General features: G+C 43.9%; 1 protein-coding gene across 1 annotated transcript; it reads left to right on the top strand.

The window, feature by feature from the left end:
• Positions 1-2,960: 2,960 nt before the first annotated feature.
• On the top strand, positions 2,961-50,184 carry LOC119171478 (putative cytochrome P450 49a1). The gene is made up of 9 exons (XM_037422281.2): positions 2,961-3,755; positions 16,696-16,933; positions 18,224-18,414; positions 25,602-25,806; positions 39,650-39,809; positions 40,349-40,518; positions 42,085-42,163; positions 46,892-47,104; positions 49,953-50,184. Exons 1-9 carry the CDS (start codon positions 3,530-3,532, stop codon positions 50,079-50,081), a joined length of 1,611 nt encoding a protein of 536 aa, XP_037278178.2. The 5' UTR covers positions 2,961-3,529; the 3' UTR covers positions 50,082-50,184.
• Positions 50,185-63,337: the final 13,153 nt, after the last annotated feature.

Raw genomic sequence — 63,337 nt, 5'->3', positions numbered from 1 at the left:
CTGGGTTCTGCGCATGCAATAACTGAAGTGCACTCTTAGCAGCCGGACTGTTAATGCTAGTGAGGAGAATGCGAATGGTATTCATGAGGGTCTTTACCATGATTACGACTTCCTTATCTCGACTATCGCCACACTCTCGTTCCGAAATGATTGTAGACAAACGACGCGGTGGCTCAGATGGCAGAACTATCACTGGAAGCACTGGCCATGCGTCAGTTGAGCCAGTGATGCTCGTGTCTTGCTTGAATGGTTTGGCGTTGGCATTGCTGGACGCTTGAGGTGGTATGCCGGCGATTATTTAATGAGGTGCAGCCATTGCTTCAACACTGGTCTTTCTTGGTGGCCTCCGGTGACGAGACCGCCGGCGTCGTATTTTGTCAGCGGCCTCTCTGTGGGTGAAGCTCTCCTCTACCATTTGCCTCATCACTTGCATTTGCTTTTTCGTGCTTGGGCAATCTTTCGACGATGCATCGTGAGGGCCTTGACAGTTTCCGCACTTATGAAAACTCTGCCTGGCAATGGTCTGCGCTGTGCGATTCTGAGCACCCGAGTACACAGCAGGGTTTGTACAAACAGCACTGATCACGTGTCGCATTCATAACAGTTCCGGTATTGAAGCGGCTTTGGTAAAAGGGTCACACTCCGTGTCGAAAACAGCCGACCTTTACTTGCGATGGAAGGCTGTCTCCATTAAACACGAGTTCTACACATCGCGATTTGCCCAGGCGACGAGCTTGCAGTGTGGTAAGTTCTTCAGACACCGGCTTGATGAGAGCTAGAAAGTCATTTTCACTGATGGCAATGTCGACATCATCAATGACACCTGCAGAATAGTCACGGCCATCAGGTATGTAGAAGCGAACGCTGATGTCCTCCAACACTTTGACGTTGCTCAAAACTTCGAGTGTGTTTCGTTTAGTCGCGTCTATGGCGAAGATATTCTTACGGCCATTTATCCACATATCCACGATCTGTCCCTGTGCAAGTGCCTCAAGAGACCTGGGCGTGGCTTCACGATTGAGCCGGTTGAGACTATATGAGCCGCATTGACCAGCATAAAGAAAATTGTGTGAGTTGGAGGCTCACACGTCTTCATATCATTCTTACTTGTTGATGGAGAAGGCATCAGTAGTATTATTTTTGGCTGACGCCTTGTCACGGGTACGAAGTCGCCCTCGTCGGAGCTTTCATCCCTGGCCGTAGAGTAAATCAGCGTGTCCTCGCTCTCGGCATCATTCGAGTGGTCAGTACGCTTTCTCGTAGCAGCTGCAGATGACCTGGATGGTTAGGGTGGAAGCCCAGGCGAATCCACGTCCATCGTCACAGTTATTGGGTGGTGTCTTCCACAAATACACAGAAAAACTGGTAAAATCACAGATACTGAGAGCAGTGTTCTACACAAGAATCCCTTTGTCGTCGTTCTTTCAGTATGGCTGTTATCAGTGGCAACCTTTTAGTGGCACGCCCGCTGAGGCACCTGGTTGTTTCGGTGATCCTCCTAAAGAAAGGTAGATGTGGTATCGTCTTACTGCCCACTATTTTGTGTGAAAAGAACAAAATACGCTATGCGCGGCCCGGTTAAGTTAATATTCTAGCGAATTTCAAGAAGACCCATTTTTAGTTCACCGCTGTAGTAAGTCATAAATGACACTGGGTTAGCACGAAAAGACTGTTTAAAGAATATTTCACGGGTTGTAGTTAGCCCGCGCTAGTATTGTTCGTCAATTTGTGCCGTATATAGTACGGTATTCACGGAATGAAACGGGGCACTCCGGGGTGAAGTCATACGCATATATTTGTTGCGAATAATTTTGAATCATATAGGTGTGACCTCGACTGAAACGCGTACATCAAAACCAACGTTATTTTTTGAGACCAGAGCCTTATGAACATGAAGCGGTTATCTCGAGCGATGGGGTACACCAGTCATTTTACTTAAAATTTTTATGTCGAGTTTGAATGCGTGTGTACTTCACATCCCTTTTCTGCTCCCTTGCTTTGAAATAGCAGACCTTGAAGCCTGTTACCTGACATGCGAGAGAAGGCGTGTCGAAATAGCAAATTGTAATCTGTAAAACCTCGGGAACAGAACATAGCTCATCTTCATTGCCAATGAAGTGTTCAATTATACGGCTATGTCTACAACACGCCTCACCTAATAGGTCTCTCTGACAGGCTCCAAATGATACAGATTGTATTCAGAAAGTTTATCTCATCATTCTACTAACGCTGCATAACTGTTGGTTTAGTAAGGCGGAGCTTTGCCCTCAACACTTGCCACATACTGGTGAGATAGTGGACAATCAATCTTTTACTCACCTAATCACAACATGTCATCCTACGCCGGGTCTCATACCTTTTTACACACTTATAACTCAACCAAGCTTCATTATGTGCACAAGGTGCTCTTCCCCCCCCCCCCGCTTTTTTTTTCAGGACAAACAAGATTCAAAATTTGCTGTTATCGTGATGCATAAACAATGGAAGCTCCCTTAAACCTTACATCCCCGATATCACAAATTCATTTTTCACTCGATGCCGCATGGCTGTTAGCATTGCTAAGCTGAGTTTGATTGTACTCATTTTGTTTACGGCCTTCGTTTGCGATATATGTTCAATGTTCTCCTATGACAGTTTCAATTTTCTTGTAATTATTGCTTTGGAAAAATTATGCCCACTTTAATACGCATTCTCTTTATGGTGAAGGTATTCGACTGAACGCTGTAATTAACTTGACTCGCTGTTTCATTTTGCTTATTTCCTTGTTAAAATTATGGTTTTTATGTTGTTTGGAACTTATGTGCTCCCATAACTAAATCCCCTTTCCTATGCAATGCCAAATGGGGCTTTCAGAGTATTTAAATAAAAAAATTGTCCTTTTGTTCGCCCGCTCTTGCCTGTTGCCTCTCTCTCTAATAACCAATCGTGCAAAAACGAGAGCGAATACATGCATCATATACTCCACTATGGGGCAGCTGTGTGACGCTCCGTGCAGCCTTCTCGACCCCCGTGAAGCAGAGTACGCCCGCGAGCAAGGTTTTCAGTGAAGTGTTGGATTTGCTCACATTTTGCCTGGTCATGAAAAAAAATCCATTCTCCCTTTTAGCCCAATATCACCCGAGTCACACCATCAGGATATGTACATGTAAATAAGTGAGTGCCTATTTATTGTACAAAGGCTACGCTGGGAAAATTCCGCTTTCGCTAAGCTGTGCACTCCGCTGATCACACGGATCTTTTACATTCAAACCGGAAGCGAGGGTAAAATATTGCGCAAGCATTTCACTCTCGTCAGTGATGAGTGCACATCCCAGGCCACGTGCCGCTTGCAGAGCATAGAGCTGCCCAAAAAAAAAAGGCTGTTTACGCTCCGGAGACGATAAACGCAAAAGTTACATCTGCCAGCCTGTGCGAACGACCACGATGCATGTGATGAAGCCGCTTATGCATGTACCAGAGTAACCAACGTGCATGAATTTAGGGAAGGTGCACTTTGGGTCAGCATTGGTGAACGAAGTTTCACGTCGACATGGCCCTGTACACTTTGTGTACCATTTCGGGCAGGCTGAGAGGGGCCCGTACATTGTTGCCTCGCATGTCATTTCAGTGCAACAGCGCTTTACTTAGAACGTTGAACACGAAGGTTTTTTCTAACCAATCGGCTGATTCGGTGAAAGCGCGAAGCTTTCGTGAAGTGCCTTGCGTGCCGCTACTCCCACCGTTGGATGCACTAGGGAAGCCATGGCGTTTAGGAGGTAAGAACAACTTGGGCTTACGTAAATATAATGAACTATTGTCCTTATACATAATGTTTATTAAGCTTATCTCAACTCGTACGTGAAGAGCTCAAATGATGATTGTATACTGAAGCACAGAAGGAATAGTCTGTTATGTTTATCATGAGAAGTCAAATGCCTTTAAAAGAGCCTACTAAGTGATTCTATGAGAGGAAAAAGAGAAAAATGAGCCCCGTAACTGTCTGCATCACGGTGCGACACCTCAACAGTAGCTCACAGGGGATGGGGGTGAGGAGGGATTAAAAGGATAAGAATAAAGGTGTAGAGAAAGAGAGATGCGCTAAGCCAGCGAGCGAGGACATATCGAGGGGATAGGCGAGATAGGAAAGATAGAAACACGGTCACAGGAGTCCGAAAACGGGGCACCACTTGCAAGAGCTCTTGTCGGCGTCAGGAGATGGCGTAGAGCAAGTCCAGTAGGTCAGAGCTGCGCTGCCGTCAGAGATTGGCGTCAGGAGATGACGTAGGGCGAGCCCAGTCGCCCAGAGCTACGCTGGCGTCGGAGATCGCGAGGGCACAACCGGTCGGCACGGAATTCAGCGAGCAAGCCATGAAATAGATTCATTGCGAGAGCTTAGTGCCTCATGGATTGACCCCTACCAGAAATTTTAGAATCTGTTATAAGTGAAGGGAGTTATAAAAGTATGTCGCATGCAGCAATTTCTTTTTCTCTTCCTTCGTTCCAACGAAAGCATTGGAAACTAAGCAGGAGAGAGTGTTAATAGGGAAGAAAATATGTCATGCACGCCTCTTGGTCTTGACCACTTTTTGAATTTAGTTTTTTTTTTTCGAATGCGTGGCTTTTCAGTGCCATCACGCGAGCATATGCGGACACGTCATAGCCTCCTGGGACGAGCCCAGTAACTTCCGAGCGTGCCATGCTCAAATCAACCAATGGAAATACTTGGGCCTCTGACGCGGTAATTTTTGAGTAGGTATTATAATTTTTCGAGAGAAACAGATTCAAGTTTTAGCTAAGTTAGAGAATTTAGTACATTCCAGGTCAAATGCTGTGCTTTAATATTTGGCCCGAGTGTTCTCTGGAGCCTCAACTACTAATAAGCAGCATTTTCTCACCATGCATGGAAAGTGTTCTACGTGGCGCCCCTTTAAATGTATGACATATTTCACGCTAAAATCAAACACCTTTATTGTTTCATATAAAACACGTTTGGTTGTTTTGTGACAAACATGCTCTAGTTAAATGGGTGCGAGATCAATACCGCAGAGACGACATAACGGAAAAATTATGGTATATGCAGTATAAGATGGGAAAGGCACGAGTAGTATACTTTCGGTAATATAGTTCCAATATACCTCGTTTGAAACTCTTTTCCGCATTTTAATCTGACTAAAAAATTGTCACGATTAAACGGGCCCGTTATCGTAGTATTGCCATAAGAGACCTTTCTTGTGAGGAAGAAAGAACATTTTGCCGTAAAATTTTAGTAGGTGACGGCAGCGCATGCGTAGGACATCAAAATGTTTTAGAGTATATAGTGAGAGCCCCATATTACTGCGCATCAGTGCCGTGGTGATGTAGAGGTTACGATGAACGGCTGCTACGAGAAGGTCGTGGGTTCAATTCCAGCCAAGGCGGTCGCAGTTAAATTGGGACGAAAAGCTAGAGGCCAGTTTACAATGCGATATCAGCCTGTAAAAATGAAAATCAGGTGGTCAAAAGTTTCTTCGCCTCATACTACGGTGTGTCTCATAATTATTTCGTGGCTCATTCTGTTCTCAAGGACTGATACTACCATGAAATTGCGACAGATTGCTACTGAAGATGTGAAGCTCCTGTGGATTACAGCAAAATTATGGCACACCCGACTTCCTCTATAGGCTGGACAAGTCTCGTTGACTTCGACCTCCCTTCGGACTCTCTCGACTTGAGACAACGGTGTTTTGCCGACTATGGCTTGGTCTCGCTTTCGCAAAGTTTTTCTCCATCGAATGGGCACGGAAGTCAGTGCTGCTTGCGATCTTTGCGGCAGCGATGAAACGACAGAGCGCATTCTCTGGCACTGTGCTGACTGCAGCGTGCACAGACTGTCACTAGCTGCTGCGTTGGCCCGCCTTGACGACAGACCCACAGACTAAAATAAACTTTAAAACTGGTTAGTCTGGCCAAAAGCGGTGGCGCTACACAGCTTCACGCCAGCCGTAAGATGGCAACACATCACTCTCTGCTTCCAAGTAAACACGGATACTAGTTATCTCCTGCCGAGTCTTTTATACTGCATATATGTCTTCGTGTCTTTGAGACGGTGATTGTGACTTCCTTATCCATTTTTATCGCTTCATGTGCATATGGTCGGGCCAAATCTGGCATAAATATGATGCAAGAGAAACGCACATAGCCTCGACACGATGGCAACGTTGCCACGCTCCGTGTTTACGAGCATTTAAAGAAATCAGAAAGTACGAACAGCAGAGACATGCGAAAAAAAAAATTCGGCAGATCCCCCGTACCTGGGAATAAGCTTTATGCGAAGCACGCAGAGGGAAGATGAACCTGTTGCACTTTTTTTTATCGAGCGACACGTCATGAAATGACGATAAAATATGCACAAATGTTGCACGCAGGGACATATGTTGAAGAGTTGCAGATGTTTGTATAGCCATTTTCCCACTTGCCCAACGATGTCAGCTGCAAATGTGTTATACCAACACCAGAAGCTGATATCAAGCGCTGATGCTCGCGAAGATGCTGGCCCTTGACACTGCTACTTAAATCAATTTCAGCACATGGCACTTCACCACAATTGACGTTAACCCGAAGTAACGGCTGTATAAAAGGAGTACATATGTAATTTTTTATAAAATTGAGTCGGCAGCACTGCAACCACTAGTGGCGTTTCACGAAGATTAGCGTCTATTTGAAAAGTAGTTCCGAGGTCTGGCGTAGCTCTGTGGCAGAATGCTTGACTACCACGCAGACTGCTTGGGTTAATTCCTGCTGGGACCATAAAATTTATTATTTGCATTCGTCGGGTGGCGAACGCTGCCTATGTCAAGATATTCTCAACACTGACATTTAATCTATGCCTTTGTTGGGTTGACGCAACCGATGTCGGGTATTGCTTAACGCTCAAGCGTTAAAATTGCGCATGTGTGTTCTCGTCGTTCCTGGGTATATACTGAGAGTCAATCACCTGTGGCATATACCCGCTTACCAACGGCACATACCCACCCGTGAGTATGTGTCACTGTCTGACTGGAAGTGTTTGACGGCGTACGCGACGAGATTGCGACATTATTATTATCTTGATCAGCGCGTTATATCTGTCAAATCAACCGTCTCATGCTAATTTTCGTTCCCGCCAAGTTAAGTGGGCGACCACGAGAGCACCCAAACGTAAGTGGCTAGATAAATAGATAGACAGATAGATAGATAGATAGATAGATAGACAGATAGATAGATAGATAGATAGATATTTAGATAGATAGATAGAGAGATAGATAGATAGATAGATAGATAGATAGATAGATAGATAGATAGATAGATAGATAGATAGATAGATAGATAGATAGATAGATAGATAGATAGATAGATAGATAGATAGATAGATAGATAGATAGATAGATAGATAGATAGATAGATAGATAGATAGATAGATAGATAGACGTGTAATGGCGGATGAACAAGATGCGGAGGATCGGTGAACAAATCAACTGAGTGCGTGAGCTGGCCGAGCAATAAACTTGCAAGAACGATTACTGCTGTGAGATCAGGAGGCCGTGCAACAGCCGCCGCTAGTATAGCACCATCCTTTACGTACGACCGCTACCCACTATAAAGTGCATTGCTTCATGGTTGGGACAGTGTTTCGTCAAACTAACGCAATCTTTATGAGTAGGGCACTTTGACGTTTTAATTGTGTAGCATCAGAGCACACGCTCGTAAAAAGAACCGCTCTGCAAAATTGGAAGGAGGTCAGTGCTTTTTACTCGAATTTTTCTACGAAAACGTCGTTCAATAAGTTTGAATATAACACTGGGTTTTAGGAGAATGTTCTGGGAAGTCAAATTTTTAGATTGCGAACTCTGACCAATACAGTTGCATCTAATTGAGGCCTAATTTCATTTCTGTCAACTCTACAAAATTTCGTTGTTGTGCGCTTGTCCAGTCGAAGATTGATGACCGCTGTCCTGTAAGCGCTAGTGAGTGAAAGCCAGTGACTGCTGAGTCATATTACAGGAAGTTATTTTGAGTGCAAAGAGTTTTTTAGCAGCCAAATTGCAGTTAATTTTTTTCTTTTTTTTCTATATATATATATATATATATATATATATATATATATATATATATATATATATATATATATATACATACATACATACATACAATATTAATGAGATCTAACAGACAGTAATTCCAAGAAATGTACAGGGGAAGTTATTAAAACCAAAGGAATGTAAATAAGAAGAAAGAAAAGTGGACGAAAAAAGAACCAGCCGTGAGCAGGAATCGAACCTACGACCTTCAAATAACGTGTTCGATGCTCTAACCACTGAGCTCATAATAAGTTCACGTGCTACGTGACGCCAAACATGCGCCTAAAAGAGTGTTTTCACACTCGTCGCTTGGCTTATAGATGGAGCTGACTGTCACTCCTACTTATAAATTCACATATAAACCCAAAAAAAGTGGATGAAGGGAAGGCCGCTGTGATAGCTCAGCGGTTAGAGAATCGAACGCGTTATTGGAAGGTCGTAGGTTTGATTCCTGCTCATGACTGGTTATTTTTTGATCCACTTTTTTTTCTTCTCATTCACATTCCATTGGTTCTAATAACTTCCCCTGTATATTCATTGGCATTACTGTCTGTTAGATCTCATTATTATTGTGTTAAAACATGGAAAAACGAGCCCTTAGGTATACACTCTTCTTCACTTATTAAATATATATATATAAATATATATATATATATATATATATGTATGTATACATGTATATATATATATATATATATATATATATATATATATATATATATATATATATATATATATATATATATATATATAGTGAAGGAATGGGATATGGCACAACGGGAGTGTTGTCAACAAGGATAAATATATTTATTTCCCTACAGTTTCGGGAGGGGTCCTCCCTTCATCAGGGGATGAGTTATACTGACATGAACTTCCAAACTTCGTTGCTGCCGCATCCCTCTCGCCTTGAAATATGTTTGCGAGAGTGAGAGAGAACTAAAAAAAGAAAGAAAGAAAAAAAGGAACAAAAAGACGAAAAAAAAAGAAAAAAGAAAAAGAAAGGAAAGAAAGTAAAAAAGAGGAAGAACCACTTTCAACACTGAGAACGAAACCAACTGTCCATGTACGTGCACATCCGGTTCTCATCACGTGCTGGTCAGTTCTCGACGTGTGTCGGGCCACCCAAGATTGTCGCCGCGGTGGCGGGAGGGGTCCGTGACGGCGTGCGTAGGAAAGGGTTTCCCCTTAATGGGTCGGTCGGCTCTTTACCTTTAATCTTCGTTCGTTTCCCTTCAATGGTCATCAAGTGGTAGGCGAACATAAACACTTTGTATGTGCATGTGAAAAAAAGAAAAAAGGAAAAAAAGAAAAACAAAAAACAAGAAAGAACAGTGTACACGTATGAGTCAGTCAGAAAAAACAAGCATGGTCTCCAGCTAATCTTTGTCACCAATTTCCTCCTGGCTTACTTCTCGGAGGCAGAGGACTCTTCCGGGGTCCTCGTTGATGCTGGCTACTAATGTTCGAAATTTGAAAATAAAATATTCCTCACGCCGTTCGCGCTCGCGCCTGTTTGAGAAACTGGACTGCAAAAGAGTTACGCTGATATTTTCAAAACTGTGGTTTGGCAGGCGCAGATGTCTAGATAAAGGTAGCTTCGGTAGTGAAGTGGCCTGGTACCGGTGATTATTGAACCACAGCCGAAATGGCGTGTCTGTTTAACTGATATATTCTTGTCCGCAGATGTTGCAATGTAGCATGTTTATTACGTTACTGGAGACATATATATATATATATATATATATATATATATATATATATATATATATATATATATATATATATATATATATATATATCTGTGTGTGTGTGCGTGTGTGTGTTTGTGTATCTCGCCCGCGTCGTATAGGCGCTTGCGTAGCCGTTTTGTGCGTTGGTATGTGCAAAAGTTGATTTGAATAATACAAATGGGGGGTTTACCGTCTCAAAGCCACCTTATGCAAACCTTGGTATAGGATAACGTGCCTCTACGATGAACAAGACTCGCAGGTCAAGACATTCATATCAAGACTTCTCTGTCTCGTCTCTAAACCATCTCACTGGTTGGTAACACATGTTACTGAATAACATGTACGTGTCACTGGTATCTGTTATAGTGGAATGGTGCGGAACGCCGCAGGTCATTAGAAAATGTAGCTTTTTGTGTGAGTTGGTTCCGCTTTAGAGTAGAATTAGGTGCAAAACACCTTGCTCTGCGGCCGTAGTCTAGTGGCTAAGTATACTCGGCTTCTCACCCGCATGTCGCGGTATTGAATTCCGGCTGCGGTGGCTGTATTTTCGATGGAGGCGAAAATTCTGTCGGACCGTGTGTTCAGATTTGGGCGCACGTTAAAGAACCCCAGGTGGTAGAAATTTCCGGAGCCCTTCACTATAACGTCTCTCATAATCATTTAGTAGTTTTCGGACGTTAAACCACACATACCAATCAAATTGGCGCAAAATACTATTGCCGTTGCTCAATTTTGCACTCTCGCCATGCGACTATTCGCAATACTCATATCTGAATGTTTTTCATAAAAACTCAGTTGATAGCTTTCGCTGGTTTTGTGTAGATTCTTATTCCTCTCTGTTTTCTTCTTTTTTAATCCGAAAGCATAAAAGAGCTTGTTCTGCAGAAATTCCGGTGTTAGCGTCGGCGTTCTTGGTTAATTGTGAGTAATAAATCATTATCTTGAGCGTGACCGGAAAATCGACACAGATGCTTATAAAATAAATAATAAAATACTGATTCGTTTGCACGGCAAGCAAGGGTTCTACCAAAGAATCAGACGTCTGCATAGACATACAATGAAAATACATTACTCTACTTGGATATGATGTGAAAAGTCAACTGCATGCTTTACAAACGCACGCGTTCATATACACGCTTCACAATGCATCATGAAACATCGCAATAAAAAGCGTACAACAAGCGTACGTTGCAACGGGGTGTCAAAACATGCGATTATCATGAATTCAGGTTTTAAAGCAGAGCATCCACCACAAAAACCACACATGTTACTCCGCCCTTTTCCTTAAGGCAAAATAGTGGGTGCATAGGAAGTGGTGAAAATTTTCAAGCGCAATATTACCTGTTGTTTAAAGCATGCTACCCATTACACAGAATGTTGCCGTATGCGAGAGCTCAACTGAAACAAACCATTTTGAAATTAGTACGCATTAAGAAGAGGATGTCACTATCGCGTTCAATTCCTAAAAGCAAAACTTAAGGATCCCCCTATTATTTATTATTTGTGCTCATTTTCTATGACGCAGGTAGTTCACACTATTTGTCAACGCAGACTTCCGAAATCTTAACGCAGCAACGTGAAGGTGCCCATGTAGCAGAAAATCTTCTGCCAGCATTGAAAGTGTTGTCGATGTGTGAGGTATATCCTTAAAAAAAACTAAAAATGACTTCTTGAGTATGCATGAAATACTTATTTTTTGCATGGCAGTCGAGCATTCTACCACCAAGCAACGCCAGCGCTTAATACTGCCATTCAAGGTGTCCTGGCAGGACAACGTGGTTTGTGGTTCCAGTATTAGATTGGCTATCCAATTTTTTAACAATGAAAAAAAAAAACCGCCGACTATTACAATACTGCCTTATTCGGAATATGAGTGCAGTTGTCTTGGTGCTTTTGTTTCGCGATAAATTGAGCTGCGACTGCCTAGCTGGTTAACCGGGAAACCAAGGGGAAGGCCGCTTGTGTACGCATCCCAAAAGAGCCGCTGCAAACAGCGCTTTATTTTTATGTATGGTATATGTGGACGTACCGCAATGATGACGTAATCATTTACCATACAACGGCACATACTGCGGTAGCGCCAAGCGTGGCCTCCATGGATACATGCATACCAACACGGGCACGAAGCGCCCTTGGTGTCTGAGGTTTTCTTCCTCTGGGTGGTTGTGAATTCGGCGCAAAATTGACTATTTATTCCAGACATGCACCAACTGGCCCAACAGCGGGTTTTACTAATGAAGTGGTAGATATACCAACACCACTAAAAATCCACAAAATGTTCAAGCAACGTTTAACGGAGGCACCGCTGTGCATAATAACTAATACAAAAATTACACACAGACCTCGGCGCTCATGTGAGTGAAAAGTATGAGCGTGAGATGGATATTGAATCACAGGGTCATGACGTGATCAAAGGGAGCAGACTGCAGATCAAATATTAAACTCTTTAATTGAGCCGAACTTGTAGCCACGCAAAAAAAAACGTCAGATTAGAGCGAGACACTAGCACTGATAGTGGTGAGCAGAGCGTTAGCCTTCAATCAAATGACAAGCGGCGAAGCGTGTCGGCATTTATACACTTGCCATCGAATATCGCTTGCGGTGACGTAGGTTCACGAATAATCTGGAATGTTCACGAAGTGTGTGTAGTCTTAACAAAATGATCTACTGCAGTTCCGGAGCTTCTCGAACAGTGTAGGCGCTGTTTGCGCTGAGAATTACCGACAGTGAAATGGGGCGATAACAAAACTTGACGAGGGAATGTGGCAATATTCAAAGTATTATATTGCGAAGAGCGAACGACTGGTCTGTAGAGAAGTGGTCTGATAGGCCTGAGTAAACTCAATCATTACTTCATAAAGTTGATTCGCACAAAATTTTCAATATTGGCAGATCTCTCACGACACCTAGAGGCATAACTCTGCAGACTTCGACTGGAAGTAGCACAAAATACATCAAGCCAATTCATTGGAATGTCTTTGTGTTCAGTGTATTGGGCATCTTGTAGAGAACCTCTGCGCACAGTGGTGGGCACAACAAGAGTGGTTTATTGATTACAAATGGAACGCTAGCGTGCAGGGTTGCCAGGCTCTAGATAGCGCACAGTATTGTCCAGCTGGTGACCCGTTGCAGTCATGAAGATCAAAGCGTTTGTCACATTCTTTTAGATTACGTGAAGTACGCAAGTGAAAGAGAAATGTTAAGGAAGAAAGTAGCAAGCTTGGACATACAGCCCCTCACATAATGAAATTACTCGAGCCATGGCCTGAGATTCATCTTCAGAAAAAGGCAAGCATCTTCCTGAGAGACTTCTCAGTGGAGACTGGACTGAATGAGCACTTGTGATATACAGCTAGGGCCTGTGAATATATAGAATATGCAAAAATGTGTTACTATATGTAATGTGAGTAGAAATATAAAGTTGTGTGTGTGAATGTTTTATGGAAGTGTGAACACCTGCAAGCACACTGCATATCGCCATGTTATTTCAGCTTGTTTCAGTGTGTTAATATGGTTTTCTTTCTTTTTTACATTTTCGGTACCATTCATTATTTTTAATTTGTTGTCAAAACTTATCGATATGCAGTAGCCGAGATAATGTGTACCCCAACTTCTTCACAGAAAAAAAATTTTTACAGATCAGAACACATCTTTCTATTTGATGTGAACTATGTGTATGATTGAGGTGAAATACATGTCCAGCCATACAAAAGGGACCGCTCATATGGGCGTAGGTGATCGTTGGCTGTTCCCTGTACACGCGTACAGATAGAATGGCACTTCGATATATTCCTCCTTACAACTCGTCTGATATGGACATGCTTGGGCCTGGAAGCTGGATGCGAAGTTCAAGAGTACGTCAGAGTGTTGCACACAAGTTTTACTTAGACCAACGTGCATCTTCTTCTCTTATGCCTTACAGCACATCCCACTTTCCCGCGCGCGTACGCGAAAGGCACGTGTTCTGCGGTCTCAAGAACTGCGAGCTGGCACGAAGTGATGCGGAAGCTAACACAGTGGCTCACTGGCTCTCGTGGTCAAAAACACCTTGGGGCAATCTCTAATTTGTTTTGTCTTCGTTCGCTCAATTGTTCATACCGATAGCGATTGCACTCAACGAAGGAGGAGGCGCCTGAGAGCCGAGCTCTAAAAAACATCGCACAGATCTCTCTGTTAAAAGAACCCCCGAATTGTATGCAAAGCAGCCATGGGTCGACTTCACGTTTGTAAAGAGGCCCTCAATTCATCACCGTAGACGCTCATGGTAGCACACGCAGCCGCTTTGCTAGCCCTCGCCTCCATCGCACTCGTCCTCATGTTTTCATTCTACTACGCAGTGTGCGTGAGAGAGCGGAATTGCCGCTTTTGTAATACAAAGCAACGCGGCACCGCTGGCGGTCTCCGCTCATACAAGAGCACGCGCCGAAATGGAGCCAGCGCTCTGCAGCAGTGACATTCTTTTTCAGGCACTGCGCCGTGCTCCCGACCAGGCTGCAGATATTAGGTGCCTTTTCTCATCTTCTAACCACTACCACCACCAGCAGTGCCATTTAATTGGTGCTCCGAGTTAGTTGGAGCACCATCACTTGCTCTCTAAATTTCGTGTCGACCGGTTCTGCCCTCACGATCTCCGACGACAGCGCAGCTCTGGTCGACTGGGCTCGCCCTACGCCATCTCCTGACGCCGACAAGAGCTCTCGCTGAGTGGTACCCCGTCCACGGACTCCTGCGACCATGTTCATCTTTCCTACCTCCTCTTCACTTCCGTCGTTTTCTGTGGTTCGCTGTGCCTGTGCCATGCTCTCTCCTTTCTCCTCTCTATCCATATACCTTTAAATTCTATCCTTTTAATCCCTCCTTACCCCCATACCTTGTTGAGGTGTCGCACTTGGATGCAGACAGTTACGGGGTTTACTTTTCTCTTCTTTTCTCTTTAGGAATCTAATAAGAAGAAAAAGAGCACCATGGCTACGACGGTGAACAAGGCCAAAGCGCCGACCATCAGCTGCTTCGCATCTAAAAAAGCACTACGTATGCACTTGACCCCACACGCGTTGCGCGAATACACTTATGGCAAGCAAATTTATATATGCAGTTAATCGTACTCAAGCGTGCACTTCCTTGCGATAAACACGACGTTTCCCTGTAACGTGATGGCCTACGCTGGCCATCTAACCTGGAGGCCTAAGCAGATGGCAGTAATAATTATGAACCAAAACCACGATGTAGGTATGAGAGACGCCACATCGGGGGGCTACGGAAATTTTAACCCCGTGGGATTCTTCAACAGAGACGTACACCTAAGCACACGTTGGGTCTAATGAGCTTCACCTTCATTGAAACTGCGAGCCTACCATCAGCTGACGTCATTACCTTTACACATCGTGTATTTGGCGTGCCCGGCCATCCAGTGACATGCGCACATCTACTCAATTTACAACGAGAGGTCGATGCTCTTCGTGAGTCTTAATTTTACCCAAATGAAAATATTCCACATAGCCTGCCAGTCACTCACTGCTTCACAAACTGACTCCCAAAGTTCGTGGTCTGCCACAATTTTTAAAATATATTGGCTTGATCAAAGAGCTCCGTATGATGCACTTTAATGCGGGTGGGATGATTTCGGTCAGCGCGACTCATGATTTGAAGCGTTCGTGTTGAATTCGTGCAAGTTTATTCTGCCGTATGCAGCTAGCGAGAAACAGCGACATGAAGTCTCGACCAACTCTATTATGCATTGTTTATCTCAGCCTCTTTGAAGACAGGTACTTTAAGCCTTTCTATTTTACGTAAACAATCACGAAAATAAAAACATACATAACCACTGAAAGGGCGTACACTCCCTCTTTGTCATTTGAGAGCAGCCATACTCGACTGTACAGGTTCCACTCTGCAGGTGTAAAAGCTAATCGAAATTCAAATACAGTACCAGCTATTCTTCGAGTGAACACGGTTTAGCCGGGGAACATTCCACTCAGAGCTAGCGCAACAGGCGCCGCCATGCACCGAAGCGCAACGGTCCATCTTCATATCAACCAGCGCGAAGTATTTCGCGTCGTCTGCTACAGCGCTGGGGCGCGCGGCTCCGTAGTAGCCGCCATCATATACATTCCTGCACTATTAACGAGGGGTAACGCTGTCAGTTACACCATTCAGCTGCTATGAGAGTGGTGGCTGAGTGCTTTGATTTGCCTATTCTTCGTTTTTGTAGCTTCAAACGCATTTGTGGCTTGAATCATTGTAGGGTTTCGGCCTTCTTTTCTGATAAGAGGACGACTAGTTGAGAACCTCGAGAGATGGTTGAGCTGAGTCAAGAATGCTCAAGGGGGTTGCAGCATTTCGTCTTCGGACAAAAAAAAGCGCTATCTCTGTTTTTGACAAAGATAGCTCTGGCAGATGCTCCTATCGAAATGTCGGCCAGCCCGTCGGAGGCACTTCTCTTCGTTTTACCTATCCCAGTACGTGTTTTCATCTCTCGACTGCCATCTCGAAAGCGGCTGCAGGCCACACGGAGCAAAAAAAAAAGCAAAGCTCATGAAAATTGGTGTACTGCTCACCATTCTCATTCTGGCTCAAGAGCCATACGAGGCAGCTTCTGTAGGCACTCCAGACCAAGGTTTCCTATAGTGTACTGCCCTGATACGCCATAGCTGCTTTTTTTTGTCTATACTTTATACACATTTAGGGGCAAACTAGTGGGCTACTGCACTGCTTCAACTCGAACGGTAGCACAGGATGCGCTGCGGCTTCGTAGAGTGCAGCGTCGGAAAACCATGTTAACCCTACAGGGTTAACTTAACTATACCTACCACTGCTCTTGCAGAGCGTGAAGGACTGAACAATGCAAAACTTGATTTGAAAGCTGGGCAACTGTTTTTTTTCCTCTGCAGGGTTGAGTACGAGAGAGGAAATATGCGAGGCTGGCGCCCATTTGTTCCAGAAGTATGGTCCCATAATGAGAGAGAAATTCGCCGGACGCTACACAGTTGTGCACTTGTTCAGCCCGAGAGATTTTCACACAGTGTTCCAAGAGGAAGGGGAGGCGCCTTTTCGAATCGGAATGGCCGCTTTGAAGCACTACAGGGACAAGGTGCCCAAGGAGTACGCTGATGCCAGCATTCTTCACCTGTGCGTACTATTTTTAATGCTATCAAGAAGAAAAGTATGCCACAGAGTAAACTACGTTGAAAGATAAAATGCTACTTTCAGTTCCTAACGCAGTTACGTGAAATTATAGTTGTTTTAGGACGCAGTGTTAGTAACACGAGACATAAACCTAAAGATTTTGGAAGTTTAGCTGCCAGATTTTTCGTAATTGGGCAAAAGGAGCCCGTTGTAATAGGCTTCAGATTAGTTTGATTGAGGAAGGTGTGCTGTAGTGCTCATACAAAGCACGTCAGCCAAGCTTCTCTTGACATTGTGTAACCATAATTCGTTCACTCACGTGCACTCATCTGGAATCGAAACATTTGAAACACTGATTCACAGTATTCTATACATGATACATTGTTTCCCATAGTTACCTTTTAAATTTTCACAATATGTAGGTTAAAATAACACTCTAATTTACATGACAGAATATTGAAACTGGGTGCTTTTCTTCCTTAAGGTGTTATTTTCTAACAAATCCCATCAATAACCGAAACGAAAAGAATTTGAGGCCGTATGTTTTGGCTATTTCTAAACTCTGCGAACAATATATGGTAACTAAGTGCAAGTGGTCAAGCTACTCAGCTTCAACTTTAAATATTATTTGGGATGATGTGTCCCAAACTACAATTTCTTCATGAGATACTAGAAATTTGGACCATCCGGCGTTTTTTAACGGGGACTGACATCGCAGAGTACACTTGCCTCAAGCTTTGCGCATCCACTGATTGCAAAAGCTGCGGCCACGGGATGGAACCCGTGACCTTCCGGTCAGTAGCCATGCACCGCTGCCACTTATTAGCCGCGGCGAACAAATAACTCGGCTTGTGAAGCTTTGAAATTTCTGTTCTACCTATTTGTTTACGTATGTATTTTAGCGAACGCTGCGCGTTTCCAGAATACATCAGCATGTTGTTTTCCGCGTGTATTATGCCGTTTTGTTCATAGATTGCAGCCATAGGCAATATAATGACGCCGTAATGTTGAACTCGTATTCGTTAGTGGTTTTATCATATTATTTGTGGCTTGCAACGTATACTGTATTTTCTACTACACGTGGTCTAGGCATGATCTGTTTGCACAAGATAATGAATGTTTTGTATTGGACTGTTCTGACGGATCAAACAAGAACGCACAGTGTACAGAAGCAATGATTCTCAAGCTGTAGTATTCCGCAAGCTAGATATACTCTAGGCTATATAAAACAATGCTTGCTGCAGGCTGCTTCTCTTTACTCCTGATATTATTGTTTTCATTCTATCTTGGCAGCCAAGGTGAAAAGTGGAGCCGACTGCGCTGCGCTACGCAAGAACATGTGCTCAGGAACCAAGCCGCTTCGTCGTATGTGTCGGCCTTGAACTCCGTTGCCCAAGATGCTGTCGACATAATCGATGACTTGACTGACCAGCGAGGAGAAATACCCGACTGCTTTTATTTTATGCGCCGATGGGCCCTAGAAAGTAAGTAATACTCGCAATCACTAGCGTGCTTCTTGTCTTTTAATTGGTCTCAATATCTCGTTAAACACACTTGAGTATAATTTGGAAGCACTGTAAGCAGAAGAAGCCGAGTGCTTATCCTGATATTTGGGCAAACTTTTATTAGAATTTCTAGCAACATACATGCTGCGGTTATGGTTACCAGTAATACAAGCAGTATTAAGACTGAACATGGAGGACTACATCTCTTCTGTTCACAGTTTTCTGGGCCTAATAAACACTATTTGGTATATACTGTTCGTATTTGCGTTGTTGCTTCGTTTGTTTATATACAAGTAACACGTACAATAAAGCTTCTCTGTTTGAACTTTTGAAACGAAGCACCTGCTCGAACGCCAGCGAGGACACGGAACTGTACTTGGCTTCTGGCGACGACTCTTCGGATGACAGCTTCGAGACCGTGAGAATCAGAAGGCCAAACGAAGAGTCGTCAAGCCATCTTCATCAGCCGGGACATTAACTGGGAAGTCAAAAGAACGCTGGCCGCACACTACCTTGCTTGTGCCCGAAGGCCCCTCCATTAGTCTCAAGCATTAAACAGGCAAGCTCTCTCTGTGAACTATGAGGGGGTTGCACCAATCTAAATTAAAATATCTGTTTGAACCCTAGCAAGAATATTCTTGCTGTATACACACTATGCCTGCCAGGGCCTTAGACAAGCTACGCAGATTATCGGATTTTGCAGACATCAAATCCGACCGATAATTCCAATGAATGATATCTGCATGGCGGGAGTAATCAATGACATTCATTCTGACATAGCGAGCTCGGATCTTCCAATTCTTATAAAACAAGCGAACGAGGAAGCTGTCACCACAAATTTACTTCGCCTCGAAAAACCCGCTGTGCAAAGATAATGTCCAAAAGAGATTCTATTCTATCACACGTCCACGTGGGACATTTAGGGCTTGCTGTTCAGCATTTGTTCCTAAACCTCTTCAGTGCCATAATTACGTGAAAATTGGACATGTCAATGGTGTATGCACGAACACCACAGTATGCCCACGATGCGCTGAGCCCCACACTGCAAACGCATGTCGGGCAACAAGTCTGAAGTGCGAAAACTATCATGGTTCCCATGATGCTGCCTCCAAGGAACGCCAGCGGATAAAGAAAGAAATCGCCATTATCAAGCAAGTCCTCACAGACAATTCATCGCACAGGGAAGCTGCTGAAAGGGTACGGTGCCTATGCAGCCGTCGTATACGTGCAATACAGGGTATCGCGCGTAACCCATCTTATTAGAACACCAATATAACAGTAAGCACGAAGCAAAATGAGGTGGACAAGCCCATTTCTGTGGATGACTGGCCTACACTTCCACGTACGCAGCCTGCGAACGAGCCCCCTCTCATGCCTCCCCGTCCTACAACTACCTCCGAGCCTACGTTCGTTGAGGATGCGTAAAGGGTAGTTCGATCGATTATCCCGATGCTACAATCCCTGGTCGCTGTCTTGGCAGACCTGCTGAGAAGCCTAGGAACTCCTACTGCTCGAAGATGCCTACAGGTGATGGACGCGTTGAGCTAAGTTCTCACCTGCCTCACTAGAGCCATGGCAGGAGATCGACAATCGTTCCGCCAAGAGGTCAGAGAAGCATCAGTCATCCAGAAGAACGCAGGAGAACTAAGATCAAGGATTTTTGATTTTTGTCAGTACGTGTTCCTGAATCGTTTCCCAATCATCGCGATTTGTGAACCAAATTTAACAAACCTAATCAGACTATCAATATACGTATCAATTCTGTCCCAAACCTCAAACAAAAGCAGCAAGGACCTTGTGTACATTCGTCGCGAGCTTACCTACATTAGTCATCCTGTGCCACCTCATGACAAAAACCAGTATGTGTATCTGACTGTGAAACAAAAAACCCTCACCTTCACATTAGTGTGCGTTTTCCTATCCCCTTCAGCTCATTTTGGTCAAAAAACACTGGATGACATACTTGCGAGCGTACTGTATCCATGGATAATTACAGAGAACTTCAACACCCACCACTCAAACTGGGGAAACTCAAAATTTAATGCCACGGGCGGGAAACTGGCTTCATTTGTATCGACCCATTAACTTTTTTTTACTTAATGATGGGAGCCCTACATTCCTACGAGAGTCGATGTACAGCAGCTGCTTGGACCTGACATTTGTGCGCCGTCGCTTCGCCACAAGCGTCAAGTAGTTTTTAGGCATCGAGACGCATGGTAGCGAACACATCCCTAGTTACCTCAACATCAAACGCTTCACCAGGGGTAAACCGCCGAAAACCATCCGGAGGATCGTTTTGTCTGTATTCACAACCCACATGGAAGACGCATGTGCAAAAGGCTCATTTTCTTGCATTGAGCAAGCGATCAAAGAAGCAGCGCAGAGTGGGATGTGCACGCTGACGTGCTCTTCAAGGCTCTCGGAAATGGACATGGAATTAGTGCGACTTTGTGCGATTCGCCGGCGTGCGCAGCGCAAATATTGGTGCACAAAGTTAATTGAAGATCTGCGTATAGCAATGCGCGTGTAAAATAAGATCCAGCGTCGTATCGATAAACTGGAGTTCCAACGGTGGGCGAAGTTTTGCGATTCTCTAGACCCTCGCAAACCACACTCTCAAATATGGCAAACCGTGCGAGGCCTACGCACATTTCCCGAACGTTTCCCAATGAAAGCCTTGGCACTTTTACAAAATAGAAAAGAATTCGAGAAAGCGGAAGATTTTTGTAGGAAGATTGCAAGCCCATGACTATGCACAGGAGTCCTTGCTGCTGCTAGCGCACCACACTCCCTTGATCCGTGCATGGACCTACCTTTTTCAGTGGAAGAGCTCATGCAGCTCTTGCTTCGTGTAACCAATCGTCGTCGCGCAGACCTGATGGTATATCATACCGTCTACTGTTACAACTCGGTTATCGCGCACGCAGTGCTTTACTGGACGAGTTTATTGAGTTTTGGCGAGCTGGAGCTCTTTCTGGAGAATAGAAAACACGCCGTTTGGTTCCAATTCTCGAACCTGAAAGATCACCTCTATAACTGACGTCATACCGACCAATAGTGGCTAGTTGCGTGGGCAATTGATGGCGCGAATGATACTTGCCAGGCTCGAGTGGTTCTTAGAGCGCTGCAGAGCATATCCAGATGCCATGGCCGACACGCTCGCGAAGCCATACTTCACGCCCTTGAGTCAGTTAGTTGACTTGGGTGACGAGTGTACCGCTGGATCTTCTGCTACCTTCATGTGAGATCATTGTTTAAGTAAACTGATGATGGGCTGGCATCTGAGCAATACATACACTGTGGTGTTCCCCAACGTGGTGTATTGAGCCCCACACTATGTAGTCTTGTTATGATCGGCCTCGTGGAAACTATAGCAGAGTCTGTGCAGATATATATCTATGCAGACAATGTTGGAGTTTGGACATCTGGTGTAACACGTCCACAGACATGTGGGACACTTCACAAAGCACCAAACTCTATTTTGCGTACCTTAGAGAACAAAGCCGCAAGATTTCTTCAGACAAATTGGCGCTGGTTGCTTTCACGTGGAAGGCAATGACGTCATATTCCGTCACCATGATGGACAAATTGTCAGCTACACCAGCACACACATGTTTTTGGGAGTCACCAATGATTGAAATCAATGCTGGAGTCCCCATGTGACCATTCTAAAAAAAGCGCCTAACAGCCATTGCCCAACTATTCAACTTGCTCGGAGGAAACAAGTGGGGCATGTCAGTACACGCCATGTTGCAGCTATACAGGACATTGTTCCTGGGGTACCTGCAGTACAGCTTGCCTCTTTTGACGAACACCTGCAAAAGTAGCATACGAATAATCGAAGGTGCCCAGGGTCAGGCACTCAGGCTTTGTCTTGAACTACCACGCTGCAAGTCCAAAGCGGAGACCATCGCAATCGCTAAAGAACATTCGGCCTCAGTGCACATTACCCTAGAGATGCTTCGAACAACACTGCCCACCAATTCGCTTTGCTTCCAGAAGACCAAACGAGTGCCTCCTTCTCTAAAGGAGTGTTGAGTTACCGTGAGTACCTTCCGTCAGGTTACACACTTCCGGAACGTATCTTAATACCCCCTTGGTGTTGAACTGTCTGAACCTACGCTTGACAGTGCCAGGAATTTGCAAAAAGGCTGCTCTCTCGACACAGCTTTGAAGCAGCTGACTCTACTTATGCTGCACGAAGAATACAAACATCACGTTAAAATTTCTACAGATGGTTCGACAAATGTTGGGGATCTGCAGGAGCTGTGATCTTCCCAGCAATCGCCGAAACCATCCAATTTCGAACGACTCACAAAACAACATCGATAGCCGCAGAGCTCGCAGCCCACCGTCGTGCACACCGCCAGATTGAACAAGAAGCACCTTTAAAATGATGCATTTTCACCGATTCAAAACCACCTCTGTATTGTACTCGAATCGCGCTACGTCATGGACCTCATGACCAATTGGTGCTGGAAACATGGCAGTTGTATTAATAAGTACTACAGGAAAAGAAGTGATGTAACTTTTCAATCATTACCAGGCCACTACGGAATCGCCGATAGCTAACATGACGACGATGCAGCAAAGAACGCTCACAAAAACGGCATCAAAGATTCCATTCTATTGTCAAAAAGCGACGCAGCGGCAAGGAATAATACTCTCGCGAACGATGTCGTCAGGTCTCTGTGAAACACGCTTGTATTTTCACACACCCGTCTTCACCGTCTGGATCAAGAGAGATAAAGATGCAAGGAAAGGCAGGGAGGTTAACCAGACACACATCCGGTTTGCTACCCTGCCCGTCTGGATCAATATCTACAACTTTCCTCTCCATCTGGGTTATCAAAGTCTGAGACAACCGTTTTCTGACGCATGTGGTTTGGGGTGCCTTACATAAACGCATTTGCTGTCCGCACAGGCTGGGAAGACATTTCTCCGTGTGACCATTGCGACGCTGACAAAACCATCGAACATATTTTGTGTCAGTGCCCTCAGTACAGCTATCAAAAATAGTCCATGTCAGCAGTGTTTGCATGTCTGACGACCAGCCGCTTTCTGAAAAATTAATTTTGGAATGCTGGAAAGACTGAGCTTCACGCCAAAAAGCGACGAAGGCCCTACTAAAGTTTCTGCAATCGACCCACCTCGTCGAACGCTTGTGACAACCTAGTGTGTGTATGTATTTTCGCTTCTCTCCCACTCTATTTCTCTCATTCTCTTTTCATTACTTTTCTATCTCCCATTCCCCCTTTCTCAGAGGAGGGTAGCAAACCAGATAGTGCTTTGCGGTTAACCTCCCTGCCTTTCTTCATACCATCTCTCTCTCTCTCTCTCTCTGTTTTTGAGCTTTTAGTACGTACTCCTATGCAAATGAAAAGAAAGTTCTATTCCATTCCCCCATCACCTAAATGCACGAGAGGAGACTGAAAAAGCTGCAGAGATTTCCGGAAACGGAGGGGTATTTCACCGAGTGTCAACTTGGATTACCAAATTTAGTAAGGCGTCACAGTGCTTGCCGTCATAATTAAAACTGATACGTCCATTTGAAATCATTGTGAGAAATGTTTTCTTAGCTTCGAGCTTCGAACAACAGGCGCAAAGAATGGGCTGGCGAGATTATATTGAAGAGTTAGAAATGCAAGGACTTTCTATGATTCACCTTAGACACATTGTTCATAATTCATTGACGCTTCGAGGACCTCATTTACACTGGTGAAAAACACGCTGTCGGAGAAAATGGGTCATCGTTACCTTATTATGCACTGTGAAATAGTTGACATTTAAATATACTTGACAAAGAACGAGGCATAAATCTTAAGCATGTGCTCAGTTTGTCGCAGCGCACCCTTTTTCGTAACATGTTAATGTATGAGGCTGGCTTGCTACCCCCAACTCTCACCCTGATTGACCCCCCCCCCCCCCCAACCCGTGCATACGGCTATAAATATATCACTATCTGCGACACGAGCTTTGCAGCCACCGTAGGAATAAAGAGAAACATACTTCTGCACCTCCACGATTTGCATACGTTACGCGGTGAAGCATACGAGCTCCCCTGCTTCATTTAGGCCTTTGCATAGGCGTGGATAAAGGCTGTGATCGAATTGGTAATAGTCCACAGTTTCACGGAACGAACACACCAGATTGGATTCAAGGTAGTCCTCATCGGGGATTTGAAGGTACCACTGTCGCGGGGCAGGGTGCGTTTCCTGTATTCTCTGAGGTCCTCGAAACCTCATTTGAGAAACACTGTGTTAGCGCATCGTTTAGTACAGCCTCAATACTGATGGACATCATAATCCCGCTATATTAGTCCACCTAGAATCGACACCAAGTCACTCTTCTTTCTTGGGTAACTCCCGGACTCACACTGAGGCCTCGATACCCTGGTTCTCACATACTTTTCAGGGTTGGCCTGATATTTATCTGCCGACAATGGACCGCGCATAACGCCATAAGAGACAAGCGGCCCGCTTGAAATCCCCCCGAATAGCCCCAAGAGAGCTTCGTAGACCACCTGAAGCTTTTTCTAGAAAAGAAACCGTGATCTTGAGCCAAGCACAAACATATTCTCTGCCGAATGACTTTACACTGCACAGAATTCAACAGGCCCCGAATAAACCTCATTGCCAAAAGTGCGGTTCAGTACCGACACCATTCCACACATATTGGCACTGGCCCAGAGCCACTACATCACAACGTTAATCACTCCGCTATAACATACATGGAAGGCCTGGGTCGCGAATATGAGCGAAACAACCTCATCGTGGACAATTCTCATTAACCATATACGTACCATCTTAGGACAGACTATTTAATCCTCACCCTAGAGCTCAGACACGGACTTGAGTTTTAAACTTAAAGGTTTTTTTCTCTCTATTTTCTCCCTCATTTCCACACACTACTTCGGCTTGAAAGTATGATCAATGTCACTAGATCACCGCGTATGGCAAATAAAGTAGAATGTAGAACTTCTACGCCACCACTGAAATGGCGACAATCATTGGCTTCGTAGCAATGTTGCTCTGAGAGAATAGCAGAAAATATTCGTACTCAAATGAGAATAACAGGAACTTTGCAGCATCTCGGTAGTGGTAAAGCTGGAATACGTCTGCTCGAAAATGTATTGACTATTTTCAAATATTCAATATTTTTTGCAGGCATAACGCTCATTTGTATTGGCCATCGCCTGGGAGCCATATCACCTGTAAGCCCACTGCCTTCGCAAGAAAGTGCATCTGTGTTGGACGAGATAATGACCTCACTTCACTGCTTGTCAGCGTTCGCTAAAAGCTTCCCATATTATCGGTATTTTCCAACCTTGATGTGGCGAAAATTCCAACGGGCCATGGATGACTACACGGCGTAAGCAGAATTTTTACTTGAAATATATATATTACTGGAGTTATTTCTTTCAAGCAAACATTAACAAAACTTTTTCAACATTTACAATTTGTTTCGCGTTATCAGTTTACGGGATCTTTCAGCGGTAATAGAATCGCATTATGCTGCATTCTGTTACGGATCACCGAAGGTTTTGCTACTGCTTCATATCAGGATGTCCCCTACTCAATCATACATTGTACAGGAAATATCTAACATGTTCTATCTGAAGAAGCACGCAGCATGTATACACGATGACTCCGAAATGTTCGATGATCATCGGTTGAATTAAAAAAAGGCCATGAGAGGTGGTATGCACCGGAGGGGCGCTCATTGGTTTTAACGCAAGGCAGGATTTGCGAATGACGTGCCTAAGCGTGCCAATAATAAAATGGACGTTTTAAAGTGGTTCCACGTGCAGTAGAATACAACGTGGCTGGACAGAAGAGAGAGAGAGAGAATAAATTGAGGTAAAGGCACGGAGGTTAACCAGAAATTGGAGCATCCAGTTTGCAGCCTATACTATACGACGATTGTGTAGCGGCCCCATCAAGTTCTCAGGATGCTTCCTGTTCTTGATGTTGTCAGATTCCACTGAGTTGTCAAATTAAGTAGTGCAGTCATTTGAAAGTGATCGCCGAAGTTGTCTGGGCTAGTCACAACAATATTCTGGGCCAATCAAAGCTGACAAAAGAGCGTATCAACATGGTCTGGAGAAGCAGCATTTGAAAGGAAAAAAAATAAGTGAGAGCGTTACATGACAGCATTTAGTCATACTCGTAAGAGATTTAAATTAGGGGTGAAATAGGTCATGGACACATTATAAGAAAGCGCTTCTATTGGTCGGATCGCTTTATCTGCGTCTGCAGTGGGTGCTGCCGAGGCATAGGTCTACCAGTAGCCCCCATACACACGTCGCGAAAAGTGGCTCCAGTTGAGGTAAGCTTGTTGAAGTTAGTATAGTCATTTCAAGTACCATTTTTAGTTTTTTTTCTTTGCTTCCTTTGTAAAATCCTCTGAGGTTGTGCTATGAGACTACCTAGGAAAGGTCTGCGGTTCAAACAGAGCCTGATGCATCAGAATCTATGTTCCTTTTGCGCCCAATTACGGTTGCGCTTCTCACGTGCGAATTGTCGAGAGGTGAAAACAGACGTGTCAAGATACGTCATGTGACTTATACTACCCTAGCAGTCACTGGTTCGTTTCTCAAATACCTACATTTTAGCCTCTTCTACGTATAACAACCATATTATTGTGTCACGAGACAGCGTATCGTTCCGACGTGCACTGAATCATACATAGTAATATGGGTATATTTAAAAAAAGTGTTTGAGTGACAATCACAGGCATGCATTTTTTTTGTTTTCTCTGAAGCCCTGTAGCGCTAGGATTGAAGAGTACCCACGTAGACAGGATATAGGGTGACAACACATTCGACAGAACCGCCATATTTTTATTTTTTTACGGGCACGCAGATACGCGTTGTGCCAGACACTTTGAATATGCTAACCGAGTAAAAATTATATTTCTACAATGTTATGCGCCTTTCTGTCGCCATTTTTTATGAGTCAGTTCAAGAGATGGCGTCCACGTCAGTGACTTTAGCCCAGTTTGGCGGTCACCTTAACAAATGGTGTCTCCACCTAGCTCCCAGCAAAATCGGTAGTGATTTCGAAGTATAATGATTCCGGCCGATAAATCTGGCCCTCGTATGAAATGCTGGGTTGGTGGCGTGAAGAACTGCCGGCACTTGGGACTAAGTCAAGCAAATTTTGGCACCGCAGAGCTGGTCATCTCTCTATCCCAAAGGTTTTCAAACTTGGTTTCACGGAAATCCAAATTCTATAGGTTTTCGTGAGTGGGCGGTACTAGCACGTTTCATAGAGAAATAACTTATTTTGGCAAGAAAATTTACATTGGACTTTGCAATAACGATGCCATCCCTCACAGTCCACATACTCATATGAAGAATAACGAGTGACCTACATGAACGGTGGCCGACTACAATTGCCGTCTAGTGCGGCATGCAGCTTTAACGATTTGCAAACATGTGAAGACAGAACATTTTGAAGGCTGGTAATTCATTTTCGTGTGCGCTGAAGTTACTTAAAACGGCGCTTTATTGATAGCTCATGGAGCGTCGGCGATCTCGTGCCACAGTTTTTATTCACGATGACATGACCCTGACTTATGTTGGTTTTGTCAAAAAACGCGCAATGACGCAGCTTATCTTCGAAATTCGATGCATTCTCTACACTTCACACGAGAAAGGGCACAATGTGACATTTTTGTGGCTGCCAAGTCACTGCAGCGTCATAGGAAACGAACATGCCTATACTGCCGCACGGGCAGCTCTTAAAGGTACACGAGAAGAAGCCATACCACTTTCGCGGACCGATGCTGCCAGTAATCTTCTATGCCTTGAGCGGAAAATCACGCTTTCACTATAGTGTTCACCAAGCAACCAGACTACCTAGACGAATCATCAACACCACCTGTCTTCTTTGATGGCTCTCCGCATTCCCACTGGGTTCGACCGAAGAGAAGCCACCCTTCTTCATCGCTTATGGCTAGGAGTGGCATTTACAAAATCTTATTCATTTATCACAGGAATGGCCGACAACGCTCTCTGTGATGCCTGTCGTTGCGAAGAGACGCTAAACCACATTCTGTGCAACCGTCCGTTCTATGGCATTCAGAGACAGTCACTGACATCCTATCTTGCGCGCATCGACAACAGTCAAATGTCTGTGGAGACCATTCTTTCAAGTGCCCGAGAGAAGACATTGCAACAGATGGCGACAAAATCACTGTTGAAATTCCTATGCGACACGGACTTGAACAAGCGGCTGTAACAGCAATGTCACACACCACGAAAGACAAGACTGGACTATGACAAAGTGCGTGCGCATGTGCTGCTTCATGTGCTGTGTTTATCTCTGATGCCTCTCTCCTCTCTATATTTCATCTTCCCCGTCCGCCCCCTATGCGCAGGATTGCAAACTGGCTGCCTATAGACTGGTTAACCTCCCTGCCGTTCTTTTTCTCCTGTTTTCCTTCCTTGATACGCATAAGACGCGTCGCTTCGTATTGGTTGTGGGCGACAAGAGCATTTAGGCTGAGTCACGTCCAGTATATCAGGTGATGGCTGTTTCACAGCACGAGTGGCATGCCACCTTTTGTTGTTTTGCAAATAAACAAAGAGGCCTCTGTATGCCCTGCACTTCCTATACTTGAAGACATCGCTGGCACTGCGTGGTTCGTGAAGAAAGCAGTGTGTGGTTGGCGAGCACTCGACGCGCTCGACGGTGCGGCGAAGGGAGGAATGGCAAGTCTGTGTATTGAGGTAGTTCCACGTCAACGCCGAAAAACTTCGATATTCAAAATAAGAGAACATGCCAACGCCAGCTGTGTTAACGCCATGGCTGCTCGTGTAAGAGGCATAAGGACGTAGCCTCCTACCACGCTTTACTTTTGATTGGTAATGCGTCAAAAAAGGTCTCGCGGCGCTCTCCATGCAAGAGCCGTTGGTGTTCCCCGAGGCCAGAAAACTCGCTCGAATCTATGGGCTAACGCTTGTCCATGCTTTATCGTGCTGGTTCTTGCGAGCTTTTGTTCTCTTGAAACTTGGTTCTGCTTGATGATCAACCAAATCCACTATGCCAAGCTTCGTCCGACCTTGTGTGAACTTCCCACAATTTGTTTTGTCTCTGTTCATCTCTCTCTCAATTCCTGTTTGTTCGTACGAGAGCGTTTTATGTGGAAATTCACCCAGTCTTCAGTGACATATTTTCCATCACGGTAATGCTGTAGAAAAATAAGCAGTCAGTCACATAGAGAAAAAATGTTGCGTCAATGGGTGTCGAAGCCATGACCTCTTGGTGCACAAGAACAGATGTCAGGCAGGATATCCACCGCGCCATGGTGAAACACTGTGACTTTTGTAAATGCCAATTTTCTATCTACCATTGTCGTGTCATGGCGTTCTCGGTAAAGAGCAGTAACGAATCATGTGCGTGACATCCGCGATTAGTATTTTCAACGCATCGTTTTTAAACATCCGTCCTATTTGGTTCACCTTCAATAACCAAAGTTCAATTTGGACAACGCCTTAAAACAACCCCAGGTGGCGACCTTACCCCAGTGTCAGCGTAGTTTATAGCGCAAGCGTCAGCGTTGCTCAATACTACTAGCATCTATGACTTCAAGGGTTTCTTTTTTCCTAAATGATGAATGTTAGGCTTCGGGATGGAGCTGTATGACTAAGCATCAATGTAGGTGCATCCACATCCTCATTAAACGGTCCTGTAAACTACCTCTGAATTAAACCGCTTTACTTTCCTGTTTTACCGATTCCTGTGACGGAGTGATCAACCATGTTTTTTCAGGGGCGATGCTCCTCAGGGTGTAGGTCGTTCCCTCTTCTGTAGTAGTAGTTGTAGCAGTAGCAGTTGTTGTTTGTTGTTGTTGTTGTTGTTGTTGTTGTTGTTGTTGTTGTGGTTGTTGTTGTTGTTGTTGTTGTATGTAGCCACCTCTATCTCATGAATTCCTCAGTAGATGGCAATGTGCGTACATACCCTTAGAAATATTGTAACGTACCTTTAGAAGTCCAGGTGAGGTTTATTAGATGAAGGACCGAAAGGCGGGCGAGTTGGAACTTATCCATAGTGGGCAGCGCACAAAAGGAAACACACAAGAGAAGGAATCAGGACACGCGCTGGTCTAACAACTGAAAGTTTTATTTGAAAGAAAGCATATATATACATGTGTACACAGAAAATCAAGTGCTACGCAAGATTACTTCCGATCAATGAAACCAATCTCCTGTTCAGATAAAGAAACAGATGGCTGGCTAACGCAAATGCCAACACTCTTCGCCATGTGGTAAGCCTCAGCAATCTCACGTGTCCTTTGATTATGATGGCGGTCGATGATTGCGGTTTGCTCAAAAGAAGGAATACAACCGCAATCGCGGCAATGGCTGGCGAGGTGAGACAGAACCCCACCCTTTAAAGAATTTTCATGCTCCCGTAGCCTAATATTAATACATCTACCGGTCTGTCCTATGCAGACACTCCCGCACGAGCAAGGAATTTTATAGACTACCCCGGTCGAACATGCGGTATACTTCTTAACGTGCTTGATTGAACAAGTGTTATCAACCGCCCTCGTAATTCCCTTAACGCGTCTATGAATCTTGCCACATAAGCTACCCAATTTATTCCCACTTGAAAAAACAACGTCAACCCCATACTGCCCCCCAACTTTCTTTAATCTATGTGAAATGGAATGTACATAGGGAATCACTGCAAAACGCTTTTGCTCGCGTTGAGAGGTTGCTGGTTGGTTGGTGGGCTGCGCGTTACTATTTACTTTCTTTAGCAAACGCTCGGAAGCAGAAACGAGAAAGGCGGTGGGAAAACCCGCTGTCTTAAGCCGATCACACTGATTACGAAAGCTTTCCTCTGTGGCATGGAAACTTCATGCCTTCACGCAGCTGTCGCAAAATCTTGTTTCCATGCCACAGAGGAAAGCTTTCGTAATCAGTGTGATCGGCTTAAGACAGCGGGTTTTCCCACCGCCTTTCTCGTTTCTGCTTCCGAGCGTTTGCTAAAGAAAGTAAATAGTAACGCGCAGCCCACCAACCAACCAGCAACCTCTCAACGCGAGCAAAAGCGTTTTGCAGTGATTCCCTATGTACATTCCATTTCACATAGATTAAAGAAAGTTGGGGGGCAGTATGGGGTTGACGTTGTTTTTTCAAGTGGGAATAAATTGGGTAGCTTATGTGGCAAGATTCATAGACGCGTTAAGGGAATTACGAGGGCGGTTGATAACACTTGTTCAATCAAGCACGTTAAGAAGTATACCGCATGTTCGACCGGGGTAGTCTATAAAATTCCTTGCTCGTGCGGGAGTGTCTGCATAGGACAGACCGGTAGATGTATTAATATTAGGCTACGGGAGCATGAAAATTCTTTAAAGGGTGGGGTTCTGTCTCACCTCGCCAGCCATTGCCGCGATTGCGGTTGTATTCCTTCTTTTGAGCAAACCGCAATCATCGACCGCCATCATAATCAAAGGACACGTGAGATTGCTGAGGCTTACCACATGGCGAAGAGTGTTGGCATTTGCGTTAGCCAGCCATCTGTTTCTTTATCTGAACAGGAGATTGGTTTCATTGATCGGAAGTAATCTTGCGTAGCACTTGATTTTCTGTGTACACATGTATATATATGCTTTCTTTCAAATAAAACTTTCAGTTGTTAGACCAGCGCGTGTCCTGATTCCTTCTCTTGTGTGTTTCCTTTTGTGCGCTGCCCACTATGGATAGATGAAGGAGTAGAGCAGCAGGACTCTTGCCGGACGTGTTGCTTGGGCGTGCACTCGAGAGACGGGTAGCAAGTGCACTTCTTTTGTGTCCTGTGCCTCTACATTAGCAAGTCACCCACTATATCCTAAGGGTGGCATTATTCCCTCCTCTGCGAAAAACAGCATCGCCTCGATGCTGCAAGGCAGATGTAAGAGAGAAACAGATTACGCAGCGCGATAACATAAGGATGATGAAAATCAAAGCTTGTGTAGTTGCAAGTTTAGGCATAATAAAAACAGGAAATGGTTGATAGGCGATATTATGAACGTGCATCATAATGTTTCATGCGCACGATATGAACTATGTCGGAGCTAGGTTGTCTTTGTTTTGTTTGAGTTGACAACCCACTGTCCAGAACTACCTCGTAGTTCACGTCACTCACGTGGCGCAGCACCCTGTAGGGTCCAAAGTACCAGCTTAGCAAATTTCCCGAAAGGCCATGGTGACGAACAGGAGTCCGCACCCAAACTCAGTTTTCTAGACTGTAAATCACGTCTCGATGGCGGATATTTTAGCGTCGTGCATCTGGCTGCTGTTGAAGACCGATGTGCCGCCGCACGAGCTGGCGAGTTTCTTCAGCACGCTCAGTGAATTCTTCGGCGTGAGCTGTTATATGGTCAGCGTCTTGACGGTGAACGAATAGTTTTTTCACTGTGAAAAGTCGCGATGGCTGCGTTATAGGTAAGTGAATGTGTTTCTGACTAATTTCCGAAATGAGGTACAACATCTTGCGAAGGAAACTGTCGTTGGTCACCTGCGCGAGTTCGTTTCGATTACGGATTTCACTTCTTTTGAGACTGCATCGTTGATGTTGCGTGGGATTTTTTGAATTTAATTGTCGTGACCAACCTTGTTATTAAGACTGCTCCGGTTGAGCTGCTTGGCTGAACCGATTCGTCAGTGTATATTGATTTGTGCAGGTGACGTGAGGAGGGCGGATTAGAGTAATAGAAAGGCTAAAGCAAAAGAATTGCTGTGCGTGGCGTTGGGCGGGCGAAGTGAGGAAACTGGGAAGGAGTCAAGGAATGGCAAAAGCGAAAACACTACCTTGTATTGCATTGAGAAGACGAGATGAAAAAAATGAAAAGGGGCAAAGGAAAGGCCAAAGTAAAAAGAAAGCCAGGTGATCTATTGGGAAGGCGAGGCGAAGAGATTGGAAAGGAGTAAAGGAAAGGCTAAAGCAAAATCATTGGCATGTATTACGTTGGGTGCGACGATGACGTTGTGGTTAGAGCATCAGCCTCGCATGCAAGAGGTCCGTGGTTCAAATCCCGGTACCGCGCAGTTCCCAACCGGAAAAAAAAATCCGCGTGTTGATGGAACTGCATTAAGAGGCCTGGGGTGCGGCCTCACCGGTAACCACCGCCGGAAACGCACTCCCTCACCAGAGAAGGATTTGCCACCCTGGTGCAGTATCTGGCCACTACCTCCCACATGCATACGTCAAATAACTCACGGTCCTCAGTCCCCAGCAGCTGCGAAGCAACTGACCATGGCGGCGGTCAGATCTGCAACGCAGCAGAGGGTGCTAAGAATCTCTGGACTACAGGCCGCCATTGGAACCTTAACTTGGCAACGTTTAACGCTAGAACCTTATCTAGTGAGGGAAGTCTAGCTGTACTATTCGAGGAGCTAGAGGGTGTTCAATGGGATATAATAGGGATCAGTGAGGTTAGGAAGACAGATGAGGCCTATTATACTGTACTACAGAATGGACACGTCCTTTGCTATCGGGGCTTGGCAGACAGAACAGAGCTGGGAGTGGGGTTCCTAATTTACAGAAACATAGCTGGCAACATAGAAGAATACTATAGCTATAATGAAAGGGTGGTAGGTATTGTATTAAACTGAATAAAAGATACAAGATGAAGGTAGTACAGGCTTACGCGCCTACATTCAGCCATGATGACGCTTCAGTTGAAAGCTTCTATGAAGACGTGGAATCGGCAATGAGTAAGGTAAAAACACGGTATACTATAGTGATGGGCGACTTTAATGCAAAGGTAGGGAAGAAGCAGGCTGGAGACCAGACAGTAGGAGATTATGGCATCGGCACTAGAAACGCCAGAGGATAGCTACTAGTAGAATTCGCAGAACGCAATAATTTGCGGATTTTGAATACCTTCTACCAAAAACGAGAAAACCGCAAGTGGACATGGAGGAGCCCTAATGGCGAAAATAAGAACGAAATAGACTTTATAATGACTGCACACCCAGGAATCGTGCAGGATGTGGAAGTGGTTGGCAAGGTACGATGCAGTGACCATAGAATGGTACGGTCTCGAATTCGCCTAGACTTGAAGAAGGAACGACAGAAACTGATACGCAAGAAGCCAATCAATGAGCTAGCACTGAGAGGGAAAGTACAGGAATTCAGAGTGTCGCTGCAGAACAGGTACTCGGCTCTTAGTGAGGAAACCAACCTTAGCGTAGATACAATGAATGATAATGTGACGAGTATCATTACGGAGTGTGCAGTGGAAGTTGGAGGCAGGGTAGTTAGACAGGACACTGGCAAGCTTTCCCAGGAAACGAAGAACCTAATTAAAAAGCGTCAAATCATGAAAGCGCCAAGTACAACAGACAAAATAGAACTGGCAGAGCTTTCGAAGTTGATTAATAGACGTAAAGTATGCGATGTAAGAAGGTATAACATGGAGAGAATTGAACACGCTCTGAAAAACGGAGGAAGCGTCATAGCAGTGAAGAGGAAACTTGGGATAGGCAAAAGTCGGATGTATGCACTATGGGACAAAGAAGGCAAACTAACTACCAATATGGATAGGATAGTTAAAATAGCGGAGGAGTTTTACAGAGATCTGTACAGTAGCCGAGAAAACCACGACATTAATACTATAAGAACTAGCAGTAACCCAGATGACACCCCACCAGTAATGATAGAAGAAGTCAGAAAAGCTTTGGAGAGCATGCAAAGAGGCAAAGCTGCTGGTGAGGATCAGGTAACATCAGATCTGCTGCAAGACGGAGGACAGATTGTGTTAGAAAAACTAGCCACCCTGTTTACGAGGTGTCTCCTCACGGGAAGGGTACCAGAGTTTTGGAAGAACGCTAACATCATCTTAATACATAAGAAAGGAGATGACAAGGACTTGAAGAATTACCGGCCGATAAGCTTGCTCTCTGTAGTATACAAGCTATTTACAAAGGTAATTGCTAACAGAGTAAAGAAAACATTAGAATTGAATTAACCAAAGGAACAAGCAGGATTTCGAACAGGCTACTCAACAATTGACCACATTCATACTATCAATCAGGTAATAGAGAAATGCTCAGAGTGTAACCAACCACTATACATAGCCTTCATAGATTACGAGAAGGCGTTTGATTCAGTAGAAATATCAGCCGTCATGCAGACACTGCGGAATCAGGGCGTAGATGGAGTATATATAAACATTCTGGAAGAAATCTACAGGGGATCAACTGCTACCATAGTGCTTCATAAAGAAAGCAACAGAATACCAATCAAGAAGGGTGTAAGTCCGGGGGACACAATCTCCCCAATGCTATTTACCGCGTGCTTACAGGAGGTTTTCAGAAGCCTAAAATGGGAACAGTTAGGGATAAGAGTTAATGGAGAATACCTTAGTAGCCTGTGCTTCGCCGATGACATTGCATTGCCGAGTAACTCAGCGGACGAATTGCAACTCATGATTACGGAGTTAGACAAGGAGAACAGAAAGGTGGGTCTTAAAATTAATCTGCAGAAAACGAAAGTAATGTAAAACAACCTCGGAAAGGAGCTGCGCTTCGAGATAGGTAATAGTGCACTTGAAGTTGTAAAAAACTTTGTCTACTTAGGGCAGGTAATAACCGCAGAGCCTAACCACGAGATTGAAGTAACTAGAAGAATGAGAATGGGGTGGAGCACATTCGGCAAGCACTCTCAAAATATGACAGGTAGATTGCCACTATCCCTCAAGAGGAAGGTATATAACAGCTGTATCTTGCCGGTACTTAGCTACGGAGCAGAACCCTGGAGACCTACAAAGATGGTTCAGCTTAAATTGAGGGCGACGCAGCGAGCAATGGAAAGAAAAGTGGTAGGTGTAACCTTAAGAGACAAGAAGAGAGCAGAGTGGATTAGGGGACAAACGGGGGTTAAGGATATCATAGTTGAAATAAAGAAGAGGAAATGGACATGGGCCGGGCATGTAGCGCGTAGACAAGATAACCGCTGGTCATTAAGGGTAACTAACTGAATTCCCAGAGAAGGGAAGTGGGTTAGGGGGAGACAGAAGGTTAGGTGGGCAGATGAGATTAAGAAGTTTGCGGGTATAAATTGGCAGCAGCATGCACAGGACCAGGTTAACTGGCGGAACATGTGAGAGGCCTTTGTCCTGCAGTGGACGTAGTCGGGCTGATGATGATGATGATGATGACGTTGGGTACGCGAGGTGAGGAGGTCGGAAAGAAGCAAAGGAAAGGGTAAGAGAAAAACATAGCCATGTATGGCGTTTGTAGGCGAGGTGTGGAGAAGGGAAGGGGGTAAAGGAAAGGCTAAACCAATGTAATTGCCATGTATTGCGTTGAGCATGTCCGGTGAGGAGCATGGAAAGAAGGAAAGGCTAAATATAAAAGGATGTATGGCGTTGGTCAGGCGGGGTGAAGAGGATGGAAAAGAGGGAAGAAAACGCTAAGGCAAAAGCATAGCCGTGTAGGCTAAATATAAAAGGATGTATGGCGTTGTTCAGGCGGGGTGAAGAGGATGGAAAAGAGGAAAGAAAACGCTAAGGCAAAAGCATAGCCGTGTATGGCGTTGGGCACGCGAGAGGAGGAGCATGGCGAAAAAGAAAGGCTAACTAAATAATAACAATGCATGGCGTTGGTCAGTTGGGGTGAGGAAGTTAGAAAGGGTCAAAGGAAATGCTAAAGCAAAAGCATAGCCATATCTATTGCGTTGGGCAGGCGAGGTGAGGAGAATGGAAAGGAGTGAAGGAAATGCTAAAGCAAAATCAGTGCTTCGTATTGCGATGGGCACACGACGTGAGGAGCATGGAACGAAGAAACGTCTAAACAAAAAATAACAATAAATGGCGCTGGTCAGGTGGGGTGAGGAGGATGAGAAAGAGGTAAGGAACGTTAAAGCAAAAGCATAGCCGTGTACGACGTTGGGCAGGCGGAACCATGTAAAACATATGCCTGGGTAGCAAGGAGGTGGGAAAGGCAAGTGAAGGTGAGAATAGAAAAAAAACGAATGACCAGTGTAAAGCATAGCAAAGTCATGTATGGTGTCACGCACGCAGAACCATTCTGGAATAGCCGTGTGTAGCAAGTGTGGGAAAGGAAGTGGGTGGAGGAGGAGTAAAAGGATGTTGTGGACACTAAAGGAAAAGAAGCGAGATGGTAAAGAGTAGCTGCTGTGTATAGTGTTGGCCAGGAATAATCACCCGAAGCGTAGACAAGCATAGCAAGGAGATGAGAAATTCATGGAGCGAGACGAAAACAGATATAAGGAGAGGTGATAGCAACGCACACCAAAACCACGTATGGCGTCCCACAGGCGGAACACAACGAAATTTGTTCATTCAAGTATCCTAAAGGTCTGAGAGCAGCACTAGGTAGAGGAGTTACAATGAATCGGTTGCAGTTACATGGCACCATTTTAATATAGCCTTTCATAGCCAGAGGTGGGAAGAGCACTGAGCGTGAAGACGAGCGATACGTGATTTATGAGCATAAAAAGAAAGAATTGAAATGTGAAAGCATAGCATGGTCATGTACGGCTTCAGGCAAAAAAAAAGACATTCAAAGCATAGTCATGTATGGCCAGGAGGTGGAAAGTGAGGATGAGGAGCTTGGATATTAGGAAGAGGCTGAGATAATGACCGCATAGCATTGCATGGCATTAGCCAGGCATAAACAAGTAGAGCACAGACATGTACACTAAAATTAGGAAAAAAGTAGTGAAGGTGAAAATGAAGAAAAGGCTAGGATAGGATAAAACATAGTATAGCTACATATGGTGTTAGGCAGAACTTCTATAGTAGAGCCAACTGTACCCTGAAAGAGAGAAGGGAAGGACGTTTGCTGAGGATGGAAAGAGATAGTAAGAGGGTAAAGCATGTGATAGCAATCTAGCACTTTTTTTCTGTTTTTAGGGGTTTAGCTCTTTAAGGCGTGGGTCGTGCGTCTCCTATACGTCTCAAAGCTTGTATAGCAAGTGAATGAGAAGCGTGGGAACGAATAAGAAGAGGAAGGGTGTATGCCGTCATCATGTGCTGCTGTACTATCACATCGTCACTTGGTGTCACTCACGAAAAACCATGTGTAACACAGGCAATCAGAGTAAGTGTGTGAGGAAGGGCAGTCATGGGCAGGAGAATCGGAAAGGAGAGAGAATATTTGTCTATGATTTACCATGGCGCTAAGACGGTTAAGTGAAATGATGGAAAGGGAGAGTGGTGTGGGAAAAAAAGTGAACAAAAAGGAGGAGGGGCGAGGGCCCCACTGCATTACAAATTGAGGCTCCCTTTTCCGCCAATGAGGTCTAGGAGGCTGCACGGTGGCAACGAAAGGGCATCCGAGCCTCGCTGAAAGAACGCAGACGCTTCAGCGGTGCTGACAGGTTGCGTTTGTCCTGCGTGCTTCTACTCGGGTGTGTCATCCCGAGCGCATTTCGATATCACATAATATTTTTTACCAACAGCCTGTCAAATACAGGCTCCTTAATTCCGTCGCTAAAGAATAGGTGACTTGCGGCTCCACATTTATTTAAACGTTGTTTCTGAGTGCAACTGCATAAAGGTTTGTGTGTGTGTGTGCGTGCGTGTGTGTGATTTGGCAAAACGTGAGCGAAAAAAAAATGTTGCCACGGATCACTGCAGGCCGTGCCCCAAATGTTGAGAAACTTCGATATTGTTTTGTAGGATGCTGTCCTGATAAGATTTGGCACTTCGAGTCAAGTGGTTGAGTTTTTTTTCTATAGCTTGTTTATGCATATCCAGAATACTAAAGCTACCTTTTCTCTCATGTGAGGCATGCGCACTAAGCATAACTCTCACAAGAATTTTAGTCTTCTGGAGTTGCAGAATAGGAACATTTCCGTATGTGGACATTGAACTGCGCGAATCATATTCTATAGTATTTGTATAGTATAGTCTTCTATAGTATTTTGTGGTTATTTACGAGGAATTTCGATGTGTCATATTTTAATAGGCACCACTGAATTTTCGTTTTGCATAAAGCAAAGCGCACATCTAAATAAGTTTATATTCCATTAGGTTCGTTGTCTTCTTGATGTTCAACGCAGAAATGGCGATTGCGATATAGTGTCATCTCTGCTCATTCCATGAAAGTATTCCTGCAGATGCAGCACATGCTAATGTTTCATTATCCCTAACATTATCTTTAGTAAAAGGACACATGTAAACGTTTCTGAATTTGTATCTACTTCCCTTCTGGAACGAAAAACTCTATTTCCCACTTTTTCAGGCATATAACGGGGCACATCAGAAAGGCCGCCTCAAGTTGGGAATCAAGTGATAGAAGCAATCCCTGCACCATCCTTTCCCGTCTGCTTCAAGAAGACAAGCTGAATTTTGCGGAAACTGTGACCTTTACCAGAGACATTATTCTCGGAGGCATCGAAACAGTAAGGCCCGAGTAATTATTCCTTTCGCGAAACAAAGCAGGCACGCCCAAAAAGATCAACTTCTTGTAAATGTTTAACAGTCGTGCATCCAAAACTTCAGTGTAATCGGCAATATCTTTGCGTAACCATGTATGTATGTATGTATGTATGTATGTATGTATGTATGTATGTATGTATGTATGTATGTATGTATGTATGTATGTATGTATGTATGTATGTATGTATGTATGTATGTATGTGTGTATGTATGTATGTATGTATGTATGCATGTATGTATGTATGTATGTATGTATGTATGTATGTATGTATGTATGTATGTATGTATGTATGTATGTATGTATGTATGTATGTATGTATGTATGTATGTATGTATGTATGTATGTATGTATGTATTTATGTATGTATGTACGACCGATGGCATGTATTTCGCAGGTGCTCCTAACTAAGCCTGGTAAAAACAATTTGAGATGACACAATGTTTACTGAGGTGCCTTGATGGCCTATGTGTTGATGGTTGCATTTCTCCATCATTTTTACAGGTTGCTTTAGTGGTCACAGCTTGTTTGCAGCATTTGGCAAGGCACCCAGATGCTCAAGTAAAGGCTCGCACTGAGGTCGCCGCTGTATTTGCAGAAGATGTCACTGACTTTCAACCGGAGCATGTCGACCGTTTACCTTACCTGAACGCTTGCGTGAAAGAAAGCATGCGGTAGGTCGCACAGCCGTTTTTTTTTTTTTTTTTTTGAACGGCGTATATTTTCAAAGAATGCCGAATGCTGAAAATGAAAACGACGCAATGTGCTAGCTCATATGAATGTAAATTCTAACAGGATTACAGTACCCGTGTTCTTTTTGCATGAAAAAAAAAGAACCCAAAACAAAAAAGTTAAGACAGCTTAGAACTAGTGTTGCCAATCCCGAAACAGCAGCCTAAATGGGTGGTTTTAGTTTTTGTGTTTCTCTCGTCCTCTATTCTCTCCCTTTATTTTAAATCTTTCTTTTCTAAGATTTTTTTACTATTTCTTTCTTTTCCATTTCTTCCTGCGCCAATTTCTTTTGTAAATTTTTATATGAACTATTTTTCAATATTTCACCTCTTCTTTCTACTTCGGTTCTTACGGTCTTTTTCATGCCAGCTCTTTTTTATTTCTCTAACTCTGTGTATTCTCCTTCGTTGTTTTACTTTACGTTTTGTCTCTATATGCTCCTTGGTGTGTTCCTGGGTCATTTTCATTCTCTCTCTTGTTCTGTGTGCACTCTAAACTCTCTCAAGCAGATTAGTTTTGGAATTGCACGCCGGACAAAACGGCATAGGGCGAGAGAACGTGCACGACGGACAGGTCTCAGGAGCAAAGTTGAAGATGAAGAAGACGACGAACAGAGGGCGCGCTGTCGAGTTGTTGCGTTGCACGCACTGCAAGAACACAGTTAAGTAATGCTGATAATGACATTCTAGTGGTACTGACATTGTGAACTGCCACTTTAAGACACTTGAAAAGAATTCTAGGAATGCGCAAGGAAGTCGAAACAGGAAATGTTTGACTGAGAAATAAGAGCAAGTTGTACTACCACGATAAGTATACAGCAAATTAGACAAGTCCAAAAAATTAGCCGGTATTTGAATATTAGCGGTTTGCAGAAACATTGACCCCTTAATTGAACAGATAGTGAAGCAGCTATCTTAATCACTTCGAATTACCCGCTCCGGACTTTACTGCGTTGAGTCATTGTCTTTTACAGAGGTGGCGCCACAGTCCCGCTAGAAGCGTGGACAATGTTCATCAAAAAGGTTTTTCAAGCAGATTTATTTCGGAATTGAGTGACAATTCTATAAGCGGTATTCTTTCTTCTGGCCATAGATAATGAGTGCAGCATTCTTTAGTGAATGGACTAGAACAAATATAAACGTTCATAAAAATTATTTGGCATCACGGTTGGCGCTGGGCCCTCTCCCGTTGTCGAGAAAATTTTTTTTCACAATATTTTCTCGCTCCATAAAACGCGGGCCTTGGAAAGCGCGACACATTTTCCTTTCGTACTTGTAAGATGACAAAAGTAAGTGTCACTTCAAGCTACGTTCTAGTGTTTGAGCACAGCGAATGAGCTAACCTGCACGTTATTGCGCGAGCAAATGCTGGATGCCCTTTATGGCCTCTTGTAGTAGTCGAGAACCGCAGACTACGGGTGTGTCTTTTCTTTGTATTGCATCAACAATGTGTTTGTGTAGAATTTTGAAGCACCTTACCTTTGTTCCACGCTTACTTGCCCATGTCAGGTTGACTCCAGCGGTACCAGGAATCGTACGAAAGCTGAATCACGACACCATTCTCTCAGGCTACCTCATTCCCGCTAAGGTACGTATTCGTACTTTTTAACTTACGATGACATGCGGTTCTTTACGCGCAGATGGGCTTGCCTTAATGCGCAAATTAAGTTGATTTCGCTGAATTAACCATAGGCCTGTTTGTAGAGAATGAGTGAAGCAGGTAAGTCTAGGAATAAACTCTGTTCGTTTGCGGTAGTCGTAGCGACGTGTTGTCTTTAGGCGGTGGTGAGCCTTGATTGTTCCTACGTCAGCGCAGGGCAAGCACAGAAAAGGTGCTGGGGGATCTCGGAGTCACCGCAACGTTTGCGTTGCATGATATAAAAGGCGCTCAACCTCCTCTGAGATTTGCGTTCGGAATCAACGATATGCGAAGCATGCGGAGTGAAGGGTATTGTGTAGTATTTTTTTGTTGCGGAAACATTACAAGATGACGCTGAACATATGTAAAAATGTTGTGTGCACAGACATATGTTCAACAGTCGCAGACGTTTTATATAACCAGTTGTTTACACTTGCCTGACAATGCCAACAGCAACATGAGTATAAGCAACACCAGTTGTTCGGAATAAGAAGAGCGGGCCCGCAGAAAGTGTGCTGCCTCCTGCTTCTTTTTGTTAAGGACAACGTTAATATATATATATATATATATATATATATATATATATATATATATATATATATATATATATATATATATATATCATCATCATCATCATCAGCCTGACTACGTCCACTGCAGGACAAAGGCCTCTCCCATGTTCCGCCAGTTAACCCGGTCCTGTGCTTGCTGCTTCCAATTTATACCCGCAAACTTCTTAATCTCATCTGCCCACCTAACCTTCTGTCTCCCCCTAACCCGCTTCCCTTCTCTGGGAATCCAGTCAGTTACCCTTAATGACCAGCGGTTATCCTGTCTACGCGCTACATGCCCTGCCCATGTCCATTTCTTCTTCTTGATATATATATATATATCATTCTTCTTGATATATATATATATATATATATATATATATATATATATATATATATATATATATATATACATACATATATATAATGTCTGGGGTATAATGGTGACTGCAATGGAGAAAATGCTCGAATAGCCTTCAGATAATTGCTATCGCAATAAAATGAGGATGTAGTACCACGATTGGTGAAAGCTTTTAAACGGTAGCAATGACAGAAACACCGTCATCTCTTCGGCTTCATTCACACAGTGACGTGGGCTTGCTTACATCTCTCTGTGTGCCTCCTGAAAAAACATAACAGACATAAACAGGAGGAGAATACATGGTGCTATAAGTTGTCAACAGCTTTTGTCAACACACACACGCAGTTCCCTCGCAACAAGGCTGACAGTGCTGTAAGGCGCTGACTTTTTGAACAGCTTAAAATTTTATGCATATACGATAATGAAGTGTTTGCCCATCTGTTGTGCAATACAAAATACATAATGAAATTATAGCATGAAAGTGCCGCATAAACTCAAAACGAAAAGCTCTGGCGGTAGTCGGCTCGAAACTTATGATCTGTAGCGTGGAAACCCACCGACAGGATAATCATGGACGCTTCCAGAATATCAATATATATATATATAAGTCAAATGAACGTAATCAATTGAACAGATGAATACGCCAACGACGTTCATAGCTTTGCTGGCGCCATCAAAGGTTTTAGCGCTGGTCGCCAGGCCGCAAGGCCACTATGTGAGGCGTCGTAAAAAATGGGAGGGCTGCATCAAGCCGATAATGGTGACAGTGAAAGATAATGGCTTCCGCTAATTGGTACATCATGACGAACACAATACTGGAGCATTCACAGTTAAAGAGAGACTCACGCAGGGAGGGGGGGGGGGTGCTAATGCAGGTGACGAGCGCCATTAGAAACATTTTGTTGAGCGCCTGCACAGACACTGCGCGTGATACGGCCTGCCATTGCAAATGCCTGGCAGTCTGTGTCCGTATTGGGCTGGTACGGGCACCCAACCAAATATGTCTAATGTACATGGTGAGGATGTACGTGCCGCGATGCCTCAGCTTGCTTGGTGAGGTGGGCTGCAACAGTGCTTGAAACGCTGCATGCGCCTCAGCGCAGCCGTGAGACGGGTGAAATCGACCGCGGTCGCACTCGAACGTTGTCGAATGGCTCCATACAGCGCGTCCGGGGATGAGCACATAGCAGTTAAGTATAGAGTGCGAAGTGAAGATCAATGACACATAATTACGTACTAAACACTAGCAAAACAATGAAATACTTAGAAAAAAATAGCAGCATATCCACGGAGTGAATGATGGGGAGTGGGGCGAAGCATTCGCCCGTCCATTCGTTCTTGCTTCCGTCCGTTCCTGCGTATGTCTGTGTAACCGTCCATGCGTCCATCCACCCGTCCGTGCGTGCGTCTGTTCGTGCGTCCGTCCCTGCGTTCGTCCATGCATCCGCGCCTGCGTCCGTTCATGCGTCCATCCATGCATCTGTCTGTGTGTTCGTTCGTCCATCTATTCAGCACTCCAAGTACCACCATCTCGCATCTTTTCATCATATATTCTCCATATAGAAGCACCGCCATCCAGCGGACATTTCAAAGACTAAACGACAGGTGGCACATGCACACTTTCTTACGGCTTGCGCTTCGGGTTTACTTGCCACCTTTAACCACCTCGAGTTCATGGTATATACTAGTTCACTGTATTCATGGCTATGCGGCCCAACGCTCGCTAAACCTTTCTAAAACCAAGGAGGTTACACCCAGCGAGTATAACGTAGCAACCCTTTCTTGTCAGATCGTGCTCAATGTACATGCCAATAGCTGCTAAAGGGGATCGCAGCGTGTGCATTACCTAAAGGCCGAATGCTCGTGTCTCTCATTCCCCCTTAGCAGCCATTAACATGTGCATTGCGCACTATCTTTTATTGTTCAACAACGCACAGAAGAAATCTCTCACCGGAACCACCTTGGAGGTCAAAATCGGAAGGACCGCTATTTCGGCTATGTGCCACTGGTGGTTGAGTACTACGAGGGACGCACAAGCCACGCCATAAGGAGCTTCGCCCCTAAAACTTCCCAAAAATTTGGGGGACCCTTAATCTTCGCCTTTAAGAGTTGAACGAGCTGGGGAAATGTGGCCCCTATAGTTACGCGATTCAACCACTAAGTGCATACCTATTATTATGTTTTGTTACACACACACATACACACACGCACGCACGCACACACACAGTTGATTGTACCAGAGCGCGCGTGCGAAAGGTACATACTGGTTTTTGATCTAAATCAAGAGTAGAATGGCCTTCAAGATACACGCCACGCGCTCGCCAACTCGGAGGCCATATAAAGAGTCTCGCAGTGCCTGACAGATGACAGGAAATTATCTAGCGTTTCCTGCTTGCTTGCTCAATGCCTCTGGAAAGGCATGTTATGTTTTCCGCTAGATGGACACAGTTGTCCAGTTTTAGAGCTGTTTGAAAGTTCCTGTGTGTTTTTAGGGGTGATGGGTGCCCTATCCCGGCCTTTTTCGACGTAGTTTGAGTGCCTCCCAATTGCGCCTACAAATTGCCAAATGGGCTTGTTTTCGTCGTGACACCTGTCGAACAAAATGCGTTAAGGAGACTCCTTCCACTACATGTTATTTATGTAGTGTTTTTTTCGTAGCAGCTGCAATTAGCATCGTGGCTTTGTGGTAGGGCACCTGCTTGCCACGCGAATAGCCCGGGTTCGGCCATTATCGGGACCGAACATTGTATTCTTTTCTTTATCAATTTTTCGCTCATGAACAATTTTTACCTCATACCCAATGGTGTCGACCTCCATGGCGGGATTTCTGCGACACGAGCTCTCCAACGCTATCGCGTGAACACAGGAGAGAAACAGCGAGACAAGGGCGACTGAAGCTCCGCTGTCTTGACGGCTTTAACGGGGGAGATAGGGCTGCCTAATTTGTTGTAAATATTAATGCAATATTACGACATAAATGAAAATCAAGTAAGGTGGACACAACATTACTCTTGCAGTGGCGGGTCCCTGATCTCGAACTTTCGAATTACGGGTTTGAAGCTCTATCAGCTGAGCTACTATAGCAGGCGTTCCACTGAATCATTGGGTTCATTAGCAAAATCTTCCGCTGCATAACGCGAAGGTTTAGGGTTTGCGACCCTGTAACTTCCAAAAGGCGTCTTTCTGGTTGGGTGCCTGTTCACTTTTGCAATGCAGTGCGTCTGTGAGCAGTTGTGTATGCGTAAATATAAAGCATACAGCAAGTACTTGGCTCGGGGCTTCTGACACTGCATTAGTGGAATAAAAACAGAAAACAAATGAAGCTGCTTCATTGCGCTTCATTAGGATCGCTCACCACTCAGATCAACACTGCTGCTCGGTCATGCATTCTAATGCGGGTAGTAGTGGCCGTGAACAAAAGGACTTTTCCTTCTTTGTTTTTACTTTAATGCAGAAAACTGAAAATAACATGGTGCCTCACTTTAAAAATTCACCTTGTTGCAAGTGTCCTCATTAGTATAACAGAATAAGTAGACAAGATGAACCCAGTGAGAGACGTGAAATATACTTACAGATTTATAATTTCCCGTAGAATTTGAGAGAGATAACGGGACGTGGGATGAACTTTTTTAAGGACTATAGCTCTTTATTACAGCTCTTTTTCAGCTTCAATAATGGATAATCAAGATTTAGTGTGCTTGCTCGCATGATGAGAGCTCCATATTTCTTTTTTTGATGGTTTCAATGTTCTTAATTTTTTTGCAGACAACAATATACCTCCAAACCCTGGTGGCCAGCCAACTAGACAACCATTTCAGTAAGCCAGAGGAGTTCCAGCCTGAGCGGTGGTTATCGAACGAAGAAAGAGCTGATGACTGGGTCCACCAAGCTTCCGCCTCCTTGCCTTTCGGTGCTGGGAAGAGACCTTGTCTCGGCAGGAGAATAGCCGAGTTTGAAATATTTATTATTCTGTCTAAGGTATGAAACATATCCTTTTTAAGCAAGGTGAAAATACACAGTTTGGGTGTAACGTGATCCGAACTATTCAACAGCGATGGGCCTACTCTAACATACTTGTGCTTGAAAGCAGCAAGATATTTTCAACCACAAATAAATTCCCGCTCATAATTGCCACTTGAGGCAGTTGTTTTGAGTAAAGTACCTCTCTGCAAATAATCTAGTGTGCACTTTATGGTTACAGGGTTAACACAACAAAGACGGAAGACGAAAGGGACACAGACGCGCTGTAACCTTAAAGTGCATCCGAACCAACCAGCCCAACTATCCGTAATAATGCAATGTATTGTGGAACTGGCTGTCAATGATTTTTTTATGTGTGATAACAACCATAAAAGATAAGTATACACGGCTACAGCCCCTCTTGGCAGCCCTGTGGAATCTACAGAGGTGAAGCGCATGCCTGCTACCATGTTTTAAGTTTCACAATAATTTAGCCAAATTTACTAACAATTTTCTTGATTTCTTTTACCTGAAATGAATTCCGCTTTTATTTAACGAGGCTCAAACATTTCTGAAAAGTTGTAGGTAAAATATATTTATCGTTCACGCTGCAAGAATACTTTATTTTCCCTTCCATTTCTCAGACAGCACAGCCTTTTGAGCACAACGGCTTTTATAAGTAAACATGTCATCCATAACCTTGTGGGTTAGTGTGCAGCCACAAACGTGCTGTGATGCTCTCCAACAAATATTTAGTTTTATTATGACGCTAGTTTATACTTTTAACCATCTCAATGTTTGTATCATTCACATATGTCTATACTTTTTTTTACTTGCCCACCATGCAAGGAAGCATATCCTTAGTACTTGCATAGCAACATGATTCTGTGGAAACCCCGCCTCCCTAGCATTCGCTTCAATGACAAGAAAAGTGGTCGCGGAGAAATCTGGCTTCTCTTTATACTAAAAACGACACCTTAAGACGTGGTTGGGGACCATGTGGAAATGTAAAGTAAACACATCAAGTGGACACCAGCGGTATTCCCTGTTGCAAATGCAAAACCTGGCATGCTGTCACAAAAGGTGTGTGATAACTACGCTATTTTCCGCATCCGGTTTTTGTAATAGTGTACCATCCTTCAGAAAATTCTGCAGAATATATTGCCGTGCCCGCTCTATGCTGAATAATAGCAGATGCCTGCTCCCGCGCTCGCTGTCTCCTATAGAAAAAAATGGCAGCATATCCACGGGGTCAATGATGGAAAGTGGGGCGAAGCATCTGTCCGTCCATTCGTTCTTGCTTCCGTCCATCCATGCGTCCGTCTGTGTGACAGTCCGTGCGTCCATCCGCCCATCCGTGCGTGCGTCTGTTCATGCGTCCGCACGTCCATCCGTGCGTCCACCCCTGCGTCCGTCCCTGCGTCCGTCCATGCGTCCTTCCGTCTGTGCAGCCATCGCACAGCTCAACAACGCACAGGGGAAATCTCCCACCGGCACGACCTTGCAGGTCAATACGTAAGACTGGTTACGCACTACGACGAAGGACGAACGCGTGTCACTTTAAGGGGCTTCGCCCATAAAAAAGAGATCTTCCGATTATGCGTTTGGCTCTTGCTCATGCTGGTGCAGAAAACGGACAGGTTGCTCTTGTAGTGAACGTCTTGGTTGCTTGTTTACAGTGTATCGCTACAATATGTTATTTCTTATTGCTTACAATAATGATACCAAACAAATAAGAAGCAGGGAAGGAAGAAGAAGAATAGAGAAGGCAGGGAGGTTAACCAGGCACATGCCCACTTTGCTACGCTATGCTGGGGCAATGGGAAACGGGAGTATAAAAATGAGAGGGAGAGGCGAAAGAGTTGGAAAATAAAGGAGACAATTTTCAATATATGGGCTGACGCTTATGCAGCTGTGGTGCTATGCATAAATCAAAGGGGATCACGTCATCACGTATTACTCAGAAGCCGCTATAGAGCTTTGACTGCCTTGTGTACCGATGAACGATGAGGAAGCTGCTCCAGTGGCATCTGCACAGAGTGTAGAAGACAAGTAAAGTGTAGCGGATGTCATTAGACGTAATTTTAATGTCAGCGTGAATAAAGAAAAGTGGAAAAAAGAAACCTTACCATCGACAGCAGCAATAGTATTATACAATACGAATACGTATTTCAATAATAATTTACAATAACGTTGTTCGTGACAAAAAAATGGTCCATCAAAGCTAAACTTCTTTCCTGCCTATATATTCTCATTAAAGGTCACGCTCAATGAATAGAAAAAATAACCACTGAATCACAGCGCAAATTGTTAAACAAGTAGTTCTTTTTACCTTCTGACTTTGTTCCAGTACCAAATGAGTCGTAAATCTTTGCAACTATTTGTGAATTCTTTCCGCGCATAGCCAATACTCTCTTGAAACATACTTCTCAGCTGCGAGTAGAAATCAGGTGCCGGTAAGATTGTTTGCAAACGCTTAAGTAGAAAACAACTTGTTTCATTCATAGTAGCTTTGCTGTCTTATACTTTCATCAGAATTTATCATTCACAAAATCGCTCAGCGGGAATACGCTACCATGACTGTGCACAGTGCAATGCAAGATGGTCGACGAATGCTCGAAGGTTGCACTGTTGCACCGTAAATAGACACCAAAAATTGATCTATACTTTTTTGAGGGAGAAGAAAAGTTTATAACGGCACAGCCAGGTAGTGTAATTTAGTTTCCGGTGGTTATAAAGGTGATTTTGAGGCTACTTATGCAGTAGTGCCAATAAAGACGCTACATAATAGCACAGATTTCTAGGTTTCTATATGGCCGCCACGCACTTCGACTATATGAACTCACTTTTCTTTTCTGTGTTCTAGGTCTTGCTTAAATACAGTATTGAACACCAGCACCCAAATGTAGGATTCTACGAGAAAATATACATGATCCCAAAGGGACCAACACGATTCTGCTTCAAACCAATCAACGACCTTGAAAATCCAAAATGAAGCCGATAATGAATATGTTCCTGATATATCTTATCGTATTTCATATCCTATATTACTGTACTTCAACACTGATGCAATAAATTATAGTTAAGATTCTGTGCCACGATCAGCAAATGTGGGAATATCGTGGGTGGAAAGATCACTTGCCGTGGGCAGGAACCAAACCTGCGATTTTCGAATAACGACCTTCGAAGGTTACAGATTTATGGTGGTTTTGGGACGTTAAACCTCAGACATCAATAATATCAATCAGGTCGCAGGTTTGGTTTCCTGCCCACGGCCACTTCTTTAATAATGTTCATTAAGCATTCGATTACTCCTGTAAATGTGCGTTTTACGTTCGTGCTACATGCCGATTCCTCTGACGGAGGAATCGGCAGGTAATCGTGTTTTTTTTTTTTCAGGGAGTGATTGCAGTTATATTGTTTCATAAGTATCACACTTTCTTGCATATATTCAGGCTTCCGTGTAATATAATTTGCCTTATTTGCCTAATACTGTGCCTGGAGCATGCAAATATTAATAATATTGATATAGTTATAATACTTTGTGACTTTTTTATCAACTTCTCATCCTTTTTTCTTTACAAATGTATAATTTGTGGTGTTCGGGGGGTTAATACATTGTTTACATTTGTTTACATTCATTGTATTTGTATCAAAATTTCTTGGAGGGCCCAGGCACCGGCACAAATACACATATAAAAAAGGTGTAAACAAAATTTTTTTCCGGAAGAACAAATTGTGGGTGATTATAACGTTAAACTATCCCTCGTTGCTTCGTTTTGAAATAGTTGTTAGCTGTATATTGAACTGAATTGAGTTAATTGCGCAACAAGGTTCCGAGGAAACAAGGCGTAAAAGCTGCACCGAGCAGCTTATGGGGAACCTTGAGCGAATATTGGTGTAAACAGTCTTTGACATGCACACAACACCAGCTTGTTACGCGAGGCAACAAAGGACGCGAAAATGACTTAACGCGTAATAACCACTTATGCACCACCACGTAAAAAATAAGAGCATAAACTGTTTTCGATAAGGCATATTGTTTGCCATAGGTTCTTCAGCATTTCAAATTTTCCGTGTCCCACAAAATTGATTGCCTGTTGCATGACGTCACGAAGCCGGAGAGCATCTTCTTCTAAATGCAATTCAAGTAGGCTAGCTGCCAATGACACAAGGAGCGGCTACGTACAGCAGCTGTCGAAATGGATTATGAGTTCAATAAACTATTTCCACAAGCACCATAACGGTGCTTAGTAGTTTGTGAGCGTATACATCTCTGTGAGCTCATCCTTGCTGAAAGACAGGGGGATAGAGAGAAATAAGCAGCAGCGCTGTGTGTGCTCATTTTCTGTCTGAGATTTATTTTGAACTGTAAAGGACATTTCAAGTTAAGTCAACACGAACTAGCCCTATTCCTAACTAAGCCTCCATAGTGTGAAAAACTTCGGTATTTAACCTTCTCCCTGGTCCGGTGGGTCACGTTGTGGGCAAGCCTAAAAGCTGAGCTTCCTACTGAGCTCGAGTCTACTGCTCTAATTGTGGCCACTTTGCAAGCTGCCGCTATCACTCCAAGTTACCACAAGCAAGGCCGATCAGGTTCGTCATAGACTAAAGCGGAAATAATTTGCGGCCTTTCAGTACGGAAAACCTTAAATATCCGAAACTATTCGTCACACTCGTATGCTCAAGACAGCTTCGACAGAGCAGCGGTGATGGCACATCCTTTTTGAAGACAATTATTTTCCGGAAGCAGTAAATGCTTACGCCGGTCTATAAAGAGTTTGCTCGTTCCCATCCGTAACTGCATAGAAGTTACAGCAGAATAAAAGCATGAACAAGTGATGTAATATAACAGGGCCCCTGTTCAGCGCTTGCCTGCTCGGAAATACTTCAGGACAAGACGCGAAAGCGTTGCAAAGGCGACCCGCACCGCAAAGAGCCTACAAGAAAAATCATCACAGCAGAAATTTTATGAAAATTTCGCTCTGTTGTAACATTGCCTCGTAACATTGTCATTCTTCCGTAAGAACGAAATTGAGTGATTACTATTGTGACGGAAAACTTTGCCTTACTTGTTACTTTCCCCGGCGTGAAGTCACGAGATACCATGGTGCACACGGTAAAAAGTGGGAAGAAGGGCTCAGCCCCCTTCCCCCCACTTTTTCTTAGTGGGGGGCTAGCACTCCCCTTACCTTCCGACTGATACGCCTATGTCTGCAGATAATAAAGGCCAATGTTATCGGCTTCCTTGCTGCAACGTCGCCGATGCGTGGGACCAAGTCACTCGTGCTTTAAAGACGATAGTCTTTCTTGGGGACCTTAGAGAAAAAAATTTCGGTCTATCTGTCTGTACATTTGTCTGTTTGTCCTCCCTTAACGATACCTCAAATGGCACTGAACGGCCGACCCCATCTGCAGCGCGCACCAATATTGCTCAAGGTTCAGCGTTCATAGCTGTGCAATTGTCAATTAAAAAGCACTTATTGCGCACATCTGAGGTGCTATAACAGCCCGTCAATGTTTTGCATGTGTGCCTTTATACTAGAAGAGGCCCCCTCTAGCTCTAAAGACTGTAGCGTTTATTGCGCTGTGCCGACAGTGCAACGCGATGCTCAAAAAAGTAAGTGTTTCCAACGCTTTGCTACGACGACACAGTGGTGGCGCCTGCCCGGCGCTTTGCGTTCTACACCTTATCACCTCCGAGACAGGTGCGCATTTTTCTCCGTGGGCGCGCACGGCTTTGTTTTCGAAGATAACTGCCAGATGGCGCTCGTGTCTAACGTGCCTTGGTGTGGTCAATCGCCTCCGCTGCACGCTCGAGGCACTCTAACGCAGCGCCTCTGGAATACCAATCACTGATTTTCTTGCGCAGAACATCAAACAAACGTTTTGTTCACTCTTTCCAGACGCAAGACTATCGTCTTTCGACGACATTTGCAGTGTAATATGCAGGTTCGGGCCAATTTTTTGTAAGGTTAACCTCGTGATTGCATTGAGTGAGTAGTCAGTTTCAAAGATGCTGCTGTTTCATTAGGATTCGGGCAACAGCTTGTCCCATTCACATGACCCTGTACCCTTTTAGCAGTTTGTCACGCAGGCTCATTGCTGCTCGCACTTTAGTGGCCCGTATTTTGATGTAGTGCAGCAGTGCTTTACGCAGTACATGACATCTCACGCCAAGACATCTCCTGACAAATCGGTTGATTTGTTAAAAGCAAAAAGCTTTCGTGAAGTGCCCTGCTAGCCATCCTTCCGACCGAGGAATTCACTGTGCGAAAAATGGCATTTGAGCAGTAAAAATAACGTAAGCTCTTGTGTAAAATGAATATGAAAGTGTTGTATTCTAATTTTTATGAAGTCGGCATAATTGCTCACTTTACGAGCTCGACATTCTGATATTTAAACAGACAAACGAAGGCTGCGTTGTAGCTACCACACTAAGAACAAACTAAACAAATCGTAGATTGGGCTAGTTGGTACAAATTCAACTCCGTAAGAAGGTGGATATGTGCCATTAATTTTGCACTTCCAACAAAGAATATAAAAACATACACTTTTGAACATGTTTAAGTGAGTAATTGGTGTTAAGTTATTTCTTAAATAGCGGCTACATGTTGAAAAGCGAAAAATCGAACTGTTGTACAAAACATGTATCTTATAGTTTTGCTATTCGTTAGGCAAATATCATGGTAGCTGCAAGAGACGACGAGAAAGGCGCAATAACTATATTTGCTTAAATATCGATGCCGAATTATCATGAGGGTTACGTCTGTGCACCCCAGGCACAGTCTGAAAAATATATTTTCATAGCTATTGCAGTACATTTGCCTCGTGAGGCGAAATTGTGCCCTGCAGGCACTGTTTCTAATGACACGAAACCTCAAACGACGCATTTTCTCTTCGCATCTGTATAAGAAACACTATTTTGTGTGAAATATCCCAACCGTAAAACTAAGGAAGCATAAATCGTGGAATAACAGAATGCCCATCAGGGGTATATGGTGGTATAGAATAGAGCATCGCAATACATTGGTGCGTATCACTGTAACAAATATTTTTAGGCACTAAAAGCACACTCTTGTGCAAAATATTACGCTACGTTAGCAGCACTGAAGATCTTAAAATTTGTAAATATGGCTGTTTAATTGAGGTTGGTTGCCACTCCACGATTTGCTTTAGTCTGAAATTTTCGGCGAAAACAGCACTTGCTTTAAGTGCTGTCGAAGGTACTTGCAAACGCATTGTCTACATCAATAATGGTGTTTGGCAAATCACTGATTGATATCTTCAAAAATGTTTAGCTAGAACCCGGAGGTTGCAACCCCTCACATACGAACAAGAATAGCGTACAGGTTGTTTTTTTAACAATGGAAAATTTTCCTTAGGAAAAATAAAATGTAGGCACTTGTAGTCTTCACTGCCTATTTCCTGGCCGAGTCTTAAGCATTTTGCAATAATTAGACCAGATATGATTGAATATTTGACAAAAATTATTTAATTGTATTTTAATAATATTTTAGAGTGCCTGCTTGTATGGCAGAGTTGCTCTACGTCACAAATTATGCCGAGCTTGGTGTTTCAAAATTTGAAACATCACGCCTGGTTTCATAGATACATCGTCGAATTTGAAAATCGCGGTGCCGGAGAAACCAAAACTAACGCACTGAATGCGGCAAAACCAGCCAAGTGCGTCGGTATGAACGCACTCGGTGCGTTAGTTTAGTTTTCTCCGGCACCGCGTGGTCTTGAAATTGACAATGAATCTCCGCAACCACTTGTGACACTTTCAATTTTTCAAAACTAGGCCCGCCATAATTTGTGACGTAGATCAACAATGTCATATAAAACAGCACCCTAAAATTGTTTATAAAGTGTGAATTCAATGATTTTGTCAATTATAATTCCTAAGTGCTCTAATTATTGGCATAATTTTACCACCTCGGCCTGGAAATCAGCGGCGAAGACGAGAGGTGCCTACCTATAAAACTTTTTTGAACGAAAATCTGTATTGCCAAAAAGAAACCCCTGTATATATTTGCCTTAAGCTCTATCTAAACCCCAATAATTGCAGTGTAGTAAAATTTTCAGGCCGAAGACTAATGTTTAGTGTCATGTAACCTCTAGAGGACAACGGCCACTGACTGCGCTGAAAAACATCTGAAGAAAATTTCAAATTGAATTCCTTCAACTTATCATATCGCTGTATCCATTAATCTCTCTTTAACACACGTAGACACAGCTGTTCTCATTTGGCTCGATTCGATTTTTGACTTCGTACGTTCGTGTCGGATTCCACCTATGTGTATGCTGCGTAAGTGTACGCAGCTATAGAACACAACACCAACATGAAGGGTCGGAGCTTCGCCTCTGCGCCGTTTTCCTCGGCAAATTGATATCTGCTTCCTCTTCAATAGCGAACAAGGAGTCACAGAAATAAAATACACACGGCAACAGAGAGTACCTGCAGTCCTTCTCTCTGAATTTAAAACCACCGAGTTTTACTATGTTTCACTAAGCAGGGGTACAGATTATTAATATCTGGAGTTTTACGTCCCAAAACCACGATATCTAGGGACAACGTATTAGAAGTCTCCGGCAATTTCTACTATCTGTTGTCATTTAGCGTGCACTAACATCGCACAGTACTCAGACCTCTGCCCTTTCACCCTTATTAGGATGCGGCCACTATGCCCGGGATCGAACCCGCGTCCTTTGGCTCAGCAGCCGACCACCATGACCACTGCACCACCACGGCAGATGGATGTACAGATTTCACTGAAATTATAGTACACAATGTGGATATTGTCGTGCATAAAAGGGATAACAACTGCGAGAAGTACACTTCGATTGGTGTGCAGTTTAACTTTTTTTCCTTCGGAGGATTGAGCAATAGAGATTACATCTGTCAAACAGGCGTGGACACTTTCCGGAAATATGGTTTCATCGTAACTAAGAAATTCACTAGACGCTACGCCATTGTGCACTTGTTGAGCCCGAAAGATTTTCATGCCGTCTTTCAAGAGGAAGGGGATTCGCCCTTTCGAGTCCGAATGGCAGCTTTGAAGCACTACCGGGAGAAGGTACCCAATAAATACGCAGATGCCAGCATTCTTCATCTGTACGTAACACCTGTAGCAATATCTAGAACCTATGTGTTTTAAAGAGCAAGCTTTGCAAAAGCCTAAATTGTCTTTTAAGTAGAAGGCGCTTTGTTATATAGTGTGCGAGGCGCTTTGTGCAGAAGGCGCACTGTTTAGAGTAGATACATTCACAGTTAATGAGGCAAGGCATAGACGTTAAAATTACTGAACGTTAGCTTCCTCAGTCTCCTCACTTGGTCTAACGGGAGCTCATTGATTTATGTGTGGGGTTTACGTCCGAAAACCACCATATGATTATCAGAAAAGCCGTAGTGAAGGGCTGCGAAAATTTCGACCACCTGGAATCTTTACCGTGCACCTAAATCTGGGCATACGGGCCTACAACATTTCCGCCTCCATCGGAAATGCAGCCGCCGCAGCCAGGATTCGATCCCACGACCTGCGGGTCTAACGGGAGCTGTGACAGAAGGCTTGTGGTTCATTATTCATTTGGACAAGTTGGCTTTTTGGGAGCACACGCAACGCATATCACAGTCTCTTTTCTTTTTATACCTTTGTTTAACTCTGATGTGTTGCTTGAAGGGAACCTGGAGGTGACCAGAAGAGCAGCAAACCATGGCCCACAGTAGACGATAAAAAGGTGTTTTTACCGTATAACCTCGTAGTGATTGCAATAAGCAGGTGAAAATGCTCGTTGTAGATCGTCGAGCAGTTAAACCATTTGTCCGTCGTTGTAATGTTATCTTATGCAGAGAAATAAATTGAAATACTTACTCCAGCTTGTAAAAACCTATTAGCGCCATGTCGTTAGCTGAACGCATCTTGTGATATCGCTCATATTGGAGCTGCTTGCCGTTCTGCGCGTGATGATCCAATTCGTTGCTATCGCATTCCCTATTGTGTCACATGCGATGTATAGCATGCATTTTTCCTTATCGCTAAGGGCAAAAGTGTGACTACTTTTATTTACTGTGAGCACCAAAAGGTCTCATTTTCTCATCTAGTAAAACACCGTAGGTTTGACCAACTTCTGCATGCCATAGGTTTGAGCTGTCGGATGTTCGGGTTGTGGTCAGTTGTCTTGCAGCTTCATCTTAGATGGCACTTCGGCGAGCAGGGTTAGCCCTCTCAGCAGCACGCTTGACAGAAACAAGCTTGCTGCTGATTCTGGATCTTTTTGCAGGCATGTGTTACCGCGCTAATTTGAAGCCAGGCTTTTTTTTTTGTTCTCTAGCGCTTCATGCTATTCTATTGATGACGGGGACATTGCATTGGTGAGAGGTTCCCATAAGGGGTAGACCAAGTTTTTTTTTTTTTACCGAACTGCCGTTTTAGCTATTGGACTTGTACGGAGCGTGTGCCTTTCTTGAAACTACCGCCTGGCAAGGATCGTCTCGAATAGTGGAGTCGTGCATAGCGAGGGCATAACGAACTGGAATGCCTACGTACCATGTCTGCGCCAAGCATGTCTGCGGCAAGCAGCGACTTGCAAGAAACACATTTCCCGTGCAGCAACACTTCCCTTTTATTAGAGAAGTCATAATTATTACTGAGAGTATACGCATAAAAAACCACGATTATATTATGAGGAACGCTGTGGTTTAGGGTTCGTGACTGATTTTGATCATCCGAGGCTTAATAACATGTACATATATACATCAAAGCACGTGGCAGTTTCTTGCATTTCGTCCCCACCGGAAAATAGATGTAGTGATAGCGAGCCGGCAAACGCTTTTTGAATTTTTTTTCTGTGCATTGTGGGAAGCCGTGAGCAGACGAAAAAACTATTGCGCGTGAGCAACCTTTAGTGTTCATTCATACCCATTTGATCCCTGTTGGCGACGTTTACACCCTACTGCACACAAGGCATTTTCGCGTAATGAATCCTTAAACCTCGTAAAATTTTATCTTTTAAGTTTTAATTACAAACTTCGTTCGCGCTTCGAGTGTTACTCACACCGATTGGAGCAAAAACGTTTTCTGGCAACGCAGTGGGGCGCGATCTCCGTTCATTCAAGCGCCCGTGCACCCACTAATTCAAACCCGGCTTATTTCGAACAATTTCGGTGTCTCTTTCGAGTTCCAATGAGAGCTTTTATCGTATTGCAAGTAACTCAAATGCAGAACTTCGGCACCACTACTGAAATAACGAGAATGATGAATGCTGCAACAGCACTGGTGCAAGCAACAAACTGGAAGTGTTCGTTCTTAGAAATAAAGTAAGAAGAACAACTTTTCACTCAGTAGCGGTGCAATATACTGAAGTGCTGACTATGAAGTAGATTGCGGTTCTTTACAATGAGAAACCTTTTTTACAGGCATAACATTCATTTGCCTTCATATTCATCTGGGAGCCATATCATCTGGATGCAGACTACCTTCATACTCGTCTGAAGCGCATCTATTTTGAAAGACACAATGACATCGCTTCACTGCTTGTAGGCGTTCGCTAAAAGCTTCTCATATCACCTATATTTTCCCATATTGAAGTGGTGAACATTTCAACGGGCCATGGATGACTATTCCGCGTAAGAATGTTTCTCTCAATTTTGTAGATTACTGGAAAAACTGTTGTCATAAAAATATGAAATTTCTTATTTCTCTGCACTCCTGATTTGGATAGCCTTACGAGTTCACGTGAGCTTTTACCATGAACACGGTGGAGCACTCCTGCAGCCATTTACCCCATACGCAACTTCAACGACTTCACTGCCAATGCTGCTATTTCCGGATATCAACAAGTCGCTTGCCCCGCACATGTTTTCTGTAGAATGCTGGTAAAGTTTTAGCTCTGCGGAAGTAAAGCTCGTCAATATGTTCAGAATACGAAATGGCATTGAAATATCGATGGTTAAATTAAAGATGAGGTATGTCAGGTGACAAGCTAGGCACAAGGGTGGCGCTAATTGATTTTAGAGTAATGCTTGAATTTGTGTGGAATGACTAACGTACCTAACCATCACAAGGCCCTCGGGTGCTGCAGGTATTTTTATAAATAGATAAAACAATAAATAATTAACTATATAAATATTAAAAATAACGTTGAAAATGGTCCTCACATTCAGTAGGATGTGGTGTGACGTGAAATAAAGCTCGTTTTCTGTTCTCACGAACGCATACGTGTTGCCCGCCGGCAACAGTTGTGCAGCCGATGCAGAAAGTTGTCGCGGTTATTGCGGTTCTGCACATCACTGGATGCCTTGATATTAGCGAAATATACAATGAATCCACTTGGAACCTATTAATGAGGCCATAGTTTGCAGCTCTCCGGGCTTATGATAGCTGACAAGAAAGTGTATCAACGTTATGGAGAGAAGCACCTGTAAATCAAACAAAGAAAGAAGAGAGTGTCGCCCCGCCGCGGTGGTCTAGTGGCTAAGGTACTCGGCTGCTGACCCGCAGGGCGCGGGTTCGAATCCCGGCTGCGGCGGCTGCATTTCCGATGGAGGCGGAAATGTTGTAGGCCCGTGTGCTCAGATTTGGGTGCACGTTAAAGAACCCCAGGTGGTCTAAATTTCCGGAGCCCTCCACTACGGCGTCTCTCATAATCATATAGTGGTTTTGGGACGTTAAACCCCACATATCAATCAATCAGAGTGTCCCGTGAAAGTCATGACTCGTACTCATAGATGTATGGGTGATATTAACCCCGGTAGTGCAATAAACCAGTGCTATTGTTCGTGGGTAATCTTTGGTTGCGTCTGCTGCTTCCGCTACATGGGCACAAACCTACCCAGAAGCCACCGCGCACTGGTTGAAGGAAGCGGCGCAAGGAGACGTTGGTTTTGCATGGCTATTGTAATTACTTGATTCACCCCTCCTATTTCTGTAAGGGTGAAATACCTTATCCGTGTGTCATGGCGTTGTCACGGTCCATCATTAGGGAAATCCTTCTACTCGACATCGATTCATACCATGCACATTATGCGTTGAAGGCCCGTCATTACTGCATGCTTAAACATGCAGAATTCCCGACGAAATTTACCAAGATGCTCAAGTTTTTCTTGAATATCTACGGTATAAATTCGCTTATTTGAAACACCACTTCTTGAAGAGTAACTGCAAAGTGGTGATGAGTTAGCTTGGCGTGTAAAGCAGTGAAGATTAAACATTCTGCTGTGGGAAACACCCGCGCATGCCCGCCGGCAACAGTTGTGCAGCCGATGCAGAAAGTTGTCGCGGTTATTGCGGTTCTGGACATCGCTGGATCCCTCGATATAATCAAAATATACAATGAATCCATTTGGAACCTAATATAGAGGCCATAGTTTGCAGATCTGCTTCACTTCTCCCCAGGTTTCTGGTCAGTGAAGCTCCAACACCCTTTCCTACATGCCCCATTTTTTTATAAACACAAACTGCCTATTGCAGGCACGTGGATGCACGTTTATTGCAGCACTCTGGATTTTTTGTGTTCTTATGCGATGCGCACTGCGTATACGGCAGTAACGCCGATGAGCGTTTCTCGCATTCTATCTATGTCTTTCTCTTGTTGAAGTTCCAAGTGAAACTGGCTTCCTTTTGCTGAGCAGATTATTGGTATAAGTTCTAAGAAACCGCGAGTGTCATATTGCCACAAGCACTTGTGCTCTTTATCTTTACGTGGTTAGGCTTCATGCGAGAAAAAAAAAGAAAAAACAAAGCTCCCCCTCTTCGGCGCAAGCCGTGACGCTTGGAGATTCTCATCATACTTCGAGATTTTCTTCAAGTTTCATGATAATATCACACTACCAGGCGAGCAGTAGAGATAGTTTTGAGCTTGTTCAGACATATTGAATCCAAACAATGCCTTCTTATAAAACCTGCAAGGTGTGCAAAGAGTCTGACTCGCATAGTAACTTTAGAGGGAGTTTAAATAGGGAAAACATTCTTGTATGAGCACAATGAAATATGCAGCTACTTAGAAAAATATAGAAAGACTTCATCACAAATATCTGTCTGGCGAATCTCAGACGTATTTTTTTTTCGCCTTGAAGTACACCTTACGGCAGTTAGTAGATTTTTGGGCCAATTGGCAACGAAGGTGATTCCCCTATGAATTGAAAAAACAATGACTCCGTTTGTGTTCTCCAGACACTGAAGAGGATAACAGTATTCCTTAAAATCCTACGTCTCCAGCGATTGCAGCACAAGAACGCTAATTTTGCTAGCATCGTGACAGTTTATTCAATGCACATTTTTCTCCATGTGTGTCGTACTACGCAAGCGCTATTTACATGTTTCTACGTTTATAAGTGTTTCTGCTATACAACAGAGTGCTTCCTATCTCGCTTTTTCAGGAATATAACGGGGCACATTAAAGACGCTGCTCTGAATTGGCAATCGAGCGATAAAAGTCACCACAACACAATCCTTTCACGTCTTCTTAATGAGCGCAAGCTGGATTTCGGGGAAATTGTGACATTTATCAGATATATTAATCTTGGAGCAGTCGAAACACTAAGCACCAAGTAATTTCTTCTTTCGCTCAGTTTTCAATAATATCACAAAAACGAGTGCGTCCCAACATATAAATGACCAAATAGTACTCGTGCAACAGTGTTGGCACCTTCTCAGAAAGCTTAAAGTGTGCATGTGTGTGTGTGTATGTATGTATGTATGTATGTATGTATGTATGTATGTATGTATGTATGTATGTATGTATGTATGTATGTATGTATGTATGTATGTATGTATGTATGTATGTATGTATGTATGTATGTGTTGTGGGGATGTTATCAGCCCATTTAAGGTTGTTTGCACCTCGGGCTGCGCGCGTGTCCTGCAAATAGGCCGCAGTAGGTGTTAACAGCCGCTGTGTGGTACGTGGCGCAGTGTCCGCGAGAGTTCACCATCATTGTCATTATCATGGTTACCGCGGTAGCGCTAGTAGTGACGCTTGGCGGTGTCATGAAACATGAGTGGCTCTCTGAAATATGGCGGTTGGCGCGAATGGTCGTCGCCAACGGTAGGTCCATGGGGATGGCGCCGCAGGTCATCTCCCGTGTGCTCCTCGTGTTGAGTCGAGCGTTGGTGACACCGCGTTCGCCATACCTTGTATGTATTATAACGCTTGATTGAGTGTATTGGTACATTGTAAAAGGTTGTTTAGCGTATTGATCCTAATGACGTATTTCATTCGGCTGACGATATCATCGACGTAAAAGTAGTTCAATAAATGTGTGTTGTTTGGTTTGGTGCAACCGCATCTGCTGTATACGCTCGCTCCGAGAGCGGGCTCTCATTGAGATCCCACACTACGTACGTACGTATGTATGTATGTATGTATGTATGTATGTATGTATGTATGTATGTATGTATGTATGTATGTATGTATGTATGTATGTATGTATGTATGTATGTATGTCCTGCTTCACGAGTACAAGTACGTTAAGTTACCAACCATAACCACATTATATGCGCATATTTACTAAAGCCTAGGAGAAAATACGTATCAACGCTTACATTTTCATAAGTGTCCAATAGCGCACCTTCATGGTTTTGTTTTCACGCTTAGGGGTGCGCGCATCGAGGCACCCTTGTATTGAAGAAAGGGGCGTAGCCGGGAGATGGCACACCGAAATTCTGCCCCCCTCTCCCCCTCAATGTTTTTCCCCATAGCATATAGAGCGAAAAATCAACATTTTTAGTGGGGCGTCCTTCCCAAAATCAAGTAGGTGCCCCCTCCCCCATCTGAAAAATTATAGTGGTTATAAGACGGAAAATAAGAGAAAAGTAGTACATATATACAAATCAGCTACTTCGGGATGCTTAAAAATATACAAAAGTTGTGCATGGTGGATCAACCAAAAGATGTTCATCTTGACGTCGAAAGGACACTCAAACAAAACTTTTGGTCACGTGCTTTTTTCTGTAATGTGCTGGTAGGGGTCGTTTAATCATAACGTAGCACAACGCTTCTTGGAGCGTGTGGCAAGTAATCAATTTAAGGCTCTTCGTTACCAACCATACTACAGTTAGATATCAGAAAGCTCTAAAAACTACAAGCTGCTTGACGCAACTATCACTACCTAGTGTGTGAACCACTCAAGCAAGTCAGCATAGGGCGCTCTAACGGGCTTACGAATTGGTAAGTTTTTTACGGAAAGTTTTTTTTTTTCGAACAGAAACAGCAAAACACTGTCGTAATACACAAAATTTTCAACAATTG

This window comes from Rhipicephalus microplus, chromosome 4 (genome assembly GCF_043290135.1).
Source record: "Rhipicephalus microplus isolate Deutch F79 chromosome 4, USDA_Rmic, whole genome shotgun sequence".
Classification (NCBI taxonomy): domain Eukaryota; kingdom Metazoa; phylum Arthropoda; class Arachnida; order Ixodida; family Ixodidae; genus Rhipicephalus; species Rhipicephalus microplus.
The sequence above is the reverse complement of the archived record's forward strand: the minus strand, read 5'-3'. Positions and strand labels throughout refer to the sequence as shown.

Bases quoted from the DNA above. Each gene is read 5' to 3' on its own strand.
- LOC119171478 (XM_037422281.2), top strand. From the start codon at position 3,530: ATGGCCCTGTACACTTTGTGTACCATTTCGGGCAGGCTGAGAGGGGCC. The intron at 42,164-46,891 runs GTACGTATTCGT...ATTTTTTTGCAG, and splicing joins GCTACCTCATTCCCGCTAAG to ACAACAATATACCTCCAAAC. The intron at 47,105-49,952 runs GTATGAAACATA...TCTGTGTTCTAG, and splicing joins TATTTATTATTCTGTCTAAG to GTCTTGCTTAAATACAGTAT.